This window comes from Sceloporus undulatus, chromosome 4 (assembly GCF_019175285.1).
Source record: "Sceloporus undulatus isolate JIND9_A2432 ecotype Alabama chromosome 4, SceUnd_v1.1, whole genome shotgun sequence".
Lineage (NCBI taxonomy): Eukaryota > Metazoa > Chordata > Lepidosauria > Squamata > Phrynosomatidae > Sceloporus > Sceloporus undulatus.
The window spans coordinates 21,784,176-21,856,264 of NC_056525.1; the positions used below are offsets into that span (position 1 = coordinate 21,784,176).

The 72,089-nt window shown below is 40.6% G+C and overlaps 2 protein-coding genes and 1 long non-coding RNA gene across 3 annotated transcripts in view; all 3 read left to right on the forward strand.

The window, feature by feature from the left end:
* Positions 1 to 889: 889 nt before the first annotated feature.
* On the forward strand, positions 890 to 27,822 carry CBLN4 (cerebellin 4 precursor). Its single transcript, XM_042466375.1, has 3 exons — positions 890 to 1,450; positions 11,608 to 11,724; positions 25,452 to 27,822. Exons 1-3 carry the CDS (start codon positions 1,169 to 1,171, stop codon positions 25,647 to 25,649), a joined length of 597 nt encoding a protein of 198 aa, XP_042322309.1. The 5' UTR covers positions 890 to 1,168; the 3' UTR covers positions 25,650 to 27,822.
* A 24,217-nt stretch (positions 27,823 to 52,039) lies between these two features.
* LOC121927747 overlaps positions 52,040 to 72,089 on the forward strand; it is a 72,734-nt gene continuing 52,684 nt past the window's right edge. The window contains exon 1 of the long non-coding RNA XR_006103324.1: positions 52,040 to 52,102. This is a non-coding gene — a long non-coding RNA (uncharacterized LOC121927747). The remainder of the gene's footprint in view (positions 52,103 to 72,089) is intronic.
* LOC121927746 (ergosterol biosynthetic protein 28 homolog) lies at positions 56,927 to 57,216 on the forward strand. The gene is given in 2 exon segments (XM_042461603.1): positions 56,927 to 57,089; positions 57,092 to 57,216. Coding segments are annotated over 2 exon segments (222 nt in total). The 5' UTR covers positions 56,927 to 56,962; the 3' UTR covers positions 57,187 to 57,216.

Below are 72,089 nucleotides of genomic sequence, written 5' to 3' on the forward strand. Positions count from 1 at the left end.
CAGCCCTTACTTGTCAAGAAGTTCCTCCTAATTTTGAGGTGGAATCTCTTTTCCTGTAGCATTGTTTCGGGTCCTGTTCCCTGGAACAGCAGAAAACAAGCTTGTTCCCTACTCAATATGGCATCCCTTCAGATATTGAAACAGGGCTATCATATCACCCCTGAACCTCCCGTTCTCCAGGCTAAACATCCCTAGCTGCTCGCAAGCCTTCTCCAGCGCTGGCTAGTCGGAAAGGGTTAATAGGGCCGGCTTTTGTGTCTTTCCCCAATGATCTCGTGGACCTATTGGGTTGAGACGCAGACACACACATGCAACAGAAGAACAGACCTGGAAGGGCTTCCCTGGAAGCTAAACCTTCCCGCTCCCCGATCTTTCAAAACCATTTGAGAGAAAAGTTGCTGCTCGTTGAGGTTTGCACAGGAGTTTCTCATAGCCAGGCGGACTTCTTCGCGATTCAGAGAGAGGGAAAGCAGAGAGACAGAAAGAGAGAGAGAGAGAGAGAGAGAGAGAGAGAGAGAGAGATGGGCTGGGCGGGCTTCTGTGTGCCATGACGCTGGCGGATGGATTGTGGGGAAGAGCCAGGGCACTCCTCCTTTGCCCAGCATCCTGGCCAAGGAAGCAGAGCCTCCGAGTCCGCTCTGGTGCCAGCCTGGAGGGCGCCCTCCTCCTGCTCTCAAGGCAAGGCTCTTCCTTTGCAGGACCAGAAGAACCATCCAGGATGGAGCCCCTCGCCGCCAGGTCCAAGATCCTCCTTGCTTCCTGATCCTCTTCTTTCAACTGCTGTCACCCATCTCTGAAAGTCACTTGAGGGCATCTCCCCCAGCCCAAGCTCGCCTTGATATCCTTGGATGTGGAGGGGTGGGTGGGTGAGGGGGGTGGAGGGCGAAGAAGAGGTCACTGGGAAGCCCTGCCTTGGGCAAGAGGATCGCTCTCTCTCTCTTTTTGGTGGGGGGAGAAAAAAGAAACAAGAGAGGCACACACCAAAGCCAGGACTTTCCCCTTCTCTGTTTGTCTCTGGGAATGCTGGAAAGGCGCAGGAGAAGAGCAGCTCTGGCTGATGCGTTGGCAGCCGTTGGTGTGTTGGTGTGCCAGAGAGTGAGTTGGGTCCCTTTGGCTGCTGCTTCTGCTGCTGCTCTGTGTCTTTGATTGCCTCCTTTGGTGCTGAACCATGGGCGTTTCGACCAGAGCGCTGTCCCTGGTGCTGACCGTCCTCTTGGCCTTGGCGCTGCCCATCTTTTCGCAAAATGATACAGAGCCTATCGTCCTGGAAGGGAAATGCTTGGTGGTCTGCGATTCCAACCCGGCCACCGACACCAAGGGCTCCTCGTCCTCGCCCCTGGGGATCTCCGTGCGAGCAGCCAACTCCAAGGTTGCCTTCTCGGCGGTCAGGAGTACCAACCACGAGCCCTCCGAGATGAGCAACAAGACCAGGATCATCTACTTCGATCAGGTAAATGGAAGAAGAGCCTCTTCCCTTTGAGAAGGAAGGGCCTTTGAATTATTTTCTGGCAGAAAAGGAAATTGGTTTGTTTTATTCCTTTTCATTCATTCATGGTGATGATGATGGTGATGATGATGAACAGTAACAATAGCAGCTTCTCCAAAGGTGCCAGCCAGGGACAAACTCTTCTAGAACATGGCCACTTAACTCAAAAAACCCACAAAAAACAACTATAGAGGCCGGCCATGAACGACTTCATAAAGAGCATCTTCATTTATATACCACTTCATACCACACTAAGCAGTCTCTAAGCGGTTTACAATATTATTATTATTGTTATTAATGTTTATTTATATGGCACCATAAATTGGCATGGCACTTTACAGGCTCCATAACCTGTTGTCAATGGTGTGCAATCTAAAAGCCATGCAGTAGAAACTGTCCTAAATTCAGCAAGTTATGCAGTTACAACCCAAACTGCAAAAACAACGAATGCATAGAATCAAATATAAAATGATAAAGCAACATTTATACACTGCTTCATACCACACTAAGCAGGCTCTAAGTGGTTTACAACTGTATTATTATTATTATTATTATTAATACAGAGGCATAAATTCACATGGCACTTTACAGACACCGTCAAAACAGCATGTCACCTGTTGCCAATGGTGTAAAATATAAAAGCCATAAAATATAAAGTGTGCAAAACTAAGCAAGTTATGCAGTTACAATACAAACTGCAAAAACAGCAACTACATACAATCAAATATAAAATTGTAAAACAATATTAAAATACGCTTCCAAATGCATTAGAGAACAAGAAAGTCTTTAATTCAGATTTTAGACTAGTAAGAGAAGAGATAGTCTGTAGATGTTCAGGGAGGCAGTTCCAGGAGTATGTGCAGCAAGTGAAAAAGGATGAAGCCAAGCCAAGTAATTGCCCCCAACAAGCTGGGTACTCATTTTAGAAACCTTGGAAGGGTGCCAGGCTGATTATTACTATTAATATTACTACTATTATTGCCATTCTAACTTGCAGACAAGATTTGAAGTGACAGGTAGGGAGGAAGCTGGTTAAGACCAGTTCAGGGGAGAAGGGATGAATCAACAAGTGGGAGCTGATCTGTGAACTCTTTCCTGCTGCTTTGAAGGCGAGGGGCTGAAACTTACAAAACTGTGGTGGAAACACTTGGTCAATGTGCTCTTTTCTTTCTTTCTTTTTTTTAAAAAGCCCACCACTCTCTTGGGGCTGAATTAACCATAAGCCTGTACACAGAAGTGGGTCGAGGGCTTTGCTTTGAGATCTCATCTACTTGTTTTGTTACTTACAGATTTTGATTTCTGCTTTTCCACTCTATACTAGAAGCTCACAGTGGGTTATTTAAGTTTCAGCCATAGAAATGATGTGTGTCTAACACCTACATTCCAACTAGTCTACTTTCTAATTATTTTAAATCAAGTTCGTGATATCTGGGATTAAGAAAGGATGCTGCTGCTCATTTAGGTGACTGGACGTTACTGGAATCTGTGGCAGTGGGAGAATATAGGAGTTATATTGTTTCTTTACCCTTTCAGCCTACTCTTGAGAATATTTACCCAGACTCAGGTCCCTTGAGTTCAAGTGGGTGTTACAAAATGACTATGCAAGAGATTGCAGTCTTTCAGAGATGATTCACATCTCTGTAGGGAAAGAGTTTAACATTCCAAGCTGTGATGGGGATGAGAGCACAATGTGCAACAATAATTTCTAACTCCCTGGAAGATTTCTATTTGGTTTGCACTCATCTTTTCCTAGCACTTCAAACCTTTTATCACATTATAAGGTGCCCACTTTCCTAAGTGGAATTCAAATGCATCTCACATTACACCATCTACTTATTGTGGAGCAGTTACAATGGCAACAATAAAGATGTGGATATAACATGAGTGCAGTTAGCAAACAAAGACATGCTAACACTAGTTGATGGGTAAAAAGACATTTTCTTGTGAAGAACACGTCACACCTTCGTTAGACCACTGCAGAATTTTTTTCAGTATAGGAAAGACTTCTCTTATCTCTGCCCATTCATCCTAACCTTCAGGGATAGACATCAAAAATTATTTTTATGAACAAATAATGAAACAGTGATTCATTTTCTCACCCAACCAAGGCTATTCACAATCATTTTAAATAAGTCTTTTGTAGATATGAATGATTACTTTTCCAGCAGAGGAAATAAAATATACTCCATCTAGTGTACAAGCCTGTCACTTCTTTTTAAAAGTCAATTTACTTCAATGGAAATTTTAAGAATGTGTGTTAGTTCTTGCCACTGAAGTACAGGAAATTTCTAAAGATACGGTTTTGGCTGGATTGGACCCATGTGTAGCAGTGTGGGGTGAGTGGAGAGAGCGGTGCTGCAATTATGTCGTGTCAGCTCCAATTTGAAATGGATGTGTCTTCTTGGGAACTGTGTAGAACTCTACCATCAGCTATTTTCTCTTATCACCCCCTCCTTCTCATTACACATGAGAGCAGTTAGAGGAGCCTGCCTTTGCAAATATTAGCCAGATGGTTTCATTAAGCCCCATAAGTTACTCTTTAGTCTTTCAAAGTATATTCACAGAGAGATTGATGGAGCTTTAATCTCCCTTGTGACTAGGAAGAGTTCTGGGAATCTTGTCACTCACTCAGTCACACTACCATTAACCTTTCCGAGAGGCCAGGAGACAGGTGGATGTGTAAGAGACTTGGAAATGGCTGAAGCATCATACAGCTGCCTGTATCTATGGGGATAGAGTGAAGGACATAATACCCCTTCCCCTTCAGGCACATATTACAAGTCTTGAATTTTTTTAAAAAATTCCTCCACCAGCTGTGCATCAGAAAAATTGAAACATAACTAATTGCTTCTCTTCCTACTACTTCCTTAATGTCCTTTGTTCCTGTGAGAAACAACCCACTTATCTGCATTCATATGTCTTGTCTTCACAAGAAATTGCACTCTGAACAAGAGAAGTCAACATACACTGATTCCTGCAAGTAAAACATACTTCTTTCTCCCACTGACAGCAATCAATCCCCACATGAACAAATCTGAAAACACATGTCTTTGCACAGAAGTTCTATTAATTTCCTTTGTTAGCTTGCAGTAGTAACTGTGCCTTACAGTGCAACTCAATTAATGCCTACTTAGAAATAAGATATACCCAGTAGTAAGATCCACTGACTTTCCAATGAAAAGATGCAAATAAGATTAAGACTGAAGTGCAATAAAGGAGAGATGAATCACTGATCATTTTCACCTGTATTGTGTCACCTCACAGTAAATTTTTCTGTCTAAAATGTGAGCTGCTTCCCAAGAATGATCAAGGTAGAATACCTGCAAGGATTTCCTCTGGACTTTTGCAGATGACATAATGTGATGAAGCTGCTTTGTACTATATCACATCAGTGGACCTTCTAGCATAGCATGTTAGCTTTCAGTGCACAACACATTTTCAGCCTTCCATATAAGATTCTGTACAGATAGGGCCTCAGACTCAAGTGCAAATGATGTGCCATATTGTTGTTGTTGTTGTTGTTGTTATTATTATTATTATTATTATTATTATTATTGCATCAGTATATGCTGAACAGTTCGTTAGCTAACCAGCACTGTCATGCAGAAGAATTGTAGTATTGCAAATTAAACGTTACTTTTAATTTACTAATTCATTAAAGATTTTTGCATTTACAAGTGGATTTTTTAAATCAAAATACAAGAGGGCAGTACACAGTAGGAGACTCTAGAAATGATCATATGATCATAAAATGCAATTACAACAAAATTGCATCAATTATAAATTCATGCAAAAAAGCAGTAAGATAGGAAATAATAGGCTAAGCTTTGGGAGGATGAAACCACTTTGCAGATATTATCCTGACAATGTCTCTGCAGGGCAAGTTGGTATTATCATCCTCACACTGCAAATGGGAAGGTGTAGTTCGCCTGGGTTTACCTGATGAGTTTGTAGCAGAGGTGAGATCAAAACCAAGCACTGGCTGATCCTTAGCTTAGTTTCTTAGTAATTATATGTTATGAAATATTACACTGATATGGCATATTGACAGCACAATTCTATACATGCCTATTTGGAAGTAAAACCCACTGAGTTCAATGGGACTGGCTTCCAAGTAAATGGGAATAGGATTGGATTTTTGACCAAGGGAGACAAAAGAAGGAGGCCACAGCAGAGGAATAGATGTACACAAATCCATCTATGGTGCAGTGGCGTCACTAGGGTTGCTGTCACCTGATGTGGTAACTCATGTTGTCACTGCCCCACCATTGACCTCCTCCCTTTCCACAGCATGCAGAATCTTTAGCAATGATTTTTATACTAATGTTACTCATTAATCATAATTCCTGTATATCACTGAACATCATGGTAATAGGTCTGCCACAAAATAACTAGTAAATTATACCTTTAAATTACAATATCATACACACAGCCTCAGTGTATTTACATGTACACAGTTTGAGAAAAGGTGAAATTTTTAAAGTGAGGGGTACATGGTTAAGCCACAAGAGTCATAGATAATACTAAAACAAAACAAAACAAAAAGAAAAAGAAGACATACTATTACCTAGGAATTCAAGGGGAGAATTTCAAACATTATGATAATTTTATTTGGGTCGTTTTTGGAGAATTTACCAAAATTCATAATCCACCCACTCACTCATGTCTGGTACAGATGATAGGAACCCTAAATGTATATACAGACTCTCAGAACAAACAGACTGAAGAATAAACTGATCAAAGTCTGCAGGTCGGCAAGTGGCATCTTAGTGTCATAGGGACTATTGTTTCTGTTTGATTACTGTTATAATAAAAAAAGCTGGGTCTTGGATCCAACTGAGAATAGGTGAGAATTTTCTTTAGTCCATCTTTACATCTTTTGATAACAACTTTCTCAAATTTCAGCTTTGTTCATAAATTCACTGTAAAGAACTTGAGATATACATACATACATACATACATATATATATATTTAAAATGTATAAAAATAAACAATGGCAGATTTGTTAGATGAGGCAGGAAAAGTTCTTGATGGCTTATTTCTTGCAAGTCTTTCCCCCCTGACAAGCTCTTCATTTTGAGCATCTGCATAACAGGCAGGTAGAACACAGCCCTCTTCATGATGGGAGGGGGAAAAAAGCTCTCATTGAGTTTGGTTAGTGTAGACTGGTTCAGTCCATTTCTGATTACCACAATTCACATATCCCTTCATTAACAGGGATGAAAAAAAATCTGAAATGAAAGAAAACTGTTCAGAGAGAGCAAGACTGACACACACACACCCTGTTTGTACCACCCCCAAATACAGTAAAGCAATTTTCACTGCTTCTTTTGTTTGGAATTAAGATAAATCATAAGCAAAATGTAAAAGAGAGTTTTGTTCACAAAAGAAGATAAGAAGGTGAGGGTACAGACATGCAATTAATGTCTCAACTTTACTTATCTGACTGTTGTTTTTTTTAAAGAAACTCCAGGGCTGTTCATGGCATGAGATTTTAAACAAAGACTTCATTATCAGAAATTTTAAAAAGCAGAGAGAGGGAAATAAGTCCTAAGATCCCGAAGTTGTTGCTGAAATATGGGCATGACAGGTCCCTGGCTGGGAGATTCTGCAAGTTTCAGGCCAAAAACCTCTGGCACTGTGGCAGTGGGACTCAAGTGCATCTTCATTTAGGAATTAAACCCTTTCTAGTTTAAAACAATCCAGTTTGATGCAGATACCCTAAATTTTATTATTTATGCATAGGCACTCTCACCATGGGACAAAACAGGATGGCTTTTGGCATGGAGTCATTTCTGTGTGAATGATCTCTTTTTAAAAGTAAGGCAATATAAGATGCTGGATTCCAAATCCTAATAGGGTAAACAGAAACATTTGGAGAAATCTCTGAAAACAGGGCCTTGTTTAAGAATAATTTTCTTCCAGCCAAAAATGGCAGGTGAGTAGACATTATGCAGTGCTAGAATTACAAGGGCCAGAGGAGAGAGCCTTTTGTACTTATCCCTTCAAGGCCCATACTTTTCATTAAAGGCCCAATAAGGGTCCCTACCTTTCATTAAGGGCCCATCTCTTTTTCTTCCTAGGTTGAATCGCAAATCCTCTTATTGAAACCAGATCAAAGATCCCAAAGCTAGTCTGGTGTTAATGCATTTTAATTCTACCACCCTAAATATACTGATGACATCCAGTCATGATCCAGTAAAGTAGCTTGACTAAGGACGTTATCAGACAAGGGAAATTGGAAATATAATCCAATGGTAATCCAAACGCAATCATGGGGTTTCATGTTATTGCATGATAGACTACCACACGCAATATCGGGCAATGGGAAGTCAGTCCGAATGCAATCATGGGGTTTCACGTTATTGTGTGAGAGGTGATCACATGCAATTTTGGGCAATGGCAAGCTATTTTTGGGCAATGGGAAGTCAGTTTGAACACAATTCGAATTTGCGTAAATTCGTTCTGACCTCACTTCCTTTTCATTCGAAATTAAGAGAAATTCCTTCCATGTGATTAACTCTTAAGAAGAATGCCTTGATCATGGAGTATGGAAAAGCTAGCCAGAAAAGACTATAGTCAGCTGTGGGAGCCTTCTCTCTCTCTGTGTATTTGTGTGTGCGTTAGACAGATGTTGTGTCAGAAACCATGCAGTTAAAATCATGTCTTCCCTTTCTCCCTGCTTTCCTATCCTAATTAACAGGCACTTGAAACAACAGTATGCATTGCACAATGATGATAACAATAATACCCAACCAAATCTACAAGAAAAATGAAACACTCTAAACCAGGTCTTCAGGAGAACACCAGTCACAACATCTACCAAATCCAGAATCTATTGAAGTAAAAAAAAAAAAAATCATTTGCTGATGGAGAGTGAGAGAAGAAGATAGTAAATCCATCTGTAGAAGAGCACTCTTAGAAGAGTGGGTCTTAAAACCTCAAAGGGCCCTTCTGTGTGCCTTGTGAGAATTTTGGTGTGTTCACACCACACAGTTATAGCACTCTGGTACTATTTTATTGACTGTGGCCCTATCCTATGGAATCTTGGAATTTGTAGTCTTCTGAGATAGTAAGATTCTATGCCCAGAGAAATCTAAAGCTGTTATCTCAAGAGACCACAGTAGAGAATTCAAAGTGCTTCACAAAACTGCAGATCCCAGGATTCCATAGGAAGGAGTCATGGCTATTAAAGTTGTATCACATTGCTATTTCTGTAGCATGGATACACTTCACATCTAAATAAAAAGCAGAGGCCTGTTACAGACTGCCAAAATAAAGCTGCTTCGGGTCTCTTTGGAGATATGCTATTTAAATGATGCATGGGTCCTAAGAGTCCAGAGGTCACGCCAAAGCCACACTCCATTCCTAAGCACTGGAGTGCAGCTTTGGTGCAGCTTCCGGATTCTTAGAATGCATGCATCATTTGAACAGCATACCTCCAAAGAGACCCGAAGCAGCTTTATTTTGGCAGTCTGGAACAGGCCAGAGTTTCATTTGTGGCTATAAGGGTATGGGAAGACACTGAAGGAAGCAAATGTTCCCTACGTTAAACAGGACCCAAGGAATTAAGGGGTATAAAGATCAAAAGCAATTCCTTGATTAGGGTAAGGTGTGCTTGAGACTCATAGAAATCAATAGACTTGATTGTTTAGTTAAAGAACGCAGCTGCAAGGCATTTATTGGAAAGCATACTTCCTCTTAAAATCAATGAGGCTAATTTTTAAGGGCTGTGTTTAGGACTGAGCAATAAATTCCATTAAAATCAATAGTGCTTAAACAAGCCTGACCTTCTGTGGATTGTACCTATTTGTTCTAACAAACCAGCCTAGTATATGGGATTCCCACAGTCAGCTACAGAATACAGAATACAGCCAGAATAGATGTCTGAAAAAAATACCAAAGGACTATGCCCCTTTCTTTATGAATATACCCATAGACCCCCTACATGATAATTATTCACTTTGATTTAGAAGATCCCTTTGCTTGGTCTCATGCAGATGTCACACTGTGATACAAATAGGCATTCCACTTTAACAGAAAGGGCAGCTAAATGCAGAGCCATCCTCTTCATGACAGAGAGTGGAGAAACCATGTTTAACTGGAAGTTTTGAATAAATAAATATTGTACCTTCATTCCTAAGATCACAAGAAAATAGAGCAATGTTAGAAAAATTAATACTCAAATGGCTCACATGTAGCAATACCATATACAAAGTAGGAAATGATCACATATGCTGGACTAAGACTTGGGAGATCTAGGTTCAAATTGTCACTTGATGACAAAGCCCCCTCGGTGACTTTGTACCAGTCACTATCTCTCAGCCTGACTTACTTCACACCATTTGAGCTCCTTGGAGATGTAAATATAACAAATCACAACAACACTATTATATGTACACCTGGAATCATGTCTTGGAGACTGCAATCCTAGAATTATAGAATCATAGGATTGGAAGAGACCACAAGGGTCATCCAGTCCAACCCCTTGCCATGCTGGAATATATGTCTTTACAGATGTATACATGCAAAGAACCTAAGGTTCTCAGGTAAAATATGGATCAAGTCTCCTTTAATGATTGTATAAAAGAAGGAATGTCAGCAGGTCTTCCTTGTCATACAAGCCTCACCTATTGAAATTCTCTTTTTTGTTGTTGTTGTTATGTACCTTCAAGTCAGATTCTGACTTATGGCAAGCCTATCATAATTTTTTTTTGCAAGATTTATTCAGAGAACCTTTAAAGTGAACAAAGTTTGGCTACCAGTCCTGAAAAATAGCAAAATCAGGACTTGGCAAATGCAAATGAGAAACCACCCAGAGTCAGGGGCTTTCCCAGCAGACAGTGATCACCAATAATCCTCTTTTGCATATCCTCCCACCTTGAGCCCCTGCCATCAACAACAGAACAATACACAGATTAACATGGGAATCACTCCTTCCTACCCAGGGTCACACATTATATATATACATCCAACTCTTTTCCATGCCAGCATTCTCTGAAGATGCCAGCCACAGATTCTGGTGAAACATCAGGAATAAACTCTTCAATAATATGGCCACATAGCCTGAAAAACCTACAAAAAACTATGGATGCCAGCCATGAAAACCTTCAACTTCACATTCAGAGATGGTTTGTCATTGTGATTCTCTAAGGCTACAGAACTATTAAAGGTACAAGGACCCTGTTTCTTATTTCACATAGCAAGCTTAGAAGAAATGCACAGAATTTGAAAAAGGTATGGAAGGATTGAGGGACATACAAATACACCTGTACTGGTCAGATAGACATGTAATGATACTATATGTATGTGTTTAGTGGTGGGTATACAGATGTGATGATGCTCTCTTTCACTTTGGGATCCATCTGATTTACACCTATGCTCCATGGACAACAATGCATCTTCCTCTCTAGGACAAGTGCCTAGTTCACGATATCTCAGTTGTGTGCCTTAACCAAGTCTGCTTATTTGCAATGGTTCTGGCATTTGATCTTGCATTGCCAGCGGTCTTGCATTGCACCATTGTAGCGCTGGTGTAACATCACACCTTTGTGCTGCTGACATTTTGCTGATGTGATGCTTGGTGTTCTGCATGCTCTCTTTGTGTCTGCTTGGTTATTTTAGTGAAGCTTGTGTCACCAGAGTGCTTTGAGAACTGTGTGACAAAGGGATTTTGAAATACACAAGTAATCCCACTCACTGTGTAAAGGCGACTAGTGCTTCAAACTCAGCAAGAGCTTTGGGGAAAAATAAGGAACATAGAATACAAAGTCCATGCAGTGTGCTTATATTCAGACAATTTCAGAAGGAAGCCCTAGCAATTCCAAAGAGACTTCCCCTGAATTCAGAATGCATACAGCCTCTGCCTTAGAAAGACATTTCAAGGCCAGTTTAATCTTGCTAAAAATAAATATTTTCTGCATCAGCAAATAGTCATTTTATGTTCCATATATTAGTAACAACAATTTTGAGGGGGGAGGGGTATTTTTTAAAGCACACACTTCAACTTTAGATGTGAATAAACCTGGTGATATATCTTGTGTTTATTGAAGTTAGTACTATTATTTTCCAGAATACTAAATGACTGCACTAACTCACATTTTCCCTTTTTATTTTGTAGATCCTAGTAAATGTGGGAAATTTCTTTACATTGGAGTCTGTCTTTGTAGCACCAAGAAAAGGAATTTACAGTTTTAATTTTCATGTAATCAAAGTCTATCAGAGCCAAACAATCCAGGTATGTTGATTCAAAGCACTTGAAAACGTCTTTTAAAAATATTTCCTTCCTTCCTGCTTTGGATAGTTGGCTAGTGGCTGAAAAATAAGTATGCTAAACAGAATGGAACAGTGTTGATGAGTTGGAATCACACCAAAATTTGTAAAAATACAGTATTAAAATGCAGAAGTAAAAAGCTCATTGTAATAAATTCAGATGGACTTCAGGGAGGTTCTTAAAAGTGTTCATACCTCAATACAGCCTGGAAAGTTCGTAATAATAATAAAAAAATCTTACCTTCAAATTACAAGATACAACTTTTTTAAAAAATAATTCTCCTTGGAGATTGTCTATGTCTGAGCACAATCCACCAGAAATCAGTGAGTTTAGAATGATAGAATAATAGAATCTTAGAGCTGGAAGGAACTGCAAGGGCCATCTAGTTCACCCCTCTGCTGTGCAGGAATGAGAAACCAAAGAAAATCTACAACCTCCTTCTGCGGTAGTCAGTTCTACTGTAGAAGAGCTCTTACTGCAAAGAAAGTGTTCATAATGTTTAGGCAGAGTTTCTTTTCTTGTAATTTGACTCCATTAGTCAGTATCTTAATCTCTGGAGGAGCACAAAATGGTTTGATTCAATTTCTACATGACATTTCTTTAGCTATTAATAAATTGCTATCATGCCACATCTCAGGTCTAATCTGCTCTGCAGAAAAAATACATGTTGACACCACTTTAACTGCATGGGTCAATGCTATGCCATTCTGGGATGTGAAGTTTAGTGAGATATTTAACCTCCTCTGTCAGAGAGCTCTGGTGCTAAAATTCCCAGGATTTCATAAGATGGATCCATGGCAATTAAAGTAGTGTCAAATTGCATTATTTCTGCAGTGCAGCTTATACCTTAGTTTTCTCTTTTCCAAGATAAGCATACCCTGAGTGGTAGAATTCAGAGAGATACCTATGTTAGTCTGGGAATATCAGTATGCAAAGGGATCTTATAACACTTTTCAGACTAACTGAGTGAAAAAACATTTTAACACAAACTTTCAAAGACCATGTCTATGAAATCTTATGCTACAGTGTGTTTCACTCAGTTAGGTCCAAAACACACTGCAGAAATCATCCAGTTTGAGATCACTTGAACTGCCCTGGCTCGAGTCTAGGAAATTCTGGGAACTGTAATCTTGTGAGACATTGAGCCTTCTCTGTCAGAGAGTTCTGGCACCACAATAAACTACAATTCCCAGGATTCCCTAGCACTGAACCAGGGCAGTTAAAGCAGCCTCAACCAGGATGATTTCTGCAGTATATTTTGAACCTTTGTCTCAAAGTGCTACAATATTCCTTTGCATATCTTATGTGTAAGGCTTGTTTTCTAGCCCTTTGACCATCTTAGCCATCCTTCCTCTGGACATGTTCCAGCTTGTCAATATAATCCCATATGTCCATGATTCATAATGAAAATAAAGAAAAGTCTTATTCTGGGTATAAATTAAAATTGGTAAATTCATAGCAATAGCAGCTTCTGGATTCATACATGCTGAGGAACATAAGGAGGAGGGTGCTACTGTTAGCTTCCCAAAGGCATGAGGCTGGCTACTGTGGGCACAGAATGCTGGACTAGTCTAGGTGTTAGACCTTTAGTCTGATCCAACAGGGCCCTTAAACACAATGGCCCCTTTCCAAGACTATGTTGGCAGGAAAACTTCAAATCAAATGCTATTGGGGATTGACACTGACTTACATCTAAGGTGAGGTGGACAAAGCGTGGCCTTCCAACCAGTCCAGATTCGTTGGACCACCCTTTTCCTAGCAAAATTTAAAGAGTGAATTGCTTCTTCTGCATTTCTGTGCTATTTAACATAAGAAAATAATAATTTTTCAAAGCCAGAAGGGCACATCTGATTTTCATTTCTTTTCTGGGGGTTGTGGCAATCCATTGGGCTCCAGAGGATCTTAAATAGAAAATTGATCCCTTGCATTCATTGCACTTCCCTGCTGTTGTAAGCAAAAATATATGTTAATATTTATTCACATGTCAATAATAATAATAATAATAATAATAATATAACATATTTCTATTTCCTGCCTCTCCCTGCGGATCGAGGCGGGATTACAGCAGCCAGCAAATTTCAACAATAAAAACACATATTTCAACAATATTAAATACATAGCATAAAAATATATATACAGTACATTACTATCAATACAATACAGCTGGTCAGCTCTCCATAAAAAACATACAATACTGACAGAGGTGAGAATTTTACAGCAGGTTTAGTGGGTAGGCTCACCAGAAGAGATCTGTCTTCAGTGCCTTCTTGAAAGCACCCAAGGTGGTAATGAGACGGATCTCTTCTGGCAAATCATCCCACAACTTGGGGGCCATGGTGGAAAATGCTCTGTGGGAAGTGGTCACTAGCCTGGTATTTACGTAGTCTTGTGATTTCTTCCCAGATGTTCTAAGAGTGCAGGGCGCATTATGTAGGGAGAAGTGCTCCCACAAGTAACTTGAGCCCGAGCCATTTAGGGCTTTAAAGGTAATAACCAACACTTTGGCCTGTTACAGACTGCCAAAATAAAGCTGCTTCGGGTCTCTTTGGAGGTATGCTATTTAAATGATGCATGGGTCCTAAGAGTCCGGACGTTGTGCCAAAGCCACACTCCATTCCTAAGCACCGGAGTGCAGCTTTGGTGCAGCTTCCGGATTCTTAGGATGCATGCATCATTTAAATTGCATACCTCCAAAGAGACCCGAAGCAGCTTTATTTTGGCAGTCTGTAACAGGCCTTTGTATTGTGCCCAGAAGCTAATTGGCAGCCAGTGCAGAGATTTTAATATTGGTCATATGGTCAACCCTCAATGCTCCGGTAACCAATCTAGCTGCTGCATTTTGAACTAATTGAAGCTTCCAAACTTGGTACAAAGGTAGCCCCATGTAGAGCTCATTACAGAAGTCTAAACAAGAGATTACCAGTGGATAACAAACAAATTTGACAAAATCATAGTGGATGGGTCATGGCAGATGAATGGAAACTTCATACTCAGAATCAATATACACATGAGTCTTATGCATTTGGAATAAATAACTAGAGTTGAAATGTAAAGCATTAAAAGTAGCAATGTTACTTGAAACACATTACCCTGTGGGAAGTAACAAGGACTTGACAAATTTCCTTTGGAAATTATGTAATGTTCAACAAAATTACTAGGTTCTTGTGTAAGATGCAGCATTTTTTTTATTGCCTGGGAGGGGCACCGCCACAATAAACACATAAGCATAGTTGAAAGAAGGGCCACAACTTTATTAAAGCAAGCAGCAAACAGAATAGGGTTGGCACATAGCATGAGGTCAGGATCTGGAAAATCAAACGACACCCCAGTTGTTCGATAACTGCAACGGCCTGGGCCAGGCCTGATGTTGGGATGACCTAGGGGCTATGTAACTCCATCTAGCAACCAGCAGATTGCATGTATTTCCATGAGCCCCTAGTCACCAGGCCACGCAATAACGTTATGACCCCTGCAATGGCCACAACGTATCCACTCAGCGTACCCAGGTCCCCAAGGACTCCCACTCCAGTGCTTCACAGCCCTGGAGACCACTCCCCCCCCCCCAGATCCTGGCCTATGCTGCCACCCCTGGTTGTGACTAGCAAAACACCAACCCTAGGGAGGGAGGGGAACGGGGAGCTGAGCTAAAATGGTCCCGAACGCTGGGCCACGTGGCCTTATATAGGCCCAGGCTAAAGGAGGAGCTGTGCAAATGTTGCTCCTCCCCCTCAAAGGCAGCACCAATCAGCTGCCTTGAAGGACCAGAAGGAGCAACCAGCGAGAGGTCCTCCGAGAGGTAGGAGCGGCCTCTCCGCTGGTAGTCCCTCCCTGGACCCCTCAGCAGCCAATCGCGTGCCTCAGCAAAGCATGCTGGGGTGCGGTGAGGACCAAAGTCCCCAGCATGATGCCAGCACGGCCTCCCCGGCGGCAACGCGGCTCGCCAGGTAAGTCTGGCAGCCGTCCTTTATCTTTGGGGGTCAAAAATAATTCCTTGGAATATTTAGTGGGAATTCCCTCCTAACCCCATACCATAATCTCACTTTTTAAGATAGATTTTAAAAGCATCAAAAAGGAAAAAGTAACAAGAAGTAAATCGTTGTTGTAATATTAATGGTATCAAGGTTTTTGTGCTTTCCAGTGAGGTACATAACACATCACTTTTAAAAAAATAACTTTCTCCACTTTTTAAATAAAACAAGCAGAGCATGGCACCCTCTTGCCCTTTATTTTTGTGTTTTATAAGCTGTTTGTCAAAGTACAATTGTTTAACCAAAAAGGAACAGGTACAAAAATATAATAAAACATTTTTTAAAGGCATATTTGGCCACAAATGGTTCATGCCTCAGTAACCTCCGAAATAGACTACTGCAATGCACTGTTCATGGGGATGCTTTTAAAAAGTGTCCAGAAGCTTCAGGTAGTGCAAAATGCACCAGACTCACACAAAACTAGTGTCAGGTGTACATTTCAGGAACCATATAATACTGGTCTTGCAAGAGCTATACTGGCTTCCAAGCTGAAACCTGGTTTTGATCTACAAAACCCTAAATTGTCTGGGACCAGTATATCTGAAAGACTGCCTCCTCTCATATGAACCTGGAAGTCTACAGAGGAAGCCCTGTTGCATGTCTTCATACTTCATAAAGTTGGGATGGTGGTTACAGGTAACAGAGCTTTCTTTGTGGCACCAATATAAATGTGGAATGCTTTACCACAGTCAGAGTGTGGGTACTGCAAGAGATGCCAAGTTGAGAAGCTTCTTGGGCTGCTAAAATGTCGTTGTGTACTATGATACAAAATTAAAAATGCCCCTTTGCTTCTACTTCAGTGTCATTTCTTTCAAAGATTGAAAGAAAATAGTAAGATTAATTTAGGACAAGGAAGTGGGAATGTCAGGAGAAATGAATGGCTATAAACAGCTTATATATTTTCTTGCTCTGTTACATGGAGGGTTTTTGTTGAATGAACATATTTGCAGAGTAGAGTGAGACCTACTTCCATATGATAAGGTTCTTAGCTGATCATATAATTCCTGTTTCAAAGGTTGGGGAATGTTTGGTTCTCTCCATGTTTTGCACTATAACTCTTGCTACTGGCTGGAAATTCTGGGATTTGGAGTCCAAAACAGATGGAGAACCAAAGATTCCCCACCCATGGTTTCAAAGGAGGAACTGCATCAGTTAGTGGCATGATATAGGACTGGATCATAGCATCTGTGAGCCAACTGCACTTTCTAAATACAGTTTGAAGATTACTGATGTTAGTGTCAAGCTAGAGGTCAGACAGAGGTCTGTCTTCTTCAAATGAGTGTTTTTCAGTGTCTGTAAAGCAACATCTGCTCTGGAGGTTGTGAAAAAGAGCAAAATAACCCGTGAGGTGGAAGTTAGACAAGGTATTGATAAATCCTTTCAAGACCTAGGACCCTATCGCATGGGTCAAAACCCCGGCTTACCTTTCCTGAATTCAGTGCTAATTTAGGAGGCAGCCAGGTCCTACCACACATAAATTGCCACCAGATTGCCACCTGGGTCCGTCCCGGATGCAGCCTGGATCCTATAAGCCGCTTCAGCAGCCCCTTTTAGAAGCTTCCAACTGCTAAAAATCGCCATCAAAGTGGCTTACAGGATCTGGGCTGCATCTAGAATGTTAATGTTTTTATACTATTACTGTTTAATTCTGTTTTAGTACTGGGAATGTGGGGGCAGGAATAAAGTTTGATTTTTTTTAACTCTATTGTAATTTGATGTATTTTATTGTTGTAACCCACCCAGATTCTTTGTGATTGGGCGAGCTAGAAATAAATCTTTATTATTATTATTATTAGAATGGCCTTGGTTGGCAATTTGGTAGTGATATATGTGTGATAGGACCCAGCCACTTCCTGAATTAGCACTGAGTTCGGGAAAGGTAAGATGGGGTTTTAAACCCATCTGACAGGGTTCCTACTGTTTGTTCTTCTAAGAACTTTATGGCTAAGCTATATTTTCCCACTCATGATGTTGTTATTGTGATGGTGGTAGTGTGACTTCAAGTAGTTTCTGACTTATGGAATTTTCTTGGCAAGAGTTATGCAGAGGAGGTTTGCCATTGCCTTCCCCTGAGGCTGAACAAAAGCAATAAGGGAGAATATGTATTTAAGGAAGGAGTTTTGAACTGGAAATGACAAGAGGTGAAACGGTTAAGCAATCTCTTCCACCCACTATTTTCCGGGTTTAGGCTTAAAAACAGGGGCGGGGAACCTCAGATGTTGGGGCCAAATCTGGCCCTCCTGGTGTCCCAATATAGATATTTGGGACTCCCTGGATGGCTACCCCCCATAATACTGTTTTTGATAGTTCCCTGGCCTTTCTGCAAGTCATTCTCCCTTCTAAAAGAGTGAAATGTCTCTCCTAAGTCAACTGATGGTGAGTTGACTTAGGAGGATATAGCTACTAATTTGAGGATGTGCTGCTAATCATAGTTCAAATACACACACTGGTAGCTCTTTGATTGCTTGTATTTAGGTGCCTCTGGGAGTAAACATTTCTCTATAAAGTTTCTTTTACATAGTGGCAGATATCCTCAGTCTCTTGGGGTTCTATGTTTGTAGAGAGCTGAATATGGTGTCAGTGAGACACCCCCCCCCACCCTGATGAATGGCTTTGTTGAAGGAACATGATTTTGGTCAGAATTACAGGTGGGGAAGAAAAGGTTAAACCTCCTCTTCCTTCACACAGTGTAGTGAATACATTGTACTGTATTCTGGTGAAAATCCCTACACTTGTTATTTTTTTTAAAGATAGTAATTACATACATGGCAGCCAGCATTATGTAATGGTTTGAATGTTGGACTGGGATTCTGGGAGTCCAGGGTTCAAATCTCTGCTTGACCACTGAAACCCACTGGGTGATCTTGGGCAAGTCACACTCTCTCAGCCTCAGCCAGAAAAACAATAGCAAACCCTCTCTGAATAAATCTTGCCAAGAAACCCCAGTGATAGGTTTACCTTAGGGTCATCATAAATCAGGTATGACTTGATGGCAGACAACTACAACATCAGTTACATACATACTTGCTAATAATACAGTTAGCATCACCTGTAATCTGGGCTTTGAGGCAATATGATTCATGTCTAGGTTACTGACTTAAGTTTTCCATGAAAACATTCCTCTGCACTACACTCAGTGGTGGCACTTGTGCCATTTGAGTGATGAATATTCTGGGTTTAATCTGAATTTGGGCTAGTTGCTGAATCTATTTTGGGCATAGATGTTGGGTCATTTCGGTAGTTCCTTTCAAATCTCCATAGTGGATTCACTACTACATTGACATGGAAACCACTGTATTTGCAATGTATTCAGAAAAATACTAAAATAATAAATAAATACAACTTTTATTTATATCCCACTTTTCTGTGACAAGACAATCAAAGCGGCTTACAGCACATTAACATCCACATTTACAAATTTGTGTCCCCAATTCCCCCCCTTAAAAAAGGATTAAACAAGTTACAATTAAAACATCTATTAAAAACACAATAAAAAAAATACAGTGAGGACAGAGTGGTGGGCTGATACATGATGTGAGGGGCAAATACAAACAGGAGTGAAATTCATTTCCTTCCCTGTTGGTTATGGAGATCTCTTTCTTTTTCTACTCCAAAACCAGTAGTGAATCAACAAAACAAAAGCTGATAATACAGAGAATTGAATGCAGTAGGGTTTGGCAAGTTATAATGGAAACAGGTCTCATAAGGCCTTTCAGAAATAACCTGGTGATCCACCATCCCTGAATAGTGACAACGAAGCTATCATTAGCCTTGTGGAGTGTGGCACCAGCCTTACGAGGTCTTATTTGTGTGCACTAACTTTTTGTCACCTTTTCCACTTCAGGCAAGGCAGCAAGTGTAAGAGAGGACACTTTTACATCTTCAGAGGGCTTATAGCATTTATTCATAGGGAAGTGGGCTTCTCTGCATGGAAAGGAGGGTCCAAGCCCAGATGGAAAAGCACCACCAAGTACAGATGGCAGATCCTTGCTGTTTGATGTGCCTTTGTTATGATAGTGTTTCTTATCCTTTGGTCCTCCAGATCTTTCAGCCTTAAATTCCTAGATTTGTCCATTGGCATGATAACTGGACTTTCTGGGAGCTGAAAATCAAAACATCTGGGGTACAAATGTTTGAGAACCAAACTCCCATCACAGGGCTGTGAGACCTGATGGCCTCAGTGAAGGCCATTATAACTTCAAAGCTAGTTCAGGTGAGGTCATGCATCCTATCATCATCTGCAGTCAAGAGAGATGCAAAGAATTCATCAAATTATAGAGTTGGAAGGGACCTAGGAGGACTTCTAATCCAACCTCCTGCCAGGTTCTGCAGTGCACGAAGCAACAACAGCATCTGTGCAAAATGGCACCCCATTTTGCCCCATTTATTGTCATCTTTGTCATCTAACAGACCTATAATTTATCTGCCTGGTTTTCTACTTCTGATGCATTTAGATTCTGAAAATAGTTGATATACCTTTAGTATTTGTTCCTCAGTCTTTTTACATTTGGCTTCCCTGAGTTTGTGCTTTCTTTATTTTCTTCATCAGGAAAGTCTTACATTCTTGCCTTTTATAGCTGACTATTGTACACAACTACATCAACACATTTTGGCCTTTTTGTGTGCCTTTTGTAATCAGTGGTGTACATTTTATTTTAACATCTGTTATATTGCTGCTTTTTTTTTCCTCTTTAAAGGAATATTATCCTTTTGGCTAGACATTTTATTTTCCTTCCAGTTAAATTTCTCACCTTCAAAAATGGAAATAAATGCCATTTTGAAATTAAATATGACTCTGTTAGACCTTCTGGGCAATTTTCCAATCCCATAATATGTTGATGTTCGTGTTGCTGTTATCACTGTTTCCAGGAAGTTCAACAATGTTTGCACCTTGTATGAGATCTGGAAATAATTCAATTGAATCATGAGCCAATTCCTTACAACTAGCTTCCCAATTGTTAGTGCAATTGTAGATATGTCTAATCAGATATAAATCTCATTGAACTCAATGGGTCTTGCTCCCTAGTAAATGAAGATAGGATGTAGCCTAAGTAGGCCATCCTGTGGTTCCAGGGAGTCATTTGTGGGTTCTTAGGATTAAATGGAAATCTCCTCTGGCCAAACTCCAGCCTCAGAGAGTAAGATCCAATCCAGATTTCCCACCACCTCCCTCACAGCCATTGCAGCTGGTTCTGAAATCATGGATGGGGAAGAGAGCAGTGGGTGGAGACAGTGAGGACAGAGGGTCTCCTGAATCCACATGGATCAGATGAATCTATTGCCTTTCCAGTCCCTACCCATGCCTTCAATAGGGAGAAACATTTAGAAATGTGATGAGAAATGTACAGGCCATGTGGTCTCTGAACCCTACTTATGTAGCCCTCCGAGTTACCAATCTCCAAGAACTTACTTTTTTAAAATGGATTTTGGGGGTGATTTTATTTTGACCCCAAACTTAAGGAAACACCAACTAAGCAGCTTCAGTCCTCTGCCTGCAAGAATCCTCCACCCTTCTTCCCCAGCCTAAAATAGTGAACAGAAGTGATGTGATGTCACTTCCAGGGCACTAGAAATTGTTAGCATGAGCCATTGTGATCTCTGTGGGCATAGGTTGCTTCTTGCATAGTTGCCATCCCTGATTTACTGTAGATCAATGCTTGAGCTAGTTTAAATTAATTCTGTCTCATTTTGTTTCCATTTTTAAAAGGAACTCCCACTGAAAAGTCAGGGGAAAAACACACACATGAAGGATGAAAAATTAATTTGTCCATATTTCCATCTGCTGGCAAGAGCTTAGAAGGTTTCAATTAGATTAGATGTTTTGACCTTCTGTTGGATTCTGTACCCACAGCAGTGCTGTTTTGAGTATGGCAAGACACAATGATTCCACTGTAGCTCAAAAAAGGTTGTATTGCTTTTGATTTTCCAAAGGTGTTGGACTTCAGCTCTCAGAAGCCCTACCCAAAATTATCAATGGTAAGGGATCATGGGAGTTCAAGTCCAAAACATCTGCAAGGCCAAAGTTCTCCTTCCTGGATTTCAAACAGTGGTATATAAACCATCTGAGAGTGGGCTGTCTGATTGCCTGCATGTCATGATGTAAATTTTCATTCAAAGAGTAACTGAAGCCATTATTTATTAGTATTCATTCTACTTTTCCTTCTTTCCTGATGTCAAAACACAGGAAGCTGTCACAATAATATCAACAGGGAGCAGCATTTTAGGGTCACAAACCAGGGTCTTTCCATTATCCATTATCTGATCCTTTCAGATGGAGATACAAGATAAAACTTGAGCTTTTCCTTGGGGTTGAAGATTTTAAAGAGAAGTTGAATGTCCATTGATCAGGGATGCTCTAGTGGTAGGTTTCCTGTATTGGCAGTCTGGCAGTCAATAACTCTTGGAATCACTTTCAACTCTATAGTTCTTTTGGTTCTATGATTCTTCAAGCAAATTTGTACTCTGCCACTGAACTGTGGTAGTCTTGATCCTCTGTGTCATATTTTGTCCTTTGAGATCCTTATCAGAATTTTGATAAAAGGTGATAATGTGTACCTAGAAGTCCAGTTGGTGCCTTTGAAAATTTCTAAAGTTTTGGATTCTAGGCCTTCTAAATTCTGTCAGATCACAGCTCCCATCACCCACAGATAGTATAACCAGTGGTTAGCGGTGATGGGAGTTGCAGGTCAATAATATTTGAAGCACCACACCTTCCGCACCATTGCTATAGAATACCATGTTCTTGCCTTGCTGTTACTTGCATCCCATTGTTTTTGTTGATACACTAGGCTTCTGGTTCAGGTTTCTGAATAATATCTATGTTGGCCAGAATCCTGGTGGTGACTTATGATAGCAAATTTTCTGATTATCAATGGTAAGGGATGTAGTGTAAGCACCTTTGGAGGCAACTCTCCTAATGCAGGACTTTTGTTAGACTTAAGGGCTGATACACACATACATACATGCAAGAGTTTGGGGAAATTATTCATTTGGACTAGAATTTCCCAGATCCTCCAGAGATGCAGAGAATTGTAAGCCAAACAAGTAACTTTCCAAATTTCTGATGCATGCTTATGAATTTATTATTATATTATTACAGGCCTCTTTGGGATTATTTGTTATGTCTGAATAGAGCAAATCAAGCCTGAATGCTTACTAAAAGCATTTGGATTTCCTGCATGGCAGGGGGTTGGACTGGATGGCCCTAGTGGTCTCTTCCAACTCTACGATTCTATGATTCTATGATTCTAAAAGCAAATATTCTATAGATCCCAGGATTCCATAGGAAGAAGCCAAGATTGTTAACCGTGTATTATACTGCTATAATTGTGCTGTGTGGATACACTCTATGACTATACAGTATCTAGAAACTAATGAGGACTATTTGAGTGAGCTGGATGTGTTTAGCCTGGGGAAAGGAAGAGAGAGAAAAAATATTTGATAGCTATCTTCAAACACTGTAAGGTCAGTCCTGTAGGAGACAAAGGAAGCTTGTTTTCTGCTGCTAAAGCAGGCAGGCCTCAAACCAATGGATTCAATCTACTAGAGAGGAATTTCAACTAAGAATTAGGAAGAACTTTCTAATGATAATAGCCATTTGACCATGTAAGGATCATGTAAACCCCAGAAGGTGGTAGTTGGGAGGTCCTTCCTGTGAGGTTTTCAAACAGAGTTTGGATAGTCATTTATCAGTGATGCTTTAGATGTGGATACTGGAAGAAAGTTGAACTACATGACACCAGGATGTCCCTTCCAATGGTACATCTGCCAAGAGTCAGACGAAAAAGAACTGAAGTAGGGTTAAATGAGGTCTGCACTTGTGACTAAATCATATCATATGAAACACAAGAGACAAAGCATGGTACTTTTCATTACCTCAGAGTATTTTATTCATACATAAAAGTATACCCCGCCATTTCATTACACAAATAAAACAGAACATAGTTCATATAAACTGAAGTCACAATATAAAAATATAACAACAATCTTAGCCATTCACAAAAATCAAAGTGTTAACATCAAAATCTGCAAACTAGACAAGGACAAGTTGTGTTGATAAAAGACAAACGACTCAGCCTGACAAACTGAAAATCAGCCAGGAAAAATAAAAGTCTTTGTAAATGATTAAAAGACAATCTAAAATGATGTGTTACAATAATGTCAGCTCACCCAGTCATCTGTGAGTCATCACATTATGCTTTCATCCATATTCAAATGATGAGAAGCAACATAATATATGTACACCTTAGACTTTAAGTGTGTGCGCACACACTTGTGATATTGTGTGGGTCACCTATTCAGAGCATCAGTTATTCAAGCAAAAGTTATATGAATCTAGCAGAGACAACATTAGTCAGATTTGTATGGATTAGAAATCATTTTGGATTCTATCATTACCTGGAAGAGCCACATCTATTGCTATGAAATATTTTTGGAAAAGGCTGTTGTGAACTTCAGTTCTTAGCTAAGCATTGTGACCTGCCTGGGGCCTTATACAACTGTTTGCCTGTTTCACCACAGTTCCAGGACAGAAGAGGGGGACAGGATATTTTTGAAGCTACAGGCAATACATGGTTTGCCTTTAAGGTTGGCTGTGCTAGCCTTGATGGATCACAATTCATGCAAGCTACAGGTCCTTTCAATATTTTTCCCCATCTAAATTTCTCCAAGATTTGGGTTTTCCGTGACACTGATAATGATTTTGAGCTTTTCCTTCCCTTGCCCACACTCACTAGTTCACCAGTGCACTTAAGTGAACATGCACATAGTCAGAAACACTAAGCACAATAGGATCTTGGCAATCAAATGTATCAGTATGCATTCTTATTATATGCTGTTGGATAAGTAGATATATATAGGAGGCTTCTGCTTGTGCTCTCTTGAATAGAAGTGGAACCATTGGTGGTTATGAACTGTAGTAAAACAGAACTTCCAGTTGTTTACTAGCTGAGTACAACTGAATAGAATGTGATGCACATGGCCTGCTTCCCTTCTCAACACTGGAAAGTTGGTATATGGGATGAAGGAATCTGAAAGTATAACCCCTTCCCTTTGAAATATATCCATCTATCCTATTCTGACATAACAAATGAAAAGGGCTTTATACATTACACATAAACAGTGCACCGGTAACTTGTAAAGTGTGTGTTTGTGTGTGGAGGAATGACAAATTAACTGGAAAACTATGGAAGGGCTGTTTCTCCAATAAACTTTAGTAATTCTCTATATTAGACTGGAATAATCTGATGCAGGACAACCCATGCATGATACCAAGAGGTGAGAGATACATTTTCATCCATAGTGGAAACCTGTTGTTGATGCAGAGCTTGGAAAATTGCCTTTCTTAGACTAGCACTCCAAGAATCCCCCAGTCAACATGGCTACTGATCACGCCATTGGGGGAATTCTAGGAACTCTCAACAAATCCAGTCAATTTTCTAAGTTGTGGGTAGACTTGTACACTAATACATTTTTGTGCTATCTCTCCTTGCCCCCAACAGATGGCACATTTTTTTAATTACTACTGTTTTAAAAACAGTTGTTGAAAGAGTGGCAAACTGACTGTAGTCCCCAAATACCATGTGGCTTCTAGTGGACCTAAATTCATTCATGTCATATGGTTCTTTGTTAACTTGAGTTTTTTCAGTGCTTTTCTTCTTATAGGTTAACTTGATGCTAAATGGAAAGCCAGTCATTTCTGCTTTTGCCGGAGACAAAGATGTTACTCGTGAAGCGGCCACAAATGGAGTCCTACTCTATCTAGACAAGGAAGATAAGGTATACCTGAAACTGGAGAAAGGTAATCTGGTTGGTGGATGGCAGTACTCTACATTTTCTGGCTTCCTGGTCTTCCCACTGTAAGGTCAGTTACCCAGTGACATTCACCCAAGTGTGGACCAGTCAATGCTTATGTTCTTTGAAGATCATCTTCTCATCCTCTGGATTGATGTTTTCTTTCTTGGTTTCTCATGGGTGAATATGGATTCTATTGTCCAACATTTGACCCTATACGAACTCCTCTAGGATTGCACCGAAGTTTGTGTGTTCAAATACAGTACATTTGGATTAAGACTTAAAGCAGACAATAAATATCTATGCTTGATGTTACAGAATAAAGCTGCCTGCAAGATTTATTCTGAATTCCTTTACAGGACTTGGATTTTTGGGAGATGTGGATAATCATTATCTCCCCCTATCCTGATTATATTTTTAAAAAGACTGGCAACCAGGTCTGTAAATTAAGAATCTTTGAGTTCTGTCTTCAATCAAGATTAATACATAGCTGCCAAAGAACTGTTCATTGATCTATTAGTTATATAACGTCTTTGTTTCCCTCACTCTAAAAATTAACATAAATTCATTTTGTTCAGTTGGAAAGGAATAGATAATGGTTATTGATAAAGGATTGAGTTCATTACTCCTCTTTGTACAGTGGGTGAATCACTTAGAAGTTTTCCTTCAACTAGTTAATCTCAAAAGAGGACCACCCTGCTGAACATCTGTGAGCCGTGGCTGGATGTTATTTGCACACTGAACAAATTTATATTCTACAGAAAGTATTTTCTAGTAACAAGAAGAGATTATAATGGTAGGAAATAATGCTTACGAAGGTTAAATGGGATTGTTTTGGCAAACCTCACTGGAATACCCTTGCTCCATAAGAAAATTACACTTGTTCTTCACCTTTAATTAACGTGATTGATAATAACCACTTTGTTAAAAAACCGAAGGGATTCATTCCTTAGACACAGCTAATTCATTCGTCTGAGATGGAAATCCTGCCCCCTTGTTTTTAATTATGTCAGTTTCTCAAGCCTTCTGTTGTGTGTGTGGTGTCATCTGGTTTTGCCTTAACTCCACAAATGTATATAATGAAGGTAGATATTGTGGGCTTTGTCCAGACCAAGTTAAGCACTGTACAGTGCAATCCTATGCATGTCTACTCAGAGGCAAGTCCTTCTGAGTTCAGTGGGTCTTTCTTCCAGGAATTGTTTGTATAGGATTGCAATCCTAAAGTCTTACTGGTTTCAGTGGAAAAGACTTAAGCACAGATGTAATTCTTCCATTGAAACCAGGTGGACTTAGATGTGGTAACTTTTGACAGATCAGCGCCTCATCTGTTTATCAAATATTCAGTCCAAATAGCCAGTACCCAAACTTGGTGCAATATCTTTTCTGTCTTTTTGTAAAGGCCATATGAATTCATAAATTTATTTATTATGTTGCTGTTACAGAATAAAAGTTAATATATGTTAGTGTATTTCTTAACCTTTGGGCTCCTAGAAAAGCATCACCCTCCCCCTCTTTTAAAAGATGCTATCAGATAGCAACTTATCATTTTATGCAAGGTTAAAGAATGTCCATAGGAAAAAGTTTGTGGTTTTTCTTTTCCTCTCTCCCAAAGTACAGAAAGCAATCAGTATACAAAAAGCACCACTAGTTTCTCTGTGTGTTTTGATGGACAATTTAAAAAACAACAAAAAACCTCTCACGTATTTTAAGAATAAATAGGAGTGTTGCTCCCCCCCATTTCTGTTCCCTTAGTGTTACCCTGACCTACAACAGAAATATACATGAAGACAGATTCCACACAGATCTAGTTTCACCATGAAACATTTTTCTATGGCAAAGAACAAGAAGGAGCAAATAACAAGACTATATTCCTTCCCTATTCCTGGTACAGAAATAATCTGGACTAACATTTGAATGTAGTGGTTGCTGGTAATTTCCATGTTAATGGGGCAGTGAATCCAAATTTTCATCTGAACTTTAAATGAGCTATCAGATGTGCTGAACCCATTTTGGAGGATAGTGTTCAGCACTTTGAATAGTTCCTTTCAAATGTGAACTGAAACCTGGAGTAAATTCACCACCTCACTGACATAAGAACTACCAACAACCACTAGTTGATTTTTACTTTGGGCAATGAGATAGCCTTCTTCACTGCACATGGGTCCACAAATTGCATTAGGGAGGTCAAGATAGGACTATGTGACATAGGAGTTTATCACATGGCTTAAAAACCTGACTTATCCTTGCCGTGTTGATAAAGTTGGGTATTATCACATGCAAAATGCTGTTGATTCCATTGCCCATCTGAATCCCGGCTAACTTCCAGCTAGAAGCCACACTCAACCAGCCTCTTTTCAAAACTGGGAAGCTCCCAGCACTGCAAATCAGCCAGCTGAGTGTGGCTTCTAGCTGGAAGTTAGCCAAGATTCAGCTGAGTGGTGACATCGGTGGCATTTTGTGTGTGATAATACTCAATTTTATCTCAAAAGGGGCATCAACACGGCAGGGGTAAGTTGGGTTTTTAAACCATGTGATAAACTCCATAATGTGTGACACAGTTCTCTCCAGCATCAGAGGATAATGGCTGAGGCAGGAAGATGCTCCCAGAATCTGGTGCCTGAGACTATTGCCCCAGTCTCTATCCAACAACCCAGAGAAGACAGTAAGTACTCACAATGCCACAAGAGTTACTGTCCATTTGAAGGGCTGAGAAAAGGAGCAGTGAGCTGGATTAATCTAATGGATGATTCATGAATTATGTATGTGAGTAGCTTGTCTACTGGAGGCCTCTTGTATGTATATTGACTACATACTTCCCCTTAGGGTGATATTGACCCAAGTCATTATGCACTGGATCAAACATGATACTGATTTGAGCACCCTAAGGAATGGTGTAGTCCCTTATGCTGAACTGTGGGCCTTGCAATCCACAAGGGTACCAACATAATACAAGTTAATCAGCATGTACTGATGTATTGCACCAAACAGGAAGTGTGTTCTAGGGGGCAAAATGGCTACCATACACCTGCCCACAATAATGTTTCATATCCTCTTCTCTGTGCACTGGAAAATACAGTGAGACTAGAGCAATAAGGCACAGATACACCAACCCATTGACAGGGAAGCCACAGAACTCTCCTGCCCACATCTGCTCACTTTTTGAGTCCAGTGATGCTAAAATTAAAGTGACTTTTTTCAAACTTTCATGCCATTCTTAACCTGACAAAGAATATCATACCACTATAAAGACTAAGGAATTTAACATGGTGAACGCTTCTCTCTCTCTCTCTCTCACACACACACACATACATTTAGAAGGGTATTAAATGCAAGGAGTCCATTTGTGTGGACATTTCTATAAAGTGTCTATGACATTTCTATGAAAAAGTCAAAGCATACAAGATAAATACAGTAGGAGTACTCAACAGCCACAAGATTCATTCTGGGCCCTATTTTTGAAAATTTGGAAAGGGTCTTGATTCATCTCAGGGCATGTTTGGAGATTGACTCTGGGTCTGAATCAGTATCTTGCTTGGAAAAAGCTTTGTGCCTCTTTATTGGGAAAACAACAAACATGTTGAACTTGCCCCCTCCCCCTTTCTCTTTCTTCTGGGTCTCTGACAGAATTAGTTGAAATTTGCAAATCTATTAGCTCCTTCTGAGGATGAAAACTGCCAAATTTCAGACAGGGAGGAGCAGGTTCAGCATTAACAATGATTTTTAAAATAATAATAATAATAATAATAATAATAATAATAATAATAATAATAATAATAATAATAATAATAATAATATAAAATAAAATAAAAGGTTTTGCTCCTTTTCCCATTTTGAGGTGTCTTGTGTCTCTTTCTCCAGGGGTAATTGGTATGAAAATGATGTACAGTACCTCATAGAGTGGTTCTGGGAAGTGACATGATAGCTCTGTTTAAATATTTGAAAAAGTTTCATAATGAGGATGGAGCAAGTTTGTTTTCTACTGCTCCAGAGATTAGGATATGGAACAATGGATTCGAACAACAGGAGAAGATATTTCACATAAAAATTAGGAATAACTTCCTGATGGTAAGAGCTGCTCAACAGTGGAACACTCCACCTTGGAAACTGGTGGATGGCATCTGATAGGAGCACTTTGATTGTGTATTATTGCATGGCAGGGGGTTGGAATGGATAATCCTTATGGTCTCTTCCAACTCTATAATTCTAAGCCATATTCTCTCAGCCTCAGAGACAGTGGCATCACTATGGTTGGCATCACCCAGTGCAGTAACTCATAGTGTTACCCCTCCTCCACTGACTTTCTCTCATACCACACCATGCAGAATCCTTAGCAATGTTTTTGCACTAATGTTACATATAAATTGTAATTCTCATATATCACTGAATGTAATGGTAATAATTGTGACATAAACAACCAGAAAAAATATACTTTTAAATTAAATATCATACATACAGCCTAAATGTATTTACATCTGTGGTTAAAGTTAAAATTTGGTAAGATGTGATGTCTTTTTTAAAGAAAATTTTAAAAGAATAAAAAAAAATTTGTTTTAATTTTATAAAAACAAATTTAAAATTCTCATTTTTTAAAAAAACCTGGGGCCTCCCCTTTCCCCTACCTTTGAAACAGTTCCCAGAAATGGCGCCCTCTGGAACCAAATTGGAACGCGATGGGAATGCGCGGCGGCGGTGTTCCCCCATGCGGTAAAGTCGCATTCTGGGCCCCATCCCGTGCTCATCGCGTTCCGTACGCGCCCCCCGTGCCCCCGTTAGAATGCGCTGGGGAACAGTTTAAACCCCATGCGATAAAGTTCAGTGACTTGATGGCTGTAATTGTTGACTAGAGAATGGTTTCTCACAATCAAAATACGATAGAGATAGCATTTCACCAGGGCTTGCAGGACAGTAGTCAATTCTTAGAGTGAAATTGAAATGAGGCAGGGTGATGACAATTACAGAGTGCTGGGTTGGTTTAGAAAAGGTATCAACATTATATTTATTGATTTGTCCTTTTCCATGGCAAGCACTGTTCTGCAATATTGCCAGCTTATAAACTCAATGAAGGAAAATTATGAATAGATAATATTCCTTAGTGCCCAGGACATTCTCCTTTGCCTCCTCCAGCCCTTGGATTTTTGCACCTACTTCAAAACTAATTATGGGTTGTTACATTAAAACAGGAATGCGCATATTGTGGTTTACTAGAGGTTGTTGGACTGCAACTCCCAACCGTTCTAAGGAGATAAGCCCAGAATGAGAAATGCTGGGTACTGGGATCCAATGACTGCTGCAGGACAATACTTTGCCCATCCTTGACTTAACAGAATGACACATGAGGATAAGTAGATAAGTAGACACATTACCCTTAAACACATAAAACTGGTAGGAACCTATTTGAAATATGGTGGAGCTAAACTTTGAATTCATTCGTGGTAAATTGTTAATATCTTAAATGAACCCAAAAAGTCGACACCATAGCAACACTTCCCAGGGTTGACCAGTTCCTCAGCAAAGTACATTTTTACAGGTCCCTTCCTATGTAAATCAGTCATCATTTTTTAAAAATTTACTTTACAGAGGACAATATTTGAAATGTATCCTCTGTGGTTCTCTAGATGCCTTTGGACTAGAGCGCCAATCAGCCCTCACCAGTAGCCACTGTAATAGAAGTCAAAAACATAGCTGTGTTAATCTGGATCACTATATAAAGGAATATTGTAGCACCTTTTGAGACCGAGAGAAAGAAGTTTGTAGTACAGTGTGCCCACGCCACATGCGGGCGCATTTTACATGGCTTCCAGCTTATGCAGAAGCCACCTAACAATTAAAGAAATGGCATGCGTGCCCATGGCACACACGCTGCCCCGAGCCATGAGCACAAGCCTCATTGTTGGCAATGAAGCACGAGCATACGCAGATTTCCCCAGAACGGATCCCTGTGCATAAGGGAAGGACCTGCTGTATAAGCTTTAATAGACTGACAGGTAGACTTAGGGGCTGTGCAAACATTCAGATCAGGGCTGCGGCAATCTGGTCTTTTCAGAAAAGGAGCCGCAAAAAGTGGCTCCTTTATTTACCCTGGAAAGGGCGTGATAGCCAAGGCACTACGGCTATCTTGTGCTTCTTCTGCATTGTGTTGTGTAGACCCAACACCAGAGGAGTGCTGTGACACTGTGTGACATGCAGTGCAACATGCAGCGTCATGGTACCCTGGCGGTGGAGTTGGAGCACGTGTCATATGGATGCGATGCCCTGACTCCACTTCCAGGCCGGCCTTAATGGCTGGTCTGCACAGGGCCTCAGGGGGTTGGGAAGCGTTCAATTAGTATTTTATTGTATTTTAAATGCATTTTTACTGTTGTAACCCATCCGGATTCCTTGTGATTGGGCAGGCTATAAATAAATAAATAATAATAATAATAATAATAATAATAATAATAATAATAATAATAATAATAATTATTATTATTATTATTATTCAGTCTATGAAAGCTTATGCTAAAAACTTCTTTCTTCCAGTTAGTCTCAAAGGTGCTACAATGTCCCTTTTTGCATTAGCCTCTAGGTTGGACATGGGAATTGTAAGCCAAAAGTACCGGAAAGAATGTATGATTCAAGGCTATAAGATTCAAATTAAGGCTAAATTTAAGAAATACTACCATGCACTCCAACTATCCCAGTTTGGTAGTGGCAATCCTGATTAACTTTTTTCACCCACTTTTTCAGCTGTTTTTAAAACATCCCAGTTTCTTCCTCCCAGTTTCTTTCTTCACTTGCAGCATTCTTCAGTTGCTGCAAACTGAACTAAAATTGCAAAAGTAGTTCACAGTGAAATCTGGAAGATGAAAGTTATTGGAATGCAACTCTCTGCTGCCCTAAGGAACAAAGTGCATTCTGTTTTTAGCAGAGAGAAGGGAGAAAGAGTCTTGCCTTTCCCAGAAGGCTGAGGCAAAAGCAAATTACTGAAACTTCTCCCAGCTTGTGTGTTCTTCCATACTAGTAACTTTTGCTATCTTTGCTTGGCCACACATGTCCCAGCTTTCATTTGTGAAATGTTGGAGGGTATGTACTACACAGAGGGCAACCATAGCCCTTCAGGTTGCCCCTCCATAGTTGGCCCCTAGCCAGTGGACGGATCATGCACACCTGGTCACCTGGTCACAGTCTGTCTTCACTATGTTCAAATATTTTGAATTTCTACTTGTGGGGTGGTAATTATAGAATCTTTTAGAATCATAAAGTTGGAGGAGACCACAAGGGCCAACTTCCCCTGCCATGTTGGAAGGCACAATTATTATTGTAAATCAACATATGCACATTTCATGATTATGAGTCTCCTGTTTTGTTCATTTTTTAGTGAGAGAGATTCCATTTTTCTTTTTGGTGATGCCTAACTGGTCAGTCTATTACTATTTCAGCAGGCTTACTTGGTGGCAATGGCTGGTAGCAGCAGCACCCTGAATCAGCAGTTCATCATTGCTGTGGAATATTGTAAACAACAACAATAATGACAATGACAACAACAACATAAGTTGAGTATCCGTTATCTGATAATCCTAAATCAGAAATGCTCCCAAATCCAAAACTTTCTTCATGGGTGACTAAGATAGTGACCCATTTGCTTCTTAATGGTTCAGTGCACACAAACGTTGTTTCATGCACAAAATTATTAAAAATACTATATATAAAAGGTATAAAATTATCTTCAGACTATGTGTTTAAGGTATCCAAATGAATTTTGTGTTTAGATTTCGGTCCCATCTCAAAGATACAGTTGGCCCTCTGTATCCATGGATAATGCATCCATAGATTTAATCAACCAAATATTTGAAAATATTCACACACACAAAAATTCCACCAAAAGGTACCATTTTGCTATGTCATATAATAATAATAATAATAATAATAATAATAATAATAATAATAATAATAATAATAATAATAATTTATTATTATTATTATTATTATTATTATTATTATTATTATTATTATTATTATTTCTATTTCCCACCTCTCCCAATTGACTGAGGCGGGATCACAACAGATAACATACATACAAGCATACAATTTACAACATTAAAACCTCATAATATAACCCTCAAATTACAACACATGCATATTAATAGAGTGCAATACAAGTCAAATCCAATAACTGAGCCAGAGTTAGGGTTTGTATCTTGTGTAGTCAGAGATAGGGAGAATATAGGTATGTTGCTCATGTCAGCTCTGGTGGAAAGGCCCGCCAGAAGAGATCTATCTTAATGGCTTTCTTAAAAGTATCCAAGGTGGTAATATGATGGATCTGACTTCTGGGAGGTAGATGTTAATCCAGTTTTTTGTGCCTGTAATAAAAGCTTCCCAGACGTTCTGAGAGTGCGGGGCGGACTATATGGGGAGAGGCGTTCCTGCAGGTAACCTGGGTCCAAGCCATGTAGGGATCAAGCCATGTAATGGGAACTGAGCATCCGGAAATTTTGGTTTCCATGGTGGGCCCTGGAAACAAACCCCAGCAGATACTGAGGGCCTACTGTATTTCATTATGTATATGCAAATATTCCAAAATCTGAAAGAAAAAAAAATCCAAAATCTGAAACACTTCTGGTCCCATGCATTTAAAAAAAAAAAAGGCACTCCACCTGCAACAACAATAGCAACAACTACAGATTATTTGTTGGCCAAGTAGATTTTAAAGGACTTCCAAGTACTGGAATCTTAGTAGCTCACTAAAGATGCTACAGGCTGATGCTCACACTGCTAGATGAAAATTACTCCACTGCAAATTTGGCTTTAATGCTGACTTCCTCCATTCAGATTCAATATAATTTTCCAAAATAAATATATCTTTTCCTTTTAGTCCCAGCTACAGTAGACCTATTCAATCAATTGTTGATCGGTGAGTCAACACAGATAAATCCCACTGTTTCAATGGCTCTACTCTAGTCAGGACTAACAGCAGGATTTAAGCCCTTGAAAACTTGATCATCACACTTACTTGTCCGTATAAAATATTCCATTATGTTTTTTGGTCAACTGTACAGGATAGAGCCATAGAGCCTCAATTTCTGATACATTTACTGTTTGGGGGAATAAAACACCTATCATTACTTTGCAACAAAGGTTTGGGGCTAGAAAGGTAACTCACAGGCATAATGTTATCCAATTTACATATTGCTTCACAAAACTGACACATTTGTAATTACATCTGATCAAAGTTTAGCTCCAAGTTATAAAAGGATATATATTAATTAAAACAGGATTGCAACATGTAATTGAATGAGGTACAAAGCATAGTACTTTTTGACTCCTGCAAGACCCTCACATCCACAACAAGGAAGAAATAATAATAACAAATGGATTTTGTAACAGAGCTGAAAATAATTTGAGGGAAAAGTATCTTGAGGAAATATTCAGATCAGCACGAAACAATCTAAATTCATTCTCCCCTAATCTGAATTAATTAAACAATGTGCCTCAAAATGTATAATGCCCCTTTTGTGAAACTGGCAAAACATGACATCTGTCACATTAATTCCAAGTATGGGTGCCATCAGAAAATTCAGCTGAAAAAATTCAGTCTGTTGGGGATATTTGATAAGCATGATTTTCCCTGCAAAACTCTCTAATTCTCATTATATTTCTATTGGGATTGCACAAAATGTTCTCCAGTTTTGATTTTTCAAAACTGTAAATAAACAGATATATTGATAGGGTAGAGACTTTTGTCACCTTTTATGAATTATTGTGGTAGCATTATTTCCAATGGTGTACCTAGTGTATTTGACACCCAGAGTGGATACTTTTTAACAGCTCCTCCTCTATCCAAGAAAGTTATTTTTAGTAATAATCATGGACATAAAATAATCCTTAAACACACATAAAAACACCAATTGATCACATAGAACTGAAATAACTCAAGTCCTCTTTCTTTGCCTTTACAATCACTGTGCTATCATTGTTTCAGATCTACTATTTAAACACTTCTGTTGTTATAGATGGAATCATAGAGTTGGAAGAGACCGCCAGGGACATCTAGTTCAACCCCCTGCTATACAAGAAATCTAAATAAAAGCATCTCCAACAGATGCCATCCAGCCTCTACTTAAAGACCTCTAAGTGTTAGGAAGGATCGAATCAGGGGAATTTAATTAGCTCAAATATTATGAGAGGCGTGTCCTAACAATGCATGCAGTGGGGTCGAGTCCCTATGTGTATACCAGAGGTCATCTAGTCCACCCCCAGAGAGAAAGAGACTCAAAATGCCAATGAGTTGCAATAAAAATATAAAACATTTATTAAAGCCACACAACAAAGGGTATCACACAGAGGCTCGATGACAGTGAGCTTGGCTTCGCTCAAGTGATTTCAGCAGAGCAAGTTGCTCAGGGAACGCAAGCTTGGAGCAGGCTGCTCTACAAGCAAGGAACTCAGGCTTGGAACTGAATCTACAAGCCCAGTAGTCAGGCTTGGAACTTCTGCTCTACAAGCCCAGCTTGGAATCAGGCTTGGAACTTCTGCACTACAAGCCCACTGGAGGGTTGGAAGAGGGGTTCCTTTATACCCCTAAACATAACCTCAGGCTATGGCAGCCTGGCGAACAAAGGCTTGATGACTTTATCTTTGTTTAAGCTGAAACTTACACAACGGATACACAAAGAAGAGGTCTGGCACTTTTCAGGAGGGAACAAATATCTCGATGGCAGAGCTGTTCAGTTAATCACTCGCTCATTGAGAAGGAGGCTACCTGTATTGTCCTCTCTTCTTTGGGTAGCTTGCAAAACTAGTAGGGCAACTCCCAAAACTGCTTGCTGAAAGGTTTAAATTCTACCTTTTCCTTGACTGTGCCTAGCAAGGAGTAGCTGGCTATGTGGTCAGCTCGCTTTTAGGGTAATGGCGGCTAGCGATGGCGTCAGTCAGGGGTCATAGATTCAGATTGCATGGCACCCAAAATTTATATAAAACCATACTTGATAACATAAGGAAGGAGACTCATTACACTCCGAGGGAGTTTGTTCCACTGTTGAACAGCCCTTACTGTCAGGAAGTTCTTCCTAATGTTGAGGTGGAATCTTTTCCTGTAGCTTGCACCCATTATTCCGAAGCCTATTTTCTGGAGCAGCAGAAAACAACTTTGCTCCATCCTGAATATGACATGCCTTCAAATATTTAAACAGGACTATCATATTATCTCTTAACCTTCTTTTCTCCAGTCTAAACATCCCCAGCTCCCTAAGGTGTTCCTCATAGGGCATGGTTTCCAGACCCTTCACCATTTTAGTTGCCCTCCTTTGGACCCACTCCAGTTTTCCACATCCTTTTTGAATTGTGGTGCCCAGAACTGGACACAGTATTCCAGGTGAGGTCGGACCAAAGCAGAATAAAGTGGCACTATTACTTCCCTTGATCTAGACATTATACTTTTATTGATGCAGCCTAAAATCACATTGGCCTTATTACTGCCGCATCACACTGTTGACTCATGTTCAATTTGTGGTCTACTTGGACTCCCAGATCCTTTTTACACGTACTTTCATTCAGCCAGGTGTCCCCCATCCTATATCTGTTATTTTCATTTTTCGCCCTAAGTGCAGTACCTTACATTTCTCCATGTTGAATTTCATTTTGTTAGCTTTGGCCCAGCTTTCTAATCTAGCAAGGTCATTCTGAAGTTTGATCCTGTCCTCAGGGGTATTAGCTACTCCTCCTAATTTGGTGTCATCTGCAAATTTGATAAGTATGCTCCCAATTCTGTCATCCAAGTCGTTGATAAAGATGTTGAATAACACTGGCCCCAGGACAGAGCCCTGTGGGACCCCACTGGTCACTTCTCTCCAGGATGAAAAGGAGCCATTGTTGAGCACCCTTTGGGTTCGGCCTGTCAAACAATTACAAACCCATGTAACAGTTACATTGTCTAAACCACTTTTCACTAGCTTGTTTGCAAGAATGTCATGGGAAACCTTGTCAAAGGCCTTACTGAAATCAAGATATACTATATTCACAGCATTCCCTTCATCTGGTAGTTTTATCAAAAAAAGAGATCTCAAAGTTTATGGCCAATGGCTCTGATATTACATTTGGCAGTTCTTTTAATACTCTTGGATGTAGTTCATCTAGTCCTGGAGACTTATATTCATTTAAGTTAACAAGGTATTCCTGTACTATCTCTTAACTTATTTTGTGCTGAAATTCCCCTTTTCTGTCCTCTGTTCCATTATCCTCAGGATGAGCACCCTTTACCTTTTCTGAGAAGACTGAGGCAAAGAAGGTGTTGAGTAATTCTGCCTTTTCTCTGTCCCCTATTAGCATTTTCCCATCTTCTCCACGCAGTGGCCCTACCATTTCCTTCTTCTTCCTTTTGCTGCGGTCATACCCAAAAAAGCCCCTTTTATTGTTCTTAACCTCTCTAGCAAGCCTGAGTTCATTCTGGGCTTTAGCTTTTCTGACTTTACCTCTACACAGGCTACCTATTTGTTTGAATTCCTCTTTGGTCATTTCCCCATTTCCCCATTTCTTATATATGTTCCATTTAAAACTTAGCTCAGTTGAAAGTTCCTTAATCATCCATCCTGGTTTCTTGAGACACCTCCCATTTTTCTTCCTCACTGGAACTGTTTGAAATTGTGCCTTCAGTATCTCCCCCTTGAGACACTCCCATCCATCTTGCACTCCCTTTTCTTTTAGTATTCCTGACCATAGGATCACCCCAGTATTTCTCTAAGTTTATTAAAATCAGCTTTCCTAAAGTCTAGAATGCGTGTCTGACTATGCCTGGCTTCCCCTTTCCATTGTATAACAAACTCCAGGAATGCATGATCACTCCCACCTAAGGGTCCCACCACTTGCACTCCATTAACTAGGTCATCCCTGTTGGTTAGGATCAGATCCAAAATAGCTGATCCCCTTGTTACCTCTTCCACCTTTTGGACAACGAAATAGTCTCCAAGGCAAGTGAGGAATTTGCTAGACCTTGAGGATTTGGCTGTCTCCCTCATTCAGAATCTGAAATCTGAAATATTCCAAAACCCAAAATTGTCCACATGGAAGGCTGAGAAGGTGATATGTTTGCTTTCTGATGGCTCAGTGTACACATGCTTTGCTTAAATATTTGAAGAGCTGTCATATTGAGGAGGGAACAAGCTTGTTTTCTGCTGCTCCGGAGACTAGAACATGGAACAATGGATGCAAGCTGCTGGAAAAGAGATTCCACCTCAACATTAGGAGGAACTTCCTGGCAGTAAGGGCTGTTCGACAGTGGAACACACTCCCTCAGAGTGTAGTGGAGTCTCCTTCCTTAGAGGTCTTTAAACAGAGGCTGGATGGCCATCTGTTGGGAATGCCTTGATTGAGAGTTCCTGCATGGCAGGGGTTTGGACTGGATGGCCCTTGTGGTCTCTTCCAACTCTATGATTCTGTGATTCATGCCAAACGTATTAAAAAATATTATGTATAAAATTACCTTCAGGCTATGTATACTGTATAAGGTGTATATGAAACATAAAATAATTTTTTGTTCAGAACTCGATCTCATCTCCAAGACATATATGCAAATATTCCAAAATCTAAATATTCCAAATATTCCAAAATCCAAAACCAAGCATTTCAGATAAGAGAGACTCATCCTGTATTATTTTCAAGCACCAGGCCTTGCTATTCTGAAAATGTTGCCACAATTTCACCTGGTAGCTATGCTTTGATTATATAGGATTGCAAGGAATGAATGAGTCCGAGAGTGGAGAAGCTAATTATGCACCCACACATCCACACTGGAGGAATTACAGCTCCCTGAATGAGGACAAATAAATTACTGCTAGCCTCGCCCAGTACTATAACCCAAAAGAAACACAGGAGAGTCATTTTTAATATGACATTTCCCCTCCTATTTTTTATATTTGGTATAATATGCCAGCATGGTGTAGTGGTTTGAGTATTGGACTGCAGCTTTGGGAGACAGGGTTCATTTCCTGGCTCAGTCATGAAACCTCTGGGTGACCTTGGGTAAGTCGCATACTCTCATCCTCAGCAGAAGACAATGGCAAACTTCCTCGAAACAAATTTTGACACAAAATACCCATGAAAACCCTTAGAGTTGCCATAAGTTGAAAATGACTTGAAAGCACATAACACCACCAACAAACTTTATATGGTTTTTCCCAAGTTTGTTATGCATTGATATCCCTCTGTACCATCTCAGCCTAGGAGAGCACCGACAACATAGTGACAAAATACAGGCCTGTGACTGACTTCATAATTTCCCCCCCTTCTGTATAACTTTTAACACCTTTGCCAGGTGAAGAAGCCAGTGGAGCTATGAAAGTTTGCAACGTGTTATGTTGTACATTCTGGTGGGTCTAATAAAGGTATCACTGTTTTGTGGATTTTGGACGTTATTGTATCTTCCTATATGGCCAACATGGCTATCCTTGGGTATGTCAACCACTCTAGTCTCTCTCTTTTTCCCCCAACACCTAATCTTTTCTAGCTTCTTGTTTAATAAGTCCATCCTTCTGTTTCCTCCTGGAACCTTCTTCCCCCACATGCACACCTCATCACTTCTCTACCCAGTTTCAAAACTGAGTTAAAGACTATATTGTTTAGAGAAGCATTCCCAGAGACAAGCCCCTCTCTGACCCAGGAAGCCTCCTTCTAACCAACCATTAAGAAGCCAAGCCCTTCCTCCAGTCCATCTGCCTTGGTCCAGGCCTCGGAGGTGGAGAAGATCTGCTGGACCTGATCCTATTCCCCACAACCACTCCCTTCTCCTTTTGTGTCATGTCTTTTTAGATTGTAAGCCTGAGGGCAGGGAACCGTCTGACTAAAAGATTGTATGTATAGCGCTGTGTAAATTTACAGAGCTTTATAAATAAAGGTTAATAATAATAATAATAATAATAATAATAATAAATAATAATAATAATAATAATAATAATAGAAAGGGATGATGCCATTGCTGCTGTTTGGGTGCATTATAATGGTTCTATCAACATTACTTCTGTCCCTTCACTCAGTAGCAGTAGCAACAGTGGAGGCCCTCACTTCTGAGTGAGCACATGCTCCTAGCAGGTGCCATTCCTTTATGGAGAACTATTCATCCTTGCTTGAGAACACTTGCACCAGCATACTTTCTAGCCCATGTGAAGGACCTCAAAATCTCAACCTTGGGGCAAAGGCTGTGGGCTGAGTGGAGCAAATGTGAGAACTGAAGGAGGATGAGAATTGCTTCCTGTTTTGAACAATAGAAGAAACAAGAAAGTGCCATAATAGAAATTGGAAGGAATGCTATTGCAATTGCTGAACAGCAGTTATCACTAAGCCTACCACGGTAACTTATTTCCATATCATCCTTCTCCCTGTCCCTTCTGTGTCCCAAAACTATGGCGAGTTACAGACCGCCATTTAAGTACGCGCAGAGCGCATACTAGGGTTAGGAAGGGGCGGTGCTTCCGCACCCCCCTAACCCTAGCACGCGCTCCACACGCACAAAATGGCGGCGGCCGTTCCACATGGTCGCCGCCATGATGGCATCATGAACGCTCCACCTCCAAACGAGGCGGCGCGGATGTGACGCCATCACTCTGCGTGAGGGCGCTTAATGCACCCTTTCAGTGGAGCAGGAAGGAGCTTCGAAACGGAGCTCCTTCCTGGTTTGCATCACTGGTGCAGCCGTGTGAAGGCTGCACCAGCGATGCAAATCAGAAAGGGGCCGAGCGGCCCCTTTCTGGGAGTCCCCGCTGCCATTGGGGTGTCCTTGGGGCTTGCAGCCCCAAGGACACCCCTTTCCAGGCCATGGGGAAGCGGCCTTTTGCCGCTTCCCTGCAGCCTGCAAAGCGGCGGATTGGGGCCTCGGAGGCTGCCGGTCTGGCAGCTGAGGCCCCGATACAGCGGGGAAAGGGGCGGGTGCAGGCCGCCGCTTTTTGGCGGTCTGTAACCCGCCCATGTTCCACATGACCTCAGCAGGTTCATTATTTAAAACCCATAAAGAAATAAACAAGTGGGAAAAAGGATAGACTGAAGAAGAAGGAGAATAGTATGAATTTGCTCCTGGTACTGCATGGTCTTCTTTTAAGTGAAGGAGCAGGGAGCAGTTAAGGGGCTTTACTTAAACTCGAAAGGGTAGAGAATGTGCAGCATCTTTCCATTAAAGTTGTGTGAATACATAGCCTTGTTCTGGGTTACCTCAGAACAATGCACCCCCTTCAATTTCTGTGCCAGAGGTGGACCATACCCACTGCATCCCTATAGGTATGCCACTGACTGTTTCCTTTTACATTGCCCTCCCTTGGAACAGCTTGTTTCTGTTTTCTGGATCAGTCACATGGATGATTCTAGTGATTCTGAGAGCATACAGTGAGCAGGATAGTGCAGTGGCTTATGTAACTACTAAAATTGAGCTGTGAGGAAAAGTCTCTTGAGCATTGAAGTAATACATATTTTATCAGTTGCATGGGAAAAGCCATCAAATCCTGGAAGTCCCTCAAAACAGATTTTTTTTTTAGCTACATCATCCTTTTTTCTCTGGGTGAGACTGATGGGAGTTGTTGTCCAACATATTCAGAAGGCTCCAATTGGCTACATGATTATGTGAAACATAGGGAGACAATGTGTCTTCATTTACAGAGGCCTTCTGTTCGAAAAGCTTTCAGAAGACAATGCTTTCTCTGAAGATATCCACTCTTAGAAGCACTATCCAGTCCAAGTCGACTTTAAAGTTTGCTTTGAAGGAAGAGCAGCAGCCTTGAAGTTGTTCATTAAAAAGTAGCATTTGGACAGTAGACTGACATGTTTATATCCTTCCCTTCTGTGCATTTCTGAACATTGCAGTTCTACTTAATTTACAATAATTTACCAGAATCCTGTATCAGCTTTTACTTAATGCAACTTTACATATACTTAGATACATAGCAGAGGTTCTAGCAGACCTTCCTAATGAATGATGAAGATGCGAATTGAGACATTAGCAAGAGTGTCCAATGTTCATTGGACATGATGTGCATTGGTGTACAATGCACATCAGCTATTTTTCTGGCTCTGCTACATAGTAATGTAACTATAGCCCATTACTGGATACAGATAATATGAATCTGACTAGTTCCCACAAATGTATGTCCACTTTTAAAGATATGAGTTCTGAACAGGATTCCAGCCATCATTTTAAATTTCTTCACATATAGTACAGGCAAATGCTATGCAAACAAATGACTTCACACCCCTCTTTTTTGAGTAATCAATTTCTTTTAGGAGGGGCTATATGCAAATGACCACCCTGATCATGGAGGGCAAATGAAGTCAACTGAGGGTGAAGAAAAATTAGATCAAGGTAAATAAATAGAAGGATAGCCTAAATACCCTAAATGTGCTTCATCATGTCTGGTCTTGAAAGCTTACCAGGGTCAGTCCTGGTTTGTACGTGGATATGAGACCATCAATGAATAGGTGTGATATGCTATATTTCAGAGTAGGGAACTGACAAAATCACCTCTGAGCATTTCTTGCTGAAAAAAATCCTATGAAATTCATGGGGTTGCCATACCTTGACTTGAAGGCATGAGTGAGTGAACACACACATAAATCAATAGAGCATTTCAGTTCCAAATATAATGAAAATCACATACCATCTGTTTATTTTATTCTTTCTATCTCTTTGCCAGTCTTATTGCTGAAGGATGAGAGCCAGCATGGTTTGAACATTGAACTACAACTCTGGAGATCAGGGTTCACTTTCCCTCTCTGCCATAGTTGCTCATTGAGTGAGCTTGGGTGAGTTAGGGGCAAAACAGACCCGCACAATATGCTGGCTTGGGGATGGTGGGGGGCATAACATTTAGACAACACATGCCCCAACACCGCCTCAAAGCTGGCATCATGATGCCTGCCCGCCCAGATGGCGGGCAGTGTTGCAGCACTCCAGCAGTGCAACATTTATATGTTGCATGCTACATGAATGCCAAAAAGCCACTGCTGTGGTGGAAAAGCCACTTTTTTTCTGATGCAAAAGGAAGTGGCATTTTGCCCTTTCTTTTTGTGACAGAAAAAAGTCAATCAGGGCCGTGACATGCAGTTGCCATGACATGTGGTTGCTGTGGCCCCAATCTGCCGCTTTAGGCAGCCCCTCTATGACCATCTGTTTTGGCCCTTACACAATCTCAGCCACAGCAAACCCTGATAGGGCTGCCATAAGTTGGAAAAAACATGAAGTCACACAACAAATTGCTAAAGGCAGGTATTTTTCAATCCAGCCAATAACTTTTGCACCTTTGAAAGTAGTTTTAATGAAGGCCTACCATAAATACTCAACAATAAATTGAAAAATTTAAGGCCAAAAATGGGCTTCAAAAACCTGGGTTGACTTATTTATCAGTTTATACAGTAATACTGCTCTGATGCCAAGACTGTGAGCCCTGGAAAAGCTGGTGGGGAAGAGAGGGAGAGAGGGAGAGAAATCAAAGATTTGTGTCCCATTTTTGCAAGCCATGAGCCTTGGGAAAGTTTGTGGGGAAGGGAGGGAGGAGAGAGGGAAAAAGAGAGAAATTGGAGGTTTGTTTCCCCATTTTCCATCCAAGACTGTATCCCTTAGGAGAGGTCCAGAGAGGTAGAAAGAGGGAGGGAAGTGGTGTTTTGTTTTCCCTTTTAGATCCTTTGTTACATGCCCCTGAGTTTGACCCTTGACTTATCCACGGATCATATCAAAATCCATGATTTTGACCCCAAAACCTGCCCTCAACTTATACATGAGGTTGACTTATATATGTGCATATATGGTAGTTTCTAGACCATTTTGTTTGTGAAGATTTTACAGTTTAATTCACAAACAACCTGAACCATTGTGCAGCTTGCATTACAGTCTCTCAACACACACATAAATACCATTGTCCTTGTTCTATGTTATTAACAATCCATTAGACTCCCTCATCTTTTCACAACAGCTCTTATCACACTGAAATGTTTGGCTTGAAAGATAAGTTTTCAACAAAAAGGTATATTCTGTGTAAATACGATTCCTGGTAGAGATGAGGCAGAATCCATGGCACAACTGAGTCTGCCATCGTCTATTTCCACACAACATCATCCTAGCGCAAAGAGTTCCTCAGAGGAAATATATTGTCTCAGACACAGAACTAAGATGTTATTTATCTATTATCCCTTAAGCACTAAGGGAAAAGGATACAAAGCAAGATGATAAAATCAGATGCTCTTATATAAGTGATGATGAGAATAAAGGGACAAGTAGACTGACCAGCCGGTTTTAACAAAAGCTGTGATCTATGGCATTTGATGAAAGCAATCTCTATCCTCACAATCTGGGGGAGGAAAAAACAAGTTGCATTGTTTTCCTTTAGATTATTTTTATTTCCCTTTGTGGTTCAGCTGAACTATAAAAGAAAAGAAAAAAGGACTCATAGTTCAAACTAACTCTTCAGAAAAAATGTTTTATTTCAAAAACACACAAATTAAAAAATCTTGCTCCTTTTATTCAATGAGGAGAGGAATTACTCCCTCCCTCCCTTTTTTACAGCAAAGGGAGAAAAAAGAGCTTAGGTTAGCCTGTCAAATGTATTAATTATGAGTTCATTCAGATCTTACTGAATGAACTGATTTTAAGTTCATTCCTATCTTACACCTCTGGATACATCACTGGATTTCTTGACACTCAGTGACTGTTCATTTGACAGCTGTCTGTGGCTATGTGCACTGAATGTATTGGATTTGAGGTGATCCACTGCGACGTAGTGGTTTGGGTGTAGGAGTAGGCCTCAGGACATCAGGTTTTGACTCTGCCTATCCAATAAGCCCACTGACTTTGGCCTAGTCACACCTTCTGAACCTCAGATGAAGGCAATGGCAAATCCCTTCTGAACAAGTTTTGCCAAGAAAATCCTATGATAGGGCTGCAATAACTTGGAGTCAGCTTGAAGGCACAGAACAAAAATATCCCTCTGGAAACCAATAAAAACCTCTATATATGATCAGTGTTTGGGATGGGGTGTTCAATATACAAGTCATAAAATCATAGCTAGAAGGGACCCTAAAGGCCATCTGTTCCAATTGCTTACCATGCTGGAACCCACAACTAAATTACTCATGAGAGATGGCCATCCAACCTCTGTTTAAAACATCACCAATAAGGAAAAGTCCACTTGATACTGTAGACATCAAACAAAGAATACACAAACTAGAACTTTTCTCAAATGTGATGATGTACCATAGTGCAATTGTAAATTTTGTTCTGCAGGAGCTCATAATCTCTGAGGATCCATAGATTTGCTCCCTTTTAAAATACAAGGATGGTGGGGTGGGGAGGAGATTGTCTCCCTGGCTGAAATACTGGCCTGAAACATTCCAGCTAGTGCTCTTGAGTAATCTCAGTACTGTGACACTGGAATCTTGTACGGAGATTACAGAGGAGTATACTCCGTACCTGTCCATGTAAGGATTCTTGCTGCTAGGAGTAGGCAGACTCTTGCTGTTAGAAGTAAATCATCTAGATACCTGATTTGAATAGTGGCTCCCCAATCAATGTACTCAAGGGGGAAAAAATAACAAGCAATTAACCCCTCATATTTCAAAACCCTGACCACCTTAGCAAGGATGGCAACCCAAATGGTACATGGTGCCCCATGGAAACTGTGCCCTAAGAGTAGCTGCTTATGGAGCTGGGTCTTTTTAACCTGAAGAAGAAAAGGTTAAGGGATGACATGATAGCCATGCTTAACACTTGAAGGGATGCCATATCGACAATGGAACAAACTTGTTTTCTACTGCTCCAGACACTAGGAAATGAAACAATGGATTCAAGCTACAAGAAAAGAGATTCCATATCAACATTGGGAAGACCTTCTTGACAGTTATTCTTGCTTGATAGCAGACCATGCTGATGTGGAGAGTGGTGCTGTCCCCTCCTTTAAGTATTTAAATAGAGACTGGATAGACATCTGCTGGGAATGCTTTGATTGTGGATTCCTGCATAGCAGAGGGATGGACTGGATGGGCCATGTTGTCTCCTCCAATTCTGTGATTCTATTGCCATTACATTCAGTGCTATATGGGAATTACGATGAAAGAGTAACATTAGTGCAAGAAACATTACTAAGGATTCTGTATGGTGTAGTATAGGAGGAAGTCAGTGGAGGGTTTGACACCATAAATTACTGCACTGGGTGACACCACCTCTTGTGTGATGCCACTGCTTACTTCAGTTGCTGCAAACTGAGTTCAAAATGAAAAAATGAAAAATAATTTCTACAGCCGGCTTTCCTAAAATTAGTACATAAATTCCAGTGTTTCTCTGTTTAACATAGCAGTTTAGTATGTTTTATCCATTTTAAGAAACTTTGCTCTGTTGTTGCCTGGACACACCCTTTCGACCACAATCAGCCATATATGTCTCGATTTTCATCTATGAAGTGTTGGACGGTATGCAAACGGCTTCTCGGGTGCATGCTGTCCAGCCTTATTTTACATAGTGACACCTTGCAGCATGCCTTATAATAAAAGCTATATCTCTCCCTACTCTGCCGGTCAGGGCTGTCTCCCACCTTAGCGTATCTCCATTAGACCAAATAAACAAGCATTCAGAGTGAAATTATCATGATCACTTGGTAACTTGATTGGGATGGGTGGCCATAGCTGCTTCCTATTCACTGCTGCCATCCTAATCTCAGCCCTTCACTTTCTTAGCCCCAGCCTCAGTTATGTTTTCTTGGTCACAGCAGCATATGAGGCAATCGGGGGAACTGACTTGTTACAGGAATGTAAAGAGAATTTGGAGTTTGCAGTTCTGATGCTGTTTAAAAAATATTGACTCTGCAAACACTGCATGGATGCTACCTATTTATATGATAATGTTCTAGCATTATCCTTAAAATAACGGTTATGGTTTTGTTTTAGACACGTTGTTTTTGGCAAATGGTCATCTACTTGTAATAAGTTTGTAAGACATTAAAGTCAAGGTATTGCATGCATTATACATACATATTGTGCATATATAATGTGAAATTTCTTAAAATAAATTTGGGAGAATGGCATTTTCTATAAATAACAAAGCTAAATTTCATTCCTCTCAGGAATGTACAATTAAACAGCAAGTGGGCTGCAGTGGGGTGGGGTGGGGGGTGAACAATAACAAGAAGAGAAAACATAAATAGAAATGCATCTGCACTTTTCTGTATCATTAAATACAAGGCAGCTAAATTAATTCTGGCCTGCTTCTCACATCACTCAGAGTATCAGTGTAAAATACTGAACCACTCATCATAGACTATTTTGTTCCCTTTCTCCCATGGTGCAAGCAGAGGCTTCAGAGAGCCATTGTGGAATGCCCCATTCAATCAAATTATGCTGATTTCAAAAAAGAGAAGGATTGACTGCTTGACTTACAACTTCATTCTGACCTCAAGGGCAGGTCTTTCATTTCTTTTTTTCTTAAGGTTCAAAGCACTAGTTCAAAACTGAACATATACCCTTCTATAAAGAGTAAAGATCTCCTGCTGTTACTGCTTAACATGTAAGGAATTGTGAAAGATAGTAAAGGATTTCTTAAAGTAGTCAAACAGCAAAGCAGAAGATGAACAACAACCAGTCCCATGTGCTCACAAACACAGGTGACAACAACAAAAAAGAAGAACAAGAGACATTTTCCACAAAATCCATGCAAGTTTAAACTAAGAATGAGGATGCTGAATGACCAACTGGGGAACATATTACCATTTGAGGATGAACCTCCAATGCTAGAAAGTGAAGTAGAAGCTGCATTCAGAGCACTGGGGAGGAATAAATCAACAGGAAAATATGCCTTCTAGTTAGAACTGTTTCAAGCTGCAGAAACAGAATCTATTCTAGTTCTAACTAAAATCCATCAACAAATACAGAAAACAAAACAATAGCCCGCAGATTGGAAAAAGTAAATATACAATTCAGTTCCCAAGAAAGGGGACACCTAGGATTGTAGTAATCATTGGACAATTTCATTTATTTCCCATGCAAGCAACGTGATGCTCAAAATTCTACAACAAAGATTTTTATCATATCTGGAATGAGAAATGCCAGATGTCCAATCTGGGTTCAGGAAAGGGAGATCTACCAGGGATAATATTGCAAACATACAGTGGACAATGGAATGCACCAAAGGATTTTGAAAGAAAATCAGACTATACTTTATAGATTGTAGCATGGCCTTTTATGGTGTAGATCATGAAAAACTATGGGTCACTCTTTAAAAAATGGGTGTGCTACAACATTTGAGTATCCTGATATACAATCTGTACTCAGAACACGAGGCTACCATAAGGACAGAATACAGAAAATTAAAGGCTTTCCAATTATTAAGAAGGTTAGGCAAGGTTGCATTTTGTCACCCTATCTGTTTAATGTATGTGTAAAGCAGGATTAGACACAGGGGAAGGAGTGTGAAAACTGGAGGAAGGAACATCAACAATTTAATATATGCAGATGAAAACACACTATTAGCAGGAAATAGCAAAGTAAAGGACAATAATACAAAGGCAGATTTACAGTCGAACAATAAGAAAACAAAAATAACCACTGATGATTTATATAACTTTAAAATAGACAAAGAAGTTTGACACTGTCAAGACTGTGTGCAAGATGAATGTAAGATATTAATTTATGTAAATAATAAAATTTCATAAGAAACAGAAAATAGACAAATAAGACATTGAAATAGGACAAGATTTTCCATAACTTGGCTCAGTCAATTAGAAGGGAGATTGCAGTCAAGAAATCAGAAGACTAGGATTTCGAGGGACAGCTTTGAAGGAACGACACAAGATTCTTTGAAGGAACTGGTGGTGCAGTGGTTAAATGCCTGTATTGCAACCACTCACTCACAAACCACAAGGTTGTGAGTTCAATACCAGCAAAAGGGCTCAAGCTCGACTCAGGCTTGCATCCTTCCGAGGTCGCTAAAATGAGTACCCAGCTTATTGGGGGCAATTGGCTTACACCTGTAAACCACTTAGGGAGTGCTTAAGTGCACTGATAAGCGGTATAGAAATGTACTTGCTATTACTAACTTGTGTGTTCTTCCTCATTAATAACCTTTGCCATGTTGACCACTCTCTGATGTTACTTGGCCACATGTGCCCTGGTTTTCATCTGTGAAATGTTGAAAAGTATGCTATGTGGCAGGTAGGTACGGTCTTCTCCATGTTGGGAAAGTTAGTACAGAATATAAATGAAAGCAGACTTTTGAATTTTATTGTAAATACTAAAGAAGAATTGGAAGAATCAGGTTGCTGTCTATTGCTTAAGGTCCACAAGATATACCTGCAAAGTGAGCCACCAGGGCTCCTAGTTAGAGGAGTCTGCAGCAGTAAGCTGAGCGCTAAAGGGGGAATGTGGGAGGAGGAAAGAAAAACAGGGACAGACTGTTGAAAAAGTGGAATGACAGGGGATTAATTGGGCCTGGGCCTGTCAAATTGGGACAGTTGGAGGATATGATACATGTATCAAAGACGCAAAGCCTCAGCAATAAAAACAAGCCGAAACCCTAATCCAGCTGTTCCATTATTGAATGCACAAGGTTAAATCCCCAGATTTTTAACAGTTGATCAGTCAAAGCACTAGGCCATGATAGATACATATTTTGTATGAGTTGCTTCAATTATAATTTTAAAAGTTGTTTCTACCTAGAATATGAAGAAATTTTAGAATTTTTGGTGCATTCCTATCACAAGAAAAAGAAATGAAACTTTCACCCATCTCTTTTTTCTACATAGCAGCTGTTATTCCTGTCCTTGCTGTTGTAATGTCCTTGACTGTCACTACAGAACCCTGTGTTTAGTCTTCTCTATCATTCAGTAGCATGGAGGAACATGAAGTGAGCATCTAAGCCATCATAACAGCCCTGCAGTTTGAAAAGTCTAATCAATTTGTGGGACAGATATTTATAGCTAGTGAGGGAAAGCGTGTCACTCTCTGAATCCTGTTAAACAGACCCAAAGGACTTGTAATGCACAAGGCATTTTGTAGGACCAAAAAAATTCCAGTTAACTCTTAGACAGGGAAGGAAAAGCCCATGAACAGCAAAAACAAAATAAAGCTACGCAGAAAGCATTTTGATTAATGGAGTCTCTAAAACATAGAAGGATGAGGGCAGTTTATGGCTGTAGAACAAAAATAAACTTCATGTTGTCATCATGCTCTTTTCCCCGTTTTTCTTGGATGCCCTGTTGAAATGGATTTCTTTAAAATCATGAGCATCGGCGTCATAATAAAAGCTTCCAAAGACGATAACTCACAGTTCATCTATCTTACTTGTCTCAAATTCAATACAGCTTAAGGAAGATAGTGGGAGCTTACTTTCTTATAAAAAATGATACATCAAGCTTGATTTGGCTGTCAATTTTGGGTGTGTATACAAATTATTTTACTGGATGATATGGAAAATGATTTTTTTTTCAGGTTGCTGAGAGATTGCACTGTAGCCATTTAATTATATTGGTCTGACAGGATAAGGAAGGGACAGAAATATCAGCCTTGGATGCTGCCAGGAATTTAGGATCTCAGATCACCAGGTTATGTGCTGAACAATACACATAACCTGCCTATGTGACCAGTAGGTGCATATTGGCCTGTTACAGACTGCCAAAATAAAGCTGCTTTGGGTCTCTTTGGAGATATGCTATTTAAATGATGCATGGGTCCTAAGAGTCTGGAGGTAAATTTACAGCGCTTTATAAATAAAGGTTAATAATAATAATAATTAATAGGTCGTGCCAAAGCCACACTCCATTCCTAACCACTGGAGTACAGCTTTGGTGCACCTTCCGGATTCTTAGGATGCATGCATCATTTAAATAGCATGCCTCCAAAGAGACCCAAAGTAGCTTTATTTTGGCAGTCTGTAACAGGTTGATGGCTCATCAAATTGCGGATTATGGGATGTTAGGGTTTTAAATAATACTGTGGCTCAACAACAGACACGGCCATTTGCTGCAGTAGATTTACAAAAACTTAATTATGTTGGCTGGAATCCTCTATGCTCTACATCAGTGGTTCCCAACCTGTGGGTCGGGACCCCTTTGGGAGTCGAATGACTCTTTCATGGGGGTTGCCTAAGACCATTGGAAAACACCTATTTAATTATAGTTATGAAGTAGCAATGAAAATAATTTCATGTGTTTGGGTCACCACAAGATGAGGAACTGTATTAAAGGGTCGTGGCATTAGGAAGGTTGGGAATCACTGCTCTACATTGTTATGTAACCATGGTAGTTATGTAGCAACATTATGAATTCTGGCCCAACCCCACACCCCCATCTTTACTTGCTGGTCTGCAGCCTCTACAGATGAAGCGGATCTGTTTCCCTGTCACTCAGGAAGCAGCTGACTAATGTTCCCACTCCTTTTCATGAGCAATCTCTCACGCAACAGGCAGAAACAGGATCCCTGGAGCAAACCCCACCGCAAGAAGAGATTGCTCATATGAGGGAGGATGGGACCATCAGCCAGTTTCTTCCCAATTGACAGGGGAACAAACTCCCATTAATTGCAGCAGCTGCTAACCGGTAAGTGGGAATGGGGGGGGGAGGCTTTGGTGGTCCCTATGTATCCCCAAAATGATTACAGGGATCATAAACACAATGCAATTGTGAGTGTATAACTCTGAGTGTATAACTCTCATTTATGCATTCGTAACTATCCAATAAGATGCTGGCCATTAACACTGTAACATGGTTAGAGTTTTGGTAGGTACATCCACGTGCGTAGATGTCTTTTGCAATTATGTGGGGGTTGATATTCCCTTCCTACCTGGGAAGTGTCCATGCCTCCTTGGCCTAATAATAAGCCTCTGATGCCATCACACATTCAGCTTATTGGTGAGCAGATAGGCTTGAAGAAGCTCCTGGTTGCATCCCCCATAGCCTGGTGCAAAATGATGACATCAGCACTGAGACCCACCAAGATCTTCCAAAAGGTCTACTGCTGTAAATCATGTTGCATCTCATTTCTCTGAGCTTTTCTGCTCATCAAGATACAGGGAAGCATTAGGGATGTATCAGTAACTTGGAGGGGGGAAGAATATATGGCTCAGTGTAGTATAGGTCTGCATGCAGATACAGTCACCCTTCCTTTTTCACAGGGAATCCATTCCAGACACCCTCATGAAAATGGAGTTTTGCTTATATTCAAGTCCCACTGGCTTGAATATAGGTGTGGGCACACATGGGTGCGTATTGCAGGCACATGGTCTATTCATTTCCCCTTCATTAATCTGTTGTGCATAAGCGAGGAATGCAAGTCTGAAAACCGCAAGAATGGAGGGAGGACTGTATTTACAATACGTTGAAAAGGAAGTTGGACTGAAGCCAATCAATGATAGCTTCACTCTTTTTGTGCTAATCCAATAACATCCAAACAATGATACCATTATTGGGCCAACAAAAATGCACAATTACATGTTACACGCTTTCAAAGTCACAGTGGCAACCTCATCAGGCAAACAGGAGAAAGAAATTGAAGATGTTAGTCCTAGGCCTGCATCTTTTTATTTCTGGTCTTAGTTCAGATGGCAGATAGCCCTCCCTACCATCTGAACTAAGACCAAAAATAGGAAATGCAGGCCTATGATTAACATCGTCAATTTCTTTCTCCTGTTTGCCTGATGAAGAAACCATTATCACTTCAAAGCTTGCAATATGTAATTGTGCATTTAGGTTGGCCCAATAAAGGTATCATTCTTTGGATTTGCTATATGGTCAGCACAGCTACCCCTAGATCTTTTTATGCTGTAACTGTAACTCTTCAGTTACTTTTATTATTCCATGGTGATCTCACTAGATCAGGGGTAGGCAATCTTTTTGAGCCGGGGGCCGGGTTGCTGGCCCTCAGACAACTGGGGGGGCCGAACCCAAAAAATAAATAATTAAATAATTTAAAAAAAATTAAATATATAAATAAACCAGGAAAATTTAGGACAAAATTTTCAAATGGAAGACACTTTTTTTAAAAAAAATGGAGGACACGTGAAAAAATTTGCTGATTTTTAAAAAATGTTAATATAAATGCATGTTTCTGAGGCTTCTATAGACAATTGACCCCCAAAGGTCCCAGCGGCAATCAGCGGCAGGACCGGGCTGGGGCCGGTCCCAAGGCCTCACCGGGCCGCATCCAGCCCACAGGCCGCAAGTTGCCTACCCCTGCACTAGATGGTAGAGAATAAGTATCGTATGTTCAACCCTTCTTTTGGGATGTGCTCCAAGCTGCTAATTTATATTCTGTGGTAGGTATTTTGATGAGGATAGAGTGGACAAATAAAGTGTATGTTTCTGCTGCAGCACATAATGGGGGGGGGGGGGTAGCTTGAACCTGCAGAAATGCCCCCAATTAAGCTCAGAATAAAAACAGTAGACGATGGTTCAGTTTGTTTAGAAGGTAGAACAAACTGCTGTTGCTTCTGGATAGCCTGCAAGCAAACTTATGTTTAGCTTCATTTAATTGGAGGTATTAAGGGGAAGGATGAAGGGCTGGCTGCCTTCCAATTTAGAGGGTTTACTTAATGGTGGAAAGACTCCTCTAATGTATTGTTAGAGGTAAATGGCAATGAGATGTCGGGGGGGGGGGGGGAGAACAGTTGCTAACTGTTCAAACACAGGAGACCACATTTATTTGTGGCTCACAAATTGCCATAAGCTTTCTCCATGTAGTAAATTTCAGTTTTCCATTACCATTAAGATATTCTTGTGTTTAGACCTCATTGCAATGAGCAACAGTAGCACAAGAGAACTATTGTAAGAGGAGGGGGGGAATTCATGTGGGATGGAAATCTTCAGTTATTTCATTCTTGTACATAAGAACAAAAGACTTCCTTATTATTATCTTTTTTTTATGTAGTGCCATCACTACATTGTACTTTAGAAATAAACGTCCAACCCAAAGCCCTCTAGTTTCCTGCCCTCAGGCTTACAATTTAATTGAGACATGACACAAAAGGAAAAGGGGATAGCAGTGGGAGAGGGGATTACTGTATATACTCATGTATAAGTCGAGGGCAGTTTTTGGATCCAAAATCATGGATTTTGATATGACCCGTGGATAAGTCGAGGGGCAAACACTGGAGGATGTTACAAAAGATCTAAAGGGGGGGGGGACAAAGCACCACTTCCCTCCCTATATCTCACTCTCTGGACCTCTCCCAAGCATCAGTCTCAGCATGGAAAAGGGGAAACAAACCTCAGCGTGCACATGCGTGCACACACACACACACTCTCTCTCTTCCCCTTACCAAAAGCATCTCCAAGGCACATGGCTTGCGAAAAGGAGGACAGACCCTACTGTCTCTCTGCTTGTCACCTCCAGGACTCCAAGATTCAGGGCTTGAAGAAATAGAGGTCAGGCCTTTCTCTCTCTGCTTTTCACCCCCAGGACTCCAAGGCTCATAGCTAGCAGAAACAGAGGACAAACTTTTCTCTCTCTCTCCTCCTCACCCCCAGGACTTCCAGGCAAAATGGGGTACAAGCCAGGGCATACTTTCTGTGTGTTCCTTTCCTCAGCAAGTCAGCAGCAGCTTGTTACGTCTGGCTGTGCGTAGGATAATTCACTACCACCAAACCGGGAGAAAACGTAGAAAAATGTAGGACAAAATCAAGGATAAAATGTAGGGCAAATTGTGGGACAAAATTTAGCCCAAAATGTAGGACATTAAAAAATGGAGGACACAACCAACTAAAAGCAAAAAAAATTAATATATATTAAAAAAATAATATAAATCTTTATATCATAGAGATTTTGTTGCACCTCTGCGACCAAATGCATCTGAGGAAGCAGACTCTCTCAGATAATAATAATAATAATAATAATAACAATAATAATAATAATAGAATTAAGGGACATGTAGATTTTGGTGCACCTTTGAGACCAAATGCATCTGAGGAAGCAGACTCTCTGATAATAATAATAATAATAATAATAATAATAATAATAATAATAGAATTAAGGGACATGTAAATTTTGGAGCACCTCTGAGACTAAATGCATCTGAGGAAGCAGACTCTCTCAGTTAATAATAATAATAATAATAATAATAATAATAATAGAATTAAGGGACATTAGGAGGCAGTGGTAGAGAAGGACCAAGGTTTGATCTGTTGCTTGGACATAAACATACCCCACTGGGCTAAATCACACTCTCTCAGCCTCAGGGGTGGCAATGGCAACCCCTCTCTTTGCAAAGCTCTAGGGAAAGTCCTTCTCTCTCACCCTCAGAGGATGCAATGGCAACCCCTCCCTGAAGAAACCTTGCCAAACCCTGGGGAAACCCTTCCTTCCTTCCTTCTTTCCTTCCTTCTCCCTCCAGAGAGAGTCCGACTGCTACCAAGCACTGCCTCAGTCTCTGCCTTCCTCCTCCACAGCTCTCTCTGTAGTCCTCCCGGCCTGGCTGAATGGAAAGCTCCTCCTCCTCCCTGCCTGGCTAATGGGGAATGGAGGAGCTGGGAACTTGGCTGCAGCCTCTCCAAAACAAACGGAGGCTGGCGCTGGGGCATCAAACAGGGAGCCCTTACAAGGCTACAGAGAAAGGTGGGCACTTCTTCTTTCACAAAATTTATTAGCATTAACTGATTGACCCTTCCATAAGTCTACCCAAGATTTTGGAGTTCATTTTGGGGCATACATTTTTTGACTTATAGTTGAGTATATACGGTAAATCCAGCAGATACTGCTTCTTCTCTTCCTCCACAGCCAGGGCAGAGACAGTTGGGACAGATGGAGGACCGTTCATCTGTCTCTGGGCTTGGGCATGAAGGAGCTGTGCCTGCTTTCTCTTCTCTCCTTTTGAGATCAGGGCAGTGGCAGCTGGATGGAGGGAGGACCACCCACCTGCTTCTGAGCTTAGGCATGATGAAGCTGTGCCTGCCTCTCCTCTCTCCTTCTGAGGCCAGGGCAGTGGCAGCCAGGATGGAGGGAAGGCTACCCATCCACTTCTGGACCCAGGCATTATGGAGCCTACTTTTTCTTCTCTCCCTCTGTACCTGCCTCTTCTTTTCTCTCTCCAAGGCCAGGGCAGTGGCAGTTGGGATGGAGTGAGGGTCTGTCATCTGCTTCAGAAGTTTCCCTCTGTTGGATGTGATTTTGAGAGTCCCCAGCCAACAGAGATTCTATGGCCATTGCTCAGGAGTGCATTAAGCTGTTTATTCTTGCATGGCAGCAGGTTGTACTAGATGGCTTCTAGAGCTTCTTCCAATTCTATTATTCTATTGTCTCTACATATTACATCATTTATAAAACTGCATCATGTCCAATCATTAACTGCTAATTTTTAGTGGGAGACAAGCAGTTGATGTTATGAGTCTTTAAGGGCCCCTTGGGCTGCTGGCTGGAGGGGGAGTGGGAGCTCTGCTGCAGCTGGGAAGCAGGTTGTGTGATGCAAGATGAGCCGTTTCCTGAATGTACTCCGTAGCTGGCTAGTTATGGTGTCCATCATTGCCATGGGGAACACAGTGCAAAGCTTCAGAGATCACAGCTTTCTCTCTGAGAAGCTGTATGCAGGCAAGCCAAACCAAATGGCCTTCAGGCTCGGACCTTTGGCATCTGGACTTTGCTCTCTTCTGTGATCCGCTGCTACTGTGCCATTGATATCCGCAACAAAACGTAGGTTCAGGGATGATAAAGTGGGGGAGGGGGAAATGCTTAACCTCCCCCATTATCATTAATTTACACACTTTTCAGTTCCCTGTAGGGATTCTCAACTAACTTGATATTTCTCAATGTAACATGTATAGTTGGAGAATAGCTGTTATTTCGTTGCAATACTTCATCTTCACAGAGTGAGAACAGGCATGAAGGAGGGACTTACACACCACCAATTTGATACCCTTGAAATGCTGTGCTATAAAGCACTGCTTTCTAATTCCACCAAAGTTCTTTGTCATGGGGTTTGTAGCCTGCCTTTCCTCAACATAACATTCTATTCTCAAAAAACCTTGACCCCACTGCTTGCAGTCTCACCACACTTCCATATGCACAGTTTCTTCACAATGTTAAAGAATAAGACTGGTGCTCAGGCTCAAACCTCTTTCATGTTTTCTCTGTCAGGAAAATGTTCCAGAGAAGAGAATATCAATGTATAGTATCTATGATTCTTGATTTTAATAATGTCATTGGATGTTTTTAAATTTTGGTCGCATTTAATCTATTTTAATTATGTACTTTTAAGATGTGGTTTCTACTGTTTTTATTGTCTGTTTTTAACAGTTTCTGTACACCGCTTTGATCATTGGAAAAGCGGTTAATAAATGAACAATCTATTATTATTAAGGTGATCCCAATTCATTGTGAACCTATCATATGTTTTTCTTGGCAAGATTCATTCAGAGAAGGTTGCCATCGCATTCCTTTTAAATTGAGAGTGTGACTTTCCCAAGGTCACCCATACAATTTCCATGTCTAAGCGAGAATTTGAACTCTGGTTTGCAGGAACCTAATCCAACATAAAACCACTGTACTACACTGGCTCTCATAAAGGTGGTAAAGCACAGAACAATGCAGCCATAAACAGGACATAGTCATGATAAAGCTCTATAAAGCTTTATTCCACTACTGATCTGATAATATGTCATCACAGGGCAGACTCAAATGAGTAACCTATCTGAGGAGAAGATGGCACCTCCTTCCATTGGTTATACAAAGCCAACTGAATTGGTACCTAAATCTTCCTTTTACACTTGCAGTGGGAAAACATCTTATATGACCTCCGAATGAATCCAGCAGAGCTTAAGGCTTGGACCTCAGGATAAGGAGGAAACTCAGGCTGAGCACACTACCTTGAAAAGTGTGTGTTATTCTTTTGTTAGTTTTTAATATTTAAATTACATACTGTGAGCAACTGTGGTTGATTTTTAATGAATTATGTTTAATGACATCATCAGGGCCTGCAGTCTGTGGCATCAGCTGAGGCCACACCCTTTGACATTACCAGAGACCATCCCTTGGTGCCAGGGTTTGACCCTAACATCTCAAGGCTTGGGGTAATAATAAGATGACATCCTGTCAGGATTGGGTTAATCCTGCTATGATTTTCTTCTTACTGTTATGATTAAGTTTGATATTTAATAAGAGTTCTGTTATATGCTTGTTAATTGCGTATTGGGAACTGAGTTTTGTGTTATGGGATTTGTAGCTATGGTGTATTAGATATTAAGCGTAGGGATGCAGTAGTTTAGTGGTTAAGATGCCAGTTCTGATGATTGGAAGATTGGCAGATTGAGGCCCGAGTACCACATCCTGTCACTAGTCTCAGCTTCTGCCAACGTAGCAGTTTGATAGCATGCAAATACAAGTAGATAAATAGGTACTATTTTGATGGGAATGTATCAGCGTTCAGCACAGTCACTCTGGCCATATGACCACTAGAGTTATCTCCGGGCAATGCTTTCCCTTCAGCTTAGTAACAGAGATGAGCACTACCTCCTACAGTTGATTATGACTAGACAGTCATATCAAAGGACTTTTACCTGCACAACTGAGTGGGTGCAGAGGAGCCTTCAAAAGCTGCCTTACAGGTCTACAACTCTCCAGCACAGCTGAGTGCGTGCAGAGGAGCCTTTAAGGGTGGCCTTGCCAGTTTATAACTCTCCAGCACAGCTGAGAGGGCACAGAGGAGCCTTTAATACCTGGCTGCTAGCTCCAAGGATGCTGAGCCTGCCTTCCACTTGGGCCAGAGACAGTGGTGGCAGAGGAGTTGGCAGCCTGCTTTCTCCCTTATTTTATGTGCGACTCGGAGGGGAGATGCGTCATCTGGGCGGTGGTTGGGTGAGAGGAGGATGATAAAGAAGGATAGTCACGTCTGCCCTTAGCTGTCCTATTTCATTGTTGTAATGGTTTAACTATTGTAACTGTTACTGTGTTTTATTATTATGTAATGGTGGGGGTTGTATGGGGACAGTATAATGTGACTATTGCTTATATTTTGTATTTTATTCAATGTTGTAATATTGTTAATTATTTTATTATCATTTCTGTTGTAATTCGCCTTGATTCAGAATATAAATTTATTATTATTATTATTATTATTATTATTATTATTATTATTATTACCTTTTATTACATATTAAGGGGCAGTAGGTCTGGGCTTTATTTATATGAATTGTTAGTGGGGGCAGTTATGGGGCAGTTATATAAAGGGAAGTTAATATGCTTTTGGATCTGTTTATTTGGTTATGTTTAGTTATGTTATTGTGTGTGTGTGTGTGTGTGTGTGTTCATTTTGCTGTTGCATATGAGAATGTTGTATTTGGGAAATATTGTAAGATCTCGTTTGATTGACTGATAATGAATACTTGAGTTACCATATACTAAAGTGAACAAAAATTATTCTTATTCAAAGAACTAAAGAAACCAGTGACAGGTTAAGATTTTATAGGGTTTAATAAGTTTGTTTAAGAATAAAGTTCATAGAAGAGAGTGAAGAAATATAACTGAGATATGTAAATAGAATTATATGGGTTTTAGGAATAGATAAGAAATGTGCGAGTTTTATATGTTTCAATGTGTTTGGAAGTGTTTTAATTTTTTTTTAACCATTTGAGTGAAACCAGCTGCAGAGAAGAAAGCAGCATTAAACCTGGAAAAGGAATGTACAAGAATGTTTATCTTTTACCACTTTGAAGCATTTGCAAGTCATTAACTGCTAGCAATGATAGTTAACTCTATGAGACTCAGAATCTCTGGGGACAAAAGGGTAAACATCTGAAGAGAAAATTGTTTTTGGGAATTGTGTGTGTATTTCAAATTTGTTTTGAGAAAATGTATGCCTGCCAAATATGGAGGGGAGAAGTTGAAAGGTTTTATTGCTTTTATTTGATGCATGTGTGTTGGATCTTCAGTTCTGTCTAAAGAAGTCATAGTAGCTGGACCTATCTGATCTTTCACTAAAGGCTTTCTAACTCAGAAGTTTTGATGGAGCATGAGGAGGGCTGCTGCTAGGCCCTGAAACAACCCTACCTTTGAATATTCTGAACTAGCTTTGGGGCTGAGCTATTTTCTCATACATTTTTGTCACCTATCAGCCTTTTAGAATCAAGAGACCACAAGGGCCATCCAGTCCTATCCCATGTGATGCAGAAAAACACACTCCCAACAGATGGCCATCCAACTTCTGTTTAAAAACCTCCAAAGGTGTATCTGAGGAGGTGTATTTCACTGTTGAACAGCTTTTACTGTCAGGAAATTCTTCATAATGTTGAGATGTTTCTGGAGCATAATGTTGATGGTCCATCCTCAATATGATATCCCTTCAAATATGAATCACTTCAAATGTATATACCCCAGGGTAAACATACCCAGTCCCTTAAGCTGCTTCTTAAAGGGCATGCTTTCATATATGCTTTACTCTGCCCAGTGGTGTGTGTGTGTTTCTGGTGTGCTTCCATGTCACTTCCAATTAATGCTGACCCTAAGTCTATCATGGGGTTTTCTTGGCAAAACTTGCTCAGAGGGGTTTGCCAATGTCTTCCTCTGAGGGTAAGAAAGTGCGAGTTGTCTAAGGTCATCCAGTGGGTTTTCATGGTTTAGTGGGGATTTGAGCCCCACTGTCTCATAATCCTGAATCAATACTCAGACCATTACACCATGCTGTCTCTCTCTCTGTCAAGTGGTAGAATTTGCTTTTTGCTAATATCCTAACCACTGACTTCAAAATATTCAGAGGTGAGGGAACCTCAGAATACTGACATATGCCACAAAATGAGCTGATTTCCCCCCTTGTTTCTGTATATATGTAGTTGTACATGTACATTTCTTTTCTCTGGAAGGCTGTGCTCACTAATTTGTTTTTCATGATGTCCCCTAGGGCCCTCACAAAGTAATAAGTCAGCATCATTTTCTAGGTGCGCTTGATAACATTTATTGCTAATTCTTTAAAAACTGCTTTAAAAAAAAACAAGTCAGGGCCAAACAAGCACAACACCCCCAGGAATAATTGTTATTTCCTTCAGTTTGGTAATTCAATTGCAATTTGTAAACTTGTAGAGTTCCAGCATAATAATAATAAAAACAAAGCCAACAAAGAGTTTGCAGTCAACTCTAATCTGCCCTTTGGAAAGTGAAAAGTGCTTATTGCTACAGGTATAGTAAAGTTAGGCTGTTTTTATTAGATGAATGTAATATTTCACTCAAAGGCCTTGAAAAAGTGAAAGTTTAAATAACTGAACAATTTAGCACATTTGATAGGAGAATGAAGATTGATTCAGTTTGGATGTTAAGCTTAAATGCAAACCACATCCAGGTTCAACTGACTTGATGAAAAGAGAATTTATATTTTCTGGAGTTTGTATGAAATTTTTACTCAGCTTTGAATTCTTGTGGAGCTCAAAGCTACTTTTTTATGTTTTGGAAATAATTGCTACCAATTTCTATGAGGCAACTACACAAGCAGCAGAATAATATGAACTGTATGATTGATGACCAACCATGAAATAATAAGACCAGACAGAAGGCACTGGATTAAACAAGGGCTACTTGATTTGACCTAAGGACCTATTTAATGAATTGAACCTGGGGATCAGCAATGGGGGAGTGGGGAAGCAACCTGATGTTGGTAAAGGTGAGGCAGATGTCAAGCTGTGATCACTTCTTCATGCTTCCCTTGGTATACCTGACCCTGAGGGCAATCCAATATCATGGGCTGCTCTTTGGCCACTCATTTATTGGAAGGCAAACTGAGTGCACTTTCCCCAAATTCATAGACTTTAAAAGAGAGAACAAACCCTCCAGTCAGCCCCAAGATGAAGCTATTTGCCCATCCCTTAGACCCCCAAGCCTATGGAAGTAGTTATGGAGCCCACCCCTTCACCAAAGAGGAGCCAAGGTATATACAAAACTCAAATATTTCCCTCTCCCACCAAAACCTGCCAATGACAACCTATTTACAGACACCACTCGTGCCAATTGACAGTGCTCCCCAGATATAGTGTAGGGCAAGGAGGAAAAGCATGTAAAAGGGACAAAATTCCAACCTGGCCTGAAACTGACCCTCAGACTACACTGAGGGCAGAAATGTTGGTCCAAGTAGAAATCAACAAGGGTTTGGGAAGGGACAGCAGAGCCATAAAACACCTCTGGCTTTGACCTGTCATAAACTACAGCCAATTAAATCTGACCTTTGCTCCTAGAGGCCATCAAATTGTGCCCTCCCCGCACTATCTTTCTGATGTTCAAGATGTGATATCTTGGAATAAAGGTGAGGGGTATCACAAATGGCCACTTCCTCACAGTAAAAGAAAAAATAAACCTCTGTATTGTTCCTGCTGTGCTATTTTGGCAGGCATTCCAACATCCCAGTTTTGATTCAAGAGATGTCAACTCTGTCAGGAATGTTTGATTGTTTATTCCTGCATGCCTGGATAAACCTGGACTTCATGCCCCTTGTGATTTCTTCCAACTCTATGATTCTAACTCAAAAATCTCATTTTTTAATTATATATATATGTGTGTGTGTGTGTGTGTGAGAGAGAGAGAGAGAGACCATTTCAGGGCTTTGAAAGTTCCGTGTTGAATTCTTCCGCTCACCCTCACAAAATGGCCCATAAGTGGCTTTTGACAGAGGATCTGCCCAAATTCTGATGCTTGAAATCATTGAGCTTGAGATGGAAATGAAGATGGAGCTTTTCACATACAGAGTATATGATCTAACTTTGTGCTAAAGCTTCCATCTTGATCTGAGAAATGTGGGTTTATATGTTTAGTACCGGAATAGGAATGGAGAACCAGCATGGTGTAGTATTAAGAGCCTGTGAGACCAGTGTTTTAATCCTAATTTAGCCAAGGAAACTACTGTGTGGACAAGTCACAAACTCAGCCTAAGAGGAAGGCAAAGGCATCCATCACCTGAATAAATCTTCCAAGAGACCCCCATGATAGGTTTGTCATAAGGTTGTCATAAGCCATAAATGACTTGAGGACACACAACAGCAGCAATCTATCAATAGGCATGGGCTGAATCTGAAAAATCTGGGGCCTTTCATGATGAAGAACTGAATATTCTGAAGGTAACTTACAGGAGTTCAAAATGATCTACAGACTGTTAGCTATTTGAGTATATCATTGGCAGTTTTTTTTTATGAGCTCCGCCTTTGTAGCAATGATTGTGGCCTGGAGCATAACACTTCATAGGTACATTTGATTAATTCTGCATGGCTACAGCTTCTCAGTTTTCTCAAAAGGTGAATTGGAAACTGTAACGAAGAAATGTGGTATTTTTCACACACCCAGAGGTTAAGAAAAGTTTAAACTCAAAGGCCTTAGCTGAGAACATTAGTAATATAAATAATTTTATGTGTTATTTTGACATTTGAAGAAAGAATAATAGACCATATGGACAAACGTGTATATTTTGTAGAAACAAGGTGAGGAGTGTGGCATATAAAGAGAAGATGGGCCAAGGAGGTCCATAAAAACTTGTTTTCTCAGATGGCTGAGATGAAAATGGCAAATCAAGTTCAAGGTAAGGAAATGTAAAATAGTGCATATTGGGAAGAATATATATATAAGAAAAAGAAAGCTGTAACTATCGTCATAATGTCCTGTGGAATGGAGGAAATTGCCTGTGTCAGATCATTGGCTTTTCAAGCCAAGTACTCTCAATTCTAACTGGATGCAGCTCTCCAGGGTTTCAGATACAATTGTTTCTTAGGCTGCATCTACACTGCAGAATTAATGCTATTTGACACTGCTTTAACAGGCATGACTCAATGCACTGGAATTCTGGGATTTTTAGTTATGTGATATATTTAACCTTCTCTATCAGAAAGCTCTGGTTCCACAGTAAACTGCAAATCCTTGGAGTCCATAAGATGGACCCACAACAGTTAAAGTAATGTCAAATTGCATTAATTCTGAAGTGTGGCAGCAGTCCTAATCCTACTTGGAGATTCTTGGAATCTCATTTGAATATTCTATGTATCAGGTGTGCTTAGGATGGTATTTCCCATTCAGTTATAGTTCCTTCTTCCAGAATGTCACCATTTTTTTCCTAACAGGTCGGGTTCACTTCCTTCACCTGGAGAGAAGTGCCTTACATCCTAGCCTTTCTCTACCAAAGTCATACACATTCCCAAGTGGATTTCCCTATTTCCCTTTTTGTCCCATCAAAAGTGAAGACTGATCCTGTTGTAAGATATTCCTTTTTTATGTTGGCTTTGAAAAAGAGACTGCAGGTATCACCTTAAAAAATACAGTCTTGCTGGCAAGTTCAATGAATGAATCACATTCTCCTGGGGAGTTTTTCTAAGCATTTCTCCTTGGAAAGCTTACAGGACTGACTAAAGGCAGCTATGAACCTGCATTTTGCATCTGTAAGCCCTACAGAGACACAGCAAGGTATGAAACTCTCTAATTGGCCATTTTTGCCATACCTGTCCATGCTGACTGGCATCTAAAGGCTGGGCTGAAACTAGTCTATAGGTAGCTCCAGTCATACACACACACACACACACATATTGAAAGTGATGGTAATTTCTAAGGCTGGTTAAATCTTTAACTGAATTGGAATGATCCAAACTGATCCAGATCAGGGTCAAAGGGAAACAGTCTGAAGAAATTTGGACCAATCTTCCAAACTCCACTAAAAGATAGGCAGATGGTGTGTCTTTCAAAACCTATAAAACCCGACCCTAACATGAAAATGCCAGGTAAAAAGAGTGGGAGGGGAACACAGGAGCAGTATTGTGTTCATTGACAGCTCTAGCTTCCAATCTGGGGCCAGGTTCACAACAGGTGTCACCAATCACTGGATTTCCTTTTTTTTTGGGGGGGGGGGGGGGGGATGGGGAATGGGAATTAGCTGCATCTTATAACAAATTTGATAAGAGTTTTGTGGCCAACAAAGAGTGATTTAAATTACTTCTTTTTTCTTTTGCTCTGATCCTCATGGGACTGGGGCTATTTTGCTGTCCCCAGGAGATAGAAAGGAGAGGTATGACATGATCAGTGCTATGATCAGTCTTGCTTTGTCACAACTTTGGAAGTATGGTATTGGTCCAGATCTGATTTTAATGTTAGGGCATGACTGCCTACAATCCAACTTGTTGGAGGTCCTCTTATGAGACCTTTGGGGTGAATGTGATTAAGGTCATGCCCAGCTTAAGCTAGGAGAGGTTGCAAAAGTCTGCTGTTGCTTGAGTCTACTCAGAAGGGCAAGATTCTACCCCTTATTTCATCTCCCCACTACAAGTTGAACGTGTGCAAATTACTTTTTAACTTTGAACTCAGTTTGGAGTAATTGAAATAAACTGAGAACCAGTAATGTATTCAAGTCTCAAATCAAGACTCAAGTCTGTACCTTCAACTCTCAAGCTGAGTCTCAAATTCTTGCAAGATGCTTTCAAGTCAGCTGGGATTAATCAGGACTGCCCCTGCCAAATCAAGATAGTTGGGGGGATGGGATTAGCTTTTGAAGAACAGGGAGCATAGAGTACTGAAGGAACTGCTTAGCATACAAAATGTCATAGAACTGATGGAAGAATCACAACAGAGCTTGGATCTCTAACTAGTGGTTGCATTCCTCTGGCATTGAAATGTTTGTGCATGATGTTGTATGCATAGATTACAATGGTTTTGGGCAAGGAAACAAACAAATCAAATCTGCTTTGATGCATCATAGGGGAACTGAGTCTTCTGATATACAATGTCTGCTCAGGCCTTTGAAAGCCAGGGTAGTAACTAGGATAATGTAGTTGACCTATGCAGACTGGGCCATGCTTCAAAAGAGTGCTTGGAAGGCCTTTCTGCTCATTAATTTCTCTTCTAAGACTTGTGACACTATCACTGCCATATCTCAGACCACCGGAATTTCCCCCCCATTCTGGAGACAGCCTACTGAAGCTGAGATGATCATAGAAGCAGATGACCCGTGGCTGGCAATGGGGGGATTTGACTGCTAGGGATGACTATGAGAAACAATCTTGTGCCAGACAGAGAATCTGGTAGGCCCTAGGGAAGTGTTGGTCAGATGGTTTCAATAAGCTAAAGAGCATAATAGAATAGTTGCTGACTATTGGGGTAAATTTAAAACAAAGCCTCTGGTATGACTCCCAACAGGGATGGCAAAATCTTTCAGTTTTGCCTTTTCCAGGGATTTAGCTATGTGGAGGGATGAGAGCATTACCGTGCCCAAATAAAAATTCCCTTTCCTCCACTATGAAATTGTCCTTTGGTCCCCAAATTTGTAGCATTTTAGAGAACAGAGTTAATTGGTTTAAAATGTGGCTAAAATTTTAGTTTAAACCAAATGTCTTTTTTTTTTAAAAAAAAAATATCATGTTTTTAAAAATTGATTATTATTTTTAAATTCCTGTTATTACTACTCTCCAACTCTCATATAGGAACAACAATAGCTGAATTTAATTTTTTTTTAAAAAAAAACTTTAACAGTATAATGGCAGTTTTTTATTGTTAGATCACTATGCAGCATCAGTTACTTCTTTTAAATCACTTTTATACTGCAAGAAATGCCATTCAGAAAAAAAAATCCTTCAGTTAACAGAAGTTCAACCAAAACAACTTACTTTAAAGAAGCACTTTTAAAAGAATAATTATTTTTTAAGCTAGTGGCCATGACATCTGTACTGCATTTTGCTATTTCGTTTTTTTTTATTAAGTCCTATATTGGTGTTGTCCTGTACTATATATAGGCTACCAACTTGTCAATATAATTCCCAAAATTTCACTGAAAGATTGTAAACCATATCAAAGCCTAATAACTTTGGATTTTTAATCCTGGAAAGTATGAAAACATCCTTGAGCAATCTTTGTTATACATAAAATAATGTTTCACAGTATTAATATAATAAGCAGGATTCATATTTTCCCCATTGAAACAATGTAAACCATTAATCATTTTAAAAAACCGGTTTAAAATGTGTTTTGGGTGGTTTTTGTTTATAAATCAATTAGATCATGGGTTTAAAAAACCCTAAAACTGTTCTTCCCTCATTCCTAGCGGAGATTAAGGAGCTTTTTGCAGAGCACACCCCCCCCCCCCCCCCCCTCCCCTTTCTCGGTTTGAAGCCTCTTTCAGGATGTAGCAAAGGAACTCCAAATCACACCAAAGGAACTGCAAATTTGCCACTGATGGCGCCAGCTGAGTGCAGCCTGGCTCCCAGGTGCACTTCGGCGGTCATTTTTCAAAGCCGAGAGCTTTCCGACATTGAAAAGTGGTGCCTGGGAGGTGGGCTGCAGCCAGGTTGCACTCAGCTGGTGGCATAAGTGGTGAATTTGGAGTTCCTTTGGTGTGATAATACCTAGCTGCATCTTTGAAGATGATTCAATCCAGGAAAGGCAAGCTTGGTTTTGTTTTGTTTTGTTTTGTTTTGCTTCTTTGCGTGAGAAGATATGGGAACTGTTACACTACCTACTTCCTCATCTGCTGTTTCTCCCAGCTGCAGGGCTGACTAGTAATGAAGAGAAGGCAGGATCTTAACCAGGGAGAGGGAGAAAAGACCCAGGAGAGATGCTACATCAGCTTACCCAATATTCACCTATGGGACCCCAAAAAACCTAAAGTATTGGTATTTCTGAATTTCTGAGTCCAGTTTGAGGGCCTGTGGTGAACCTAGCCTGCAGTGGTAGTGTTGGAGGACCTTATGTATTTTGTTAAACAGTGGAAAAAACAAAACTGCTTTGCTTGATCTTTTTGCTTGGCATTCTATCAGCTCTCAAGGATAGAATTGAAGGCCTATGATGTGGCACACTCTATGGAGGTAGCAGATGAAATGACAGTGTGATGTTGAACTTTAAACTGGGTTGACAAATTCACATATAGTGTTAACAACAACAAAAAATCAATTTTACTTTAATACTTTAATGGTGAGAACACTTTAATGGTGGGGTGGGTGGGTAGGTTGAAATAGATGGTTCTTGTGGCCTCTAACAACTTTAAGGCAGGGGTGCCACCTGGGGGTGTGGAGTACTGTATGTGGGCCGCACCAGGTAGCATCTCAGGATGTGGATTTCTGTGTCAAACACCCCCCACCCTCTGCTGCCACCCTGCCACCAGCCAGGGCACCTTTGTAAAAGTGGGGAAATATGCCATATATATATATATTTTGCAAAGTGTTGTCATGCTCTCCCTTCTCTCCCACTGCCTCACTTTTCTGGGTCTGGCTGGGCAGTGGGAGGACAGGGCAGCTGCTGCCACCACCCCACATTAGGTGACACCAGCCCTAGTGTCACTGCTTTAAGGATCTACTATTTTTTTTCCTGCTTTAGTGCTTTAAGGTTATACTAGTGATTTTCACTTCTTAAAAAATGACTTGTGGACCTGATGCAGGTCATCTACATTCACAAATGTAGTGACCTTGTTCCCATGCCCCCCCCCCCAAAAGGCACACACAGGGGGCCTTGCTTAATATTTTAGGGGTTATGTGTGTACTGCAATTGTGTGGTGGGTGTTGAGCCCCCATAAGGTTCAGGGTATATATGAGTGGTGCCTGCACATCTGAAAGTTGCCTACCCCTACACTGAAGTTAGGAATTAATAATGAGTGCTCTTTCATATGAGTTTCCCTGATCTGCTGTTAACCAAAAAGAGTTACTCTATTGTGAAGTCGAAGGCTTTCATGGTCGGCATCCATAGTTTTTTGTGGTTTTTTGGGGGCTATGTGGCCATGTTGAGGGAGAGAGAGGCAGGCTAGGTCCACCAGGCCTGCCTGGAAGAAGAAAAGCCCTCTCTTCATCCACCATCTTGAGGGAGAGAGAGGCAGGCTAGGTCCACCAGGCCTGCCTGAAAGAAGAAAAGCCCTCTCTTCATCCACCATCTTGAGGGAGAGAGAGGCAGGCTAGGTCCACCAGGCCTGCCTGAAAGAAGAAAAGCCCTCTCTTCATCCACCATCTTGAGGGAGAGAGAGGCAGGCTAGGTCCACCAGGCCTGCCTGAAAAAAGAAAAGCCCTCTCTTCACCCACCATCTTGAGGGAGAGAGAGGCAGGCTAGGTCCACCGGGCCTGCCTGAAAGAAGAAAAGCCTTCTCTTCATCCACCATCTTGAGGGAGAGAGAGGCAGGCTAGGTCCACCAGGCCTGCCTGAAAGAAGAAAAGCCCTCTCTTCATCCACCATCTTGAGGGAGAGAGAGGCAGGTTAGGTCCACCAGGCCTGCCTGGAAGAAGACGAGCCCTCCCTTCAGCCACTATCTTGAGGGAGAGAGAGGCAGGTTAGCTCCAACAGGCCTGCCTAGAAGAAGACGAGCCCTCCCTTCATCCTCCATCTTGAAGGAGAGAGAGGCAGGCTAGCTCCAACAGGCCTGCCTGGAAGAAGAAAAGCCCTCCCTTCATCCTCCATCTTGAGGGAGAGAGAGGCAGGCTAGCTCCAACAGGGCTAGCCTGAAGATAGAGCACCCTCCCTCCATAACTGTCATCTTTTGGCCTGTGAGGGAGTGAACAGGCAGGCCCAGCTCCACCAGGGCTAGCCTGAAGAAGAAGAGCCCTCCCTCCAGTCCATCTGCCTTGGTCCAGACCTCAGAGGGAGAGAAGAATGTTGGACCTGATCCCCTCCCCCCGCCATTCCCTTCTCCTTTTGTGTTGTGTCTTTTTAGATTGTGAGCCTGAGGGCAGGGAACCGTTTGATGAAAAATAATAATTGTAAGCTGCTCTGATAGCCATTAGGGCTGAAGGGCGAGGTATAAATGCCATAATAAAAAAAAATAAAAAAATACAATGTTCTAGAAGAGTTTCTTCCTGACATTTTGCCAGCATCTGAGGCTGGCATCTTCAGAGAATGTTTGCCTGGAAAAAAGTGGGTGTATATATACTCTGTGAGCCTGGGAATGCGGGAGTGATTTGCATGTGTATTGTTCTGTTGCTGATGGCAGGCCTCAGGCTGGGAGGCTGATGCAAAAGAGGATTAGTGTCTGCTAACTGGTGATCATTATCTGCTGGGGAAGCCCCTGACTCTAAGTGGTTTGCCATTTGCATTTGCTGAGCCCTCATTTTGCTATTCTTCAGGACTGGTAGCCAAATTTTGTTCACTTTAAGGGTTTCTTCTTTCTGGTTGAAATTATCCAGATGATTGTGGATTTCAATGGCTTCCCTGTGCATCCTGACATGGTAGTGGTTGGCATGGTCCAGAATTTAAGTGTTTTCAAACAGTATTTTATGCCCAGGATGGTTTGTGGCATGCTCTGCTACTGCTGATTTTTCTGGCTGGCCCAGTCTGCAGTGTCTCTGATGTTCCTTGATTCTTGTTTGCACACTGCGTTTGGTGATCCTTATGTAGACTTGTCTGCAGCTGCATGGTATGCGGTAAACTCCTGCGGCTGTGCAAATGGGAAACCACTCAGAGTCAGGGGCTTTCCCAGCAGATAATGATCACCAATTAGCAGACACTAATCCTCCTTTGCTTTATCCTCCCAGCCTGAGGCCTGCCATCAGCAACAGAACAATACACATGCAAATCACTCCTGCATTCCCAGGCTCACACACTGTGTATGTATACACACACACACACACACACACACACACACACAACTTTTTCCAGGCAAGCATTCTGTGAAGATGTCAGCCACAGATGCTGGTGAAACGTCAGGAAGAAACTCTTCTAGAACATGGCCACATAGCCCAAAAAACCCACAAAAAACTATAGTTACTCTATTGCTTGGAATGTATGTGGATCCTGATGCTATCTCCAGATCGTCAATTCCTAACAACACACCTGTTTCATGTTCTGAATCTCTGACCATTTAAAGCAGATGTCTTTTATCTTACAATTCCCACAACGAAGGTTATTCTCCAACAAAAGAACAGCTTAGATCAGCAGAACTTCACCCTGTTTCCCCCCCTCCTGACTTTAAAGGTCCCGAAGAAGAATGTGCAGTCTCAGTTCCTTTCCATACCATCCAGATGTAGGAATGATGTCAGAGACTGGCATATACTGAAGAGAAGTTCGTTTTGTTAAAGATATTTTGTCAAAATTTAAACTAGCTTCAGGAAAACTCATATTCCCCTTAGCATTCCATCTGATGTTGTCTCAGTGAATTGAGGTTAGCAGCTGATATTTATCTTTGAAATAGTTAGGGAATGGATTATTTATGTATTTATGCACCATGTTTTCAAGAAGCTCATTTTCCCCCAGCAGATAAGAGAAACCAGTTTAGCCTTCTAAAAATCTCTGTAAGTGAAACAGCATTATTTCAATTTTGCAACAATACTGCAGGGTGATTGTTTTACAGACAAGGTGCAATTTATGTACCAATAGCTTGCTGGTATATTACTAACTTCAGCTTCTATCCCCAGAATAATAATAATAAAATGGGGTCCAGTTTATAACATAAAGGGAAAAAAAGATAATGATATCATGTAAGTGTGGTCAGCAGTGATATTTGATGACCCTGCAAATTTTACAGTGCTCTGACTTGCACAAAATATGTAACACATGGTCTAGAGATTTCAGTGTCATTATAAGAATGATGATATAGTGGCCAATGTTGATGGGCAGGGGCTCATCGTGAAAGCTTCCCTGGCCATGTCAACAAGGACATGAAAATGGAGACTTTGGGGATTAATATCTACCTTT

Coding starts and splice junctions, on each gene's coding strand:
- CBLN4 (XM_042466375.1), top strand. CDS start 1,169: ATGGGCGTTTCGACCAGAGCGCTGTCCCTGGTGCTGACCGTCCTCTTG. Junction 1,451..11,607: donor GGATCATCTACTTCGATCAG/GTAAATGGAAGA, acceptor TTTATTTTGTAG/ATCCTAGTAAATGTGGGAAA. Junction 11,725..25,451: donor ATCAGAGCCAAACAATCCAG/GTATGTTGATTC, acceptor TTCTTCTTATAG/GTTAACTTGATGCTAAATGG.